The sequence below is a fragment of the Martes martes genome, assembly GCF_963455335.1.
Source record: "Martes martes genome assembly, chromosome: 8".
Lineage (NCBI taxonomy): Eukaryota > Metazoa > Chordata > Mammalia > Carnivora > Mustelidae > Martes > Martes martes.
The window spans coordinates 115,138,213-115,210,301 of NC_137895.1; positions in this window are offsets into that span (position 1 = coordinate 115,138,213).

The window sequence follows — 72,089 nt, forward strand, 5'->3', positions numbered from 1 at the left end:
TCGAGATTCAATGTGTTCCCAAGAAATTTCACAAAGGCCTTTGGGAAGAGATACACAAGCTAATCGTAACAGTCATATGGAATTTTCAGGGACCACAAGACAGCCGAAACAATCTTGAAAAAGAAAATCAAAGGCGAAAGATCATACTTCCAATGTTCCAATCTTAATACAAAGCAACAGTAACTAAAATATTGTGATCCTGTCATAAAGGTATGCATAGCCCTTGAAAAGAATACTACATATGTGTTAATTAATTGAATTTAAATTTTAAAAATTTTCAACAAATAAAATAAATTCTTTTTTTTTAAAGTATGCATACAGGGGCACCTGGGTGGCTCAGTGAGATAAAGCCTCTGCCTTCGGTCGGGTCATGATCCCAGGGTCCTGGGATGGAGCCCTGCATCGGGAATCTCTGCTCAGCAGGGAGCCTGCTTCTTCCTCTCTCTCTGCCTGCCTCTTCGCCTACTTGAGATCTCTGTCTGTCAAATAAATAAATAAAATCTTTATAAAAAAAAAAAAGTATGCATACAGATCAGTGGGATTTAATGGAGAGCCCAGAAATAAACCCCTTCATCTGTGGTCCTCTGAATTTTGACAAGGGTGGACAACATTGCACTGGGGGGACAGAATGGTCTTTTCAACAAAGGGTGCCAGACAATTGGCTATCCATGCACAGAGGAATGGAACTGGACCCTTACCTCACACCACATATAAACATTAACTCAAAATAAGTTAACGGCTTAAATGTAAGAGGTAAAATTATAAACTCTAGCAGAAACAAGTGGGGATAAATCTTCAACACCTCGGATTTAGCAATGCTTTTACATCTGATATCAAAGCATATAAAGGGAAAGAAAAAAACAGATAAAATAATATCCTCAAAATTAAAAATCTGTCCTGGGCACCTGGGTGGCTCAGTTGATTAACCGTCTGACTCTTCAATTTTGGCTCAGATCATGATCTCAGGGTTATGAGATCAAGCCCAGCATCAGGCTCCACACCGAGTGTGGGGCCTGCTTAAGAGTCTCTTTCCTTCTCCCTCTGACCCTGTCTACTTGCACACTCTCTCTCACTCACTTAAAAAAGAAATGGAAAAAGACAATTTTAAATCTTTGTACATCAGAAGATACTATCCAGGAAGTGAAAAGACAGCCCCCAAATGGAAGGAAATATTTGTATATTATTTATCTAATAAGAGTCTGTTGCCCAAGATATGTAAAGAGCTTTCAGAACTCTTCAACCAAAACACAACCCCATTTTTAAAATGAAGGACTTGGATAGAGCTTTCTGCAGAAAAATCATACAGATGGTGACTAGCACATGAATTGATGTTAAACATCATTAGTCTTTATGGAAATGAAGATTTAAACCACTTAGATGTCTTTTACACAAGCAGAATCACTATGATCAAGAAAACTAAAAATAACAGAAAGATGCTGAGAAACTGAAACGCTTAAACCTCGCTTGTGAAAAACGGTGTAGTCTATGTGTAAAATAGTTTGGCATTTACTCAAATAAATCAAAGCAGAATTACCGTATGGTTCAACAAGTATACTCCTAGGTATACACCCCCCAAATTGAAAACACTGGTTCAAACAAAAAAAAGTGTACAGGAACACTCATAGCAGCCATGTTCACTATGGGCAAAAACCAGAAACTATGCAATTGTCCATGGGGAACAGGATCAACAAAACGAGGAAGATCCATAAGTGGCAATCTTGTTCTGCCCTGTGAAGGACGGAGTAAAATGGTTCGTTTGTGGGGGAAAAAAAATATGGTGGCTCCTCAACATGTCAGACACAGAATTCCACTGCAGCCTATATGCCCCCCAAAATTGAAAGTACAAGTACCCATATTCAGAGCAGCATTTCTCACCACAGCCAAAAGGGGGAAGCCACCCAAGCGTCCACTGACAGATGAATGGATAAACAAAATGTGGTTTATACACGATGGAACACGACTCAGCCTTAAAAACAAAGGGTGTTCTGACACAGGCTACAAGATGGATTGAACCTGGAAGTCATTACGCTGAGTGACATCAGCCCGTCACAGAAGGACAGATACCGTATGATTCCACTTACAGGAAGTATCCAGACACTCAATGTTGAATGTGACTGTAGGGGCTGAGGGGAAAGGGGAATGGGGAGTTGGTGTTGCATGCCTACGGTCTCCCTCGGGGAGAATGAGACAGTTCTGGAGAATGATGCACAACCGTGGGAACTCAGCCAAGACCAGGTAACTGTGTATCTGAAATGTTTTAAGGGATTAACGTTATTCTGTTTAGTCACCATGAAAAAGTGAATGAAAGACTGATGCATGTCACAACGTGGATAGACACTGAAAACAGCCCCAGTGACATAAGCCACGGAGAAGTACCACTCAGATTCGAGCTGTCTGTGCTCCTTGAATCCAGCAAGGTTACCCAAATAAAGTCCTAGGAGAAGGTCCAGAAGAAGAAAACTGGATCTGAACAGAGAAGACATTTCAGACCATCGGGCAGGTGGTGACAGCTGAAGTGGGCCTGTGGTCTGGGTTCAAATGTGGAAAGTGTCATGACTTCCTCACTAGGGGTTACGTGGTGTTTCCGTGGGACAGTGTCCCTGTTTGGGGTAAACTGCACCGAAGAAGCCCCTGTAAAGTGGCAAACGTAGTAAAGAAATGGCAGCTGGGGAGATAAAGCGCATTTGTGCAGCTGTGACAAGATGACTGTACTTTGAACTCACCGCAGAGTAAATGACTCTCCCAAACATCCATGTTAGCACAAAGTCACAGAAGCAGAGAGGACATCAGACTTCGGGATGAAGGCCAAGCCCTCCCAGATCCAGTTCACCCACCGTGGAGAGGCCACTCACCCTTGGAGGAGGCCACATGTTAGCAAGAGACTCGTGGGAGGATTAAATCGGGGGCCGCCATGTCTCGGGTGCACTAGAAGCAGTGGGATTTGGAATTCCAGTTTTCCACAAGGCTCCACCACAACCGGATTAGAACTGTGAAACAGCATGAAGGGAAGTCTCAGTAAAGCGGACTGGGGACACCAGGAGGGGAGGTTGGAAGGGGGCGCCTGCCGCCTCGTGCCCGCGACAGACCCCACATCAGAATCCCCCACAGGAGAGACTCATCCATTCCAGGCCCCAAAAGTGAAGCTGGAGGGTTCATCTCCTACAAGAAATCACCATCCCTGCAGCTCAGCTGGGGAGAATCCTCCATCACCCGGAACCCCTGCCTTTCTTCAGGGGACTTTCCTTCCAAGAACCCCTCCCAACTTCTTCCTCCTTCTCCATGACATAACTTTCCTCTCCTTTGTTTCTTGCACTTGCCTGTGATGGGACCGGAGCTTGCTCAGCCCAGACTGCCGTTCTCTGCTCTTCCCAAATAAACCCATCTGGCTGGCAAATAACTGGCAGTTTGAGTTGAAGGCGAACAGAACTCATATTTATGACACTTGCAAGGAACAAAATCAATATACACTAATCACATGCATTTCTACGTGCTCCGAAGGAACCATCAGAAAGAGACTACGGAGAACAATCTCATTTACGACTGCATCCAAAAGGCCAAGATACCCAGGAGTTCCCTGAACCAAGGAGGTGACAGACCTGTCCTCTGACAGCTGTGAGACACTGATGACAGGGAGGGAGACACAAGGAGCCGGGGAGACACTCTGTGCTCAGGGAGGAACTGACACTGGGAAAATTCCTCCTCTCCCCAAAGCTGTCTACGGAGTCCACGCTGTAGCCTCTGAACTTCCAGACTCTGGACCAACCCTGAAGCGGGTGTGGACATGGGAAGGACCCCACATGGCCAAGGAGGGCGGGGGGTGACAAGCACCAGTTTTTTTCTTTTTCTGGAACTGCTCCTTACACTTTCCCTGACTGTAGAGTGTCTGAGGAACTCCAGAACCGAATTCGCATGTGTACAAACACAGACGTGGGACCCGGGGCGCGCATCCAAGCGTAGAAGGGGGAGAACCCACAGCCCCGCACATAGCACCGCGGGAGGCCATGTCACCGCACACAAAACCAAGAAGCTCCAGTGTCTACACAGCGTGCCCTTCTTCCGTGGGGGCCTGAGACCACGCACACCCTTGCCAGTCTCTGCTCAGGTGGCTTCTCCTCACCATCTCCTCCAGAGGCCGGTTCTGAGGAGGCTGCATTGCTGTAAGCGTGGACGTGGCCCCACATCCTCCACAGCGGGTCCTGTAAGGGTGGGAGTGGCCCCTGTCTGGACGGGAGTGGCCCCTGTAAGGTTGGGAGTGGCCCCAAGGCCTCCAGAAGTCCCCACAGCGGGCCCTGATGAGGCTGGGTTCCTGTCCCTGGTGCAGTTGCGCAGGTCAGGCTCAGGGCAGGAGCTGGGGTCTGGCGCCATCTTCAGGCGACGGAGGGCAGTGCAGGACTAGGGGAGCTCACTCTTCAGTGGCAGCACCTGCTCCCTCCCAGGGTCCAGCTGAAGCCATTTCATTCTGGAAATTCAAGCTGCATGGAGTCCAATATACCCCCAACTTCTCCAAAAATTGCTAAGGAACAGTGACTTGGAAACAATATGGAATGACAACAGTCCCTCAAACAGTGACACCGAAGATGACACTGGCCCTGAAGCAAACCCACACTCAGACCGCAACTTGCTCTCAAGCCTGGCCCTGACCCCAACCCAAGACCCTAACCCTAGCCCCCAACCCAAACAATGTTCACAAGAATCAAAAGGTAGAAACTGCAAATATCTATCAATGACGAATGCATAAACAAAGTGTGGTGAAGGGTTTGAATTTGGGTTCAGGTTTCAGTCAGAGTTCTAGATCAGGGAGAGGGTTCAGGATTGGGGTGAGGATTTAGAGTGCGGACAAGGTAACAGAGTTTAGAGCTTTAGGTTTATGATTTAGGGCCTAAGATTCGGGGCTTATGGTAAAAAGTTCAAGGTCAAATTTGGGGTTTGGGTTCATGCTGGGATTTCAGTTCAGGGTTCATGACTCAGAGTTCTAGTTTAGGGTTTGGGTTTGTGGCTCAGGGCTTGGATCCAGGACTCAGGTTCAGAGTCCAGGCTTTGGGCTCAATTTCAGTTTTGGGATTCAGGGTTCCAGTTTGGGTTTTAGAGTCAGGTTAGGTTTCAGCATCAATGGTAGGAGTTAACATTAGGTTTAGTGATGACACATTTTCTTCAGTTTCCACTGTAAACACAAAATTTCTGTCTGATGTTTCTAAATCTGAGCTTTGCGCAGTGGCAGTATCGTAGCCAATGAGGTTTATCCAAGGCGCGATTATTGCTAATTGATGTTTCTAAACCTGAAATATATTTCATCTGGTGTCAGGAGCTGGTTTGGAACTTAGGATCCCAGTAATTCCCAACTGACAGAATTCTGGTACTAGAGTTTCCCAGTCACCCAAAAACGGCTTTCATCTTGGCCCAAACATCCCCTTGGCAGAGAAGGGTGAGCTGGTGCCAACGCTGGGATGACTTCATAATGGTAGAGGTGTGAAACCAAATATCATGGAAACGTTCATGGAAAATGAAACAGGAGACAAATAATTGGTTGACTCCTGATTCTTCCACAATAAAAAGACCAAGTTTCCAACAGAATCTGAAAATGTTCCCTAGGAAGGCCTATGGTACTCAAAACTAGTACCAAAAGAAGGTCCTCTCCCCTAAAGAGGTTTAAACTAAGAATCCCAGCAGGATACTTCCTACTTTGTGTCAAAAATGAAATTTCATTATTTGGCTGTTCCACTGTACAATTTGTAGAAGTACTGACACATTTTCTTTTCTCAAATCCCCATTAACGCATGGGTAAAATGCAGGCAATGTTGTAATGCATTGTTCACTGGAACACCAAGTACAAGGAGGACTATTAGAAGTAATAAAAATATATCGAATATGAAATCCAGAAAAAGCACCTTTCTGGGCACTTAATGAGGATCCCTAACCATAAGATCTAACATCACATCCTATGGAATTCACCCTTAAAAATCATCAATAACAATAGCCTGCTCACCACTGTAACCACCTCACCATTGACCTCTAGGCTTGTAATACACACTCCAACCGCTAGAGACACAATTCTCAGCAGCAGAAAGGGACTACCCTACACGCGGTGGACCAACTCTTACAGTGATGCCAAAAAATCCCACTCCTTGGAAATCCCAGCCATTAGAACACAGTCCCAGAAAGCACACCCAGAACTCAATAAAGGACAGACATCTCATGAAGCGGATACTGCAGATCACCACCACTCCCATGAAGTAACTCTACATGAACTCCAGACTTGTCTTCTTCCCAGTATTACACGGGACACCACATTCTTCCAATACTCCATCCTTAGAACTAAACCATGAAACGTCCTCGTTAGTCCTGCACGCAGGCTCACAGTGAGCCCTCGAAAGCCAGACACCTTCTTGAGAGCACACAGCCTCTCACGCCTATCCTAGCAGATGGAGGGTGCTGCTCTCCCCGACTTCTGTACCAACTAGAGATACTGGGAACAAGTCCTGCCATAGTCCACACAAAAGGCATATTCTTCATCTGCAAAATGATGGACAGTGAAACACCATGGATTCCCTGCACCTTCTTGAACCTAGGTAAACGAGATAAAGCTTGGCCAGAGCTATTATCCCCAATCACCTACACACACACATCCTTCCCTTTTGCACTCCAGACCAGTTTCCAACCACCTTGCTCATTCTCAGCCATCACCTCTGCAGTGCAGTACAGTAGTACCGAGGTCCTGGGACTGAGGTGCTAGATGCTATGCCAGCATCTTGGACCCATGTACTATCAGAAATTAATAATCATTTTATTAACAGATGCATCCTAGAAGATCTTACCACCCTAGCCATTAGAAAAGTCATTACAACAGAGGTCCTAACAACATGTGCCAGTCTCCACTGGTCCACTCCCTGGCTCCAGGGATTGGCTCATCCATGGGCATGTGACCTGGTCCCAGCCAATGAGGCGGGAGGACCTCAGGTGGACCACCCAGACCAGGGGTTTTCCATCACAACTGCAGAAATGGCCTAGGCCAAGCCTGTGCCAAGGCAATGAGGACCCAGGAAGCCAGGGGCTCCATAACATTGCTGAGGGCTGAACTGGACTTGTCCTGAGGCCCACACATGCTAGAACCTCTGCTAACTCAGGAGAACCCTCAATGTGCTCATGGTCTTGGCCTGAACAAGATGACCATCTGTGTGGTATCTAACCCACAGGATATACCCACCAGGCAATAGGGGCATACTTAGCGAAACAATACCTACATGGAATTCAACCGCAGACAAACATCTTATGGCAAGCTCAAGGCCTACAGTGAAATGTGGGAGAATTCCTGAGGCCTTAATTGTTAGCCAATCCCACTATCATCTTTTTTTCCCTTCAAGTGGAGGGGCCGGGGTCTGGCAGGATAGATCCCAGTGTACTCCCATCTGCCATGGGAAAAGAAGAGCCCTCTCCCCCCATCATCCACCATGTTGCAAATCTGGGGTGTGGGAAACTACTCCCATGGGCCAAATGGGACCACCCCCTGTATTGTCAATCAAATGCGGCTGGAACATTAGGTGTGGATGGTCTGTGGCTGCTTTCAAGCCTCAACACAAGAGTGGAGTCGCTGTCAGAGAGACCACATGGATTGCAACACCTACCAGAAAATCTTTACAGAAGACTTTACAGAAAAGTCTGTGCCGATCCCAAAGATCCTAGGGTCATGTCACTTCTTTGAGTGGAACACAGCACCTTCTGGGTAAAATTGAATTTCTTCACCCCCAGAGGAAAGGACTTCCATCCTTTTAGCCAGAACTCCATCTCCATCCTCCTGCATTTATACCTTGAGTGACACGTCTACAATTCTGCAGCCAGTGGGAATTCAGTGTAGTTTACATGATGGTGATGCTCAGAAATGGAGGTGTAAGTGTGAACTTGTGAGTGTGAGCGTATGTTTCCTCTTTGTTAGCCACAGTGTTCAAGGAGAACACAGTACAGTACTGTGCTTTCTGTCCCACAGGAACGGCCACATAATGTGGTTCCATAATGATCTCAGAAGGAGGCCACCTTCATAGAACAAACTTCATCTGCTAGGACTCCCAAATCCCTCATCCTGGACGCTATGTTCCACGGAAGCTGGGGACACACAGAGGGACAGAAACTCCCCCTGACCATCAGGGTTTTGAGGGATATCTGCTGTTCCAGGAAAAAAGATCCCGAAAGCATTCCTCCACCTGTCATCCAGACAGGCATCTGTGAGAGAGATCTACTCCACGCAGAAAGCACAGACCGAGAGAAAATAAATGACAGTCTTGTGTGACAGGTGCCATGACAGGGGACACTCAGGAAGCCTGGGACTGTGCAGCTTGGCCGGACCCAGGGGCCGGGGGACCTGGAATGATCCAGGAGGATGATCACAGCTGTGTCACTACAGGGGATGCTCAGGAGGACTGGGGGTGTGTAGAGTTGGCCAGACCAAGGGGCGGGGGGGACTGGGAGTGCACCAGGAGGATGTCACAGATGTGCCCTTGTGTGGCTATATGTGTCAGTGTGACCGGGCATTGGCCAAACCGGAAATGAAAAGGCAGGCAAGGTGTAGTGTCCCTAAGCAAGCCATGCCTGACAGGAGGGAGTCACAATTGTACCTGGTCCATCTGTTTGCTGCCCCTGAGCACAGCAGAGGATGTGCTGAGCTGGGTGTGGGCATCAGGGGGAGATGAGCAGCTGGCCAAGGATGCTACCTGCCAAGTACCTGTAGGACCAGCTCCTGGGCCTCAGATAAGATGAAACAATAATTATGTTTCGTTACCTATTTCCTGGGACAGGTAATGTGCTCAGTGCTTTGGTGACTATATCCTCTCCCATTTTATAAAACACTTTAGGCAGTTAAGATTGACATTTGAAAAGCTGTCCATAGTTGATGTATGCAACGTGACCTTGAGCCTAACTCTAATATCTAGTTAAGATATTAATTTACTTTATTAAGTTACTTGATTTAGAAGATCGCTCATAAATTAGAGGTCGGTTTTTTATGAGGTAAGGAATTCAGGGACCAACCTTCTTCTGTCTTAATGCCTTTACAGTCTGATAAACTGGAAAACATTTGGCCACGTGCTATCTGGAGAGTGGCCACACGGGGGCAACAGTGAGTAAAAAGTGGCACAAACCCCAGTACAAAGCCAATTCTTCCTTCATTCTGTCAGACCTTGTCCGTTCAATGTTTACACATCATTTTATAGATTATGAAAAGTGGGACTTTGCTGAATTCTTTAAAAACCAAACTCATTCTTTCAATCTGTTAAAAATAAAAAAATGTTTTCTAAAGTCTCGGAGATGGCGAGCAGATGAAGCCCCAGGGGCCTGGGAAAAGGCCAGACCTATCAAAACTATTCGTGTCTACTTAGGAAACAAGGATGACTTCGATTCCACTTCGTTTTGGGAAGAACTCGTGTCAAGTAACAGTACTGAATCCACACAAAATAGTGCAGCTCAGAGGAACACAAAAGAAGCAACAGCTTCCAGAAGCAGAGAAAGAGCCACACCCAGGAACCAAGAAGATATACCACCGAGCCTCTGCTCAGGCCAATATGCAGTCTGCAGATCCTCTGGAGCTAGATTGCCCCCAGTGCCCCTGGGAGTCGTGGGTCAGGCAGAGCACCCACCCTGATGCACTGTTGGAACCCGTGACTAGTCTCCTGGTCCCTTCCTCCACAAGACAGCCCCTACCCGCTGATGACCCCAACCTGCTTCTTGGAACTCCCACCCCCTTTCCCACCCCATCGTTCACTTTTCCGACCCCATCGTTCACTTTGCCGTCACTACCATAGTACAGACTACGTTTAACTACATACTATTCTGACATTAAATGGTTTTTGCCATGTTTGCTCTGACAGTATACTTCACATCATCTACCCTGATGTAGAATTACTTGTCGCATTGCGTGACTTAACTGTGGACTCCGAGTGCCCTCACAGTGTCATGGGGCTAGTGTCCCAGGCAAAGTCCTCGCTATGCCAGCTCAGCTGTTACAGTGAAGGCCTGATCCAGGCACTGTGATTTCTGTGCAAGTAAGACAGCAGAGCCACAACCTTGGTTTGGGTTCAGAATTGCTCATGACCCCTCAGCCACATCAGATGGCCTGGGGGCAAACCCTGAACCCACGTGCTAGTCCAATGCTGCCCTGGGGAATTTCCATGGAACAGCCATTATGTCCAATGGGGGAACTCAATAGGAGCGGGGAGGATGGGAGTGAGAACTCCTGAGATAGAATCCATCTTGGAGACTGCCTAAAACTTCCAAGGAGTTCATTCCATAGTCTTGAATGAATCAGTTAATCTAAAAATATTTCCTCATTTTAGAAATGATGAGCCTGAAACTCCAAGGAAGTGACTCTCCTAGGTCATATTGCAAATCAGCAAAAGAGCCAGCCTGAGATGTGAGGTGGCCTCCAGCATGATCCCCACAGTGGCTTTAGCTAGAGCCACAACCACCCATTTCTCTTTCCTGGACTCCCAGAATCTCATGGAACTCTTGATGGAGCATATTCTGCAAACAAACGTCATGTCCGTGCCACAGAACCCTCTGACACTGGTTATAACAGGACTCTGTGATGTTAATGGAGTCCGAAGCCATAGGCCATCTCAGAATTTGTCTGCAAAGATATGGTGGATGGGAAACCCACATGATGACACAGGGTAGAGGAAGATGGGAAAAGCTAGTATAATAGGGGGTGCTCACATCACATCTGGCCCCAGATGACATGGTGGTGCCCAGCAGCACAAGTCCCCCAAATGCACCCCAGTGTCTTCACAGAACTCACCCCTAAGGTTTAAAGCTGAGCTTCAGGCATGGGTCACGAGTGCTCCAGCTAGCTCAGAGAAGTATGACACAGGACATAAGGAAACCACAGCCTTGACAGATGTGTATTCATGGAGCAATAGATTTCTCCAAATATATTCTGAAACAGTAAAATTTCACTGATAAAACATGCATATTTTTGATGAAAAAGAAAGTCATACTTTTTTAATTAATAAATATATTCTGGGGGCGCCTGAGTGGCTCAGTGGGTTAAAGCCTCTGCCTTCCACTCAGGTCATAATCCCAGGGTCCTGGAATCGAGCCCTGCATCGGGCTCTCTGCTCAGCGGGGAGCCTGCTTCCTCCTCCTCTCTCTCTGCCTGCCTCTCTGCCTACTTGTGATCTCTGTCAAATAAAAAAAAAAAAATCTAAAATAAATAAAAAAGAAATGAATATACTCTGGAGTATCTACTCAGTGCAAATGTACAGGTTTAGTCCTACCTGGGAACTTGCAGAGAGCGTGGGATATAATGAATAGATTAACGATAGGAAGGAATGCAGGCTAAGGGCTAAGAGAGCCATGCTATTCAGAGAGAACCATTGAGGAAGCCTATTAAGAAGATGCTTTTCAGCCAAGACCGGAAAGACAGGGGCCAGTAAATCCATCTGTGAAAAAAGTGACAAGCAACTCCATTTTCAATTAACTATATTCAATTATCTTGCCACATAAATGCCAATAAATATTGCCTTAAGAGTTGCTTTCCAACATTTAGTTCTTCTCCATAACTATCTGGGTTACATGCTAACCTTTACTCATTGTAAAGTACTCTAAAATGTCTTATTTAAACATGGACATCTTGTCTTTTAATAGGGTTAATTAACCCTAGCAAACTCCTAAACCTACCCCTAGCCCTAACCCCTGATCCAAACATGGGACCATAAACCCTGACCCTAAACGTGACCCCAACCTTGACCCTAGGTTGGCCTTGGAGGGGTGCGTCCCCAGAGACCTCTGCCAAAGCGCCAGGGACTGGGGACACCTGAGCAATTCAGAAGACTCTGCGTGCCACCCAGAAGGAAACCATGTTGTTTGGAACTCCGAAAGTGATTCAGAGCATGAGAAATCAGCATGCCCACCTGAGGCTACCTCCACACCAGCCTGGAGCCTGACACTCCCCCTGACCGAAGCCCTCAACACAGCACTTGGGAGTCTTGCCATACAGTTGGCAGACTGAATTTGCCACGATCCTAGGCCACAACCCTAACCCTAGGCTGGCTTTTTTAAAGGACCACGTCCAGAGGACTGCCTCGAATTCCCCAGGGAATGGCAACACCTGAGCAAAGAAGGTGTTCCTACAACAAAGTTACAAATCATACCTTTTGGAACCCTAGAAAGGATTTAGAGCAGGAGAAATCTCAATGAAATCTTGAACCATTTCTCAGAGTATTTTACAGAGAAGAACCAATTGTTTATTTGTACGTTCATACTATACTGAATGCAAAGCCTGAGCCTGATACTCTCCTTAACTCTAGCCCTTAATTCAAATGCCCTTAAAGGTCTCCACAGCTAAGCACATCACATCTTCCATGCTTCCGGGACTAATCCTATCCAGCTTAAGGCATAGGTGTAAACATGAACACACCTTTCTACCAAAAGGACATACAAGCCCCCAAGAGACACACAAAAAAGTGCTCCACATCAACAGCCATCATGGAAATACAAATCAAAACCACAATGAGATACCACCTTCAAACAGCTGGCGTGCCTAAACTGTCCAGGCAGGCAATAACAAATGTTGGCGAGAATGCGGCAAATGGGGAACACTCTTACACTGCCGGTGACAATGCAAGCTCATACAGCCACTCTGCCAAAGGTTATCGAGTTTCTTCAAGAACTTAAAAATAGAGCTGCCCTATGACCCAGCAATTGCACTACTAGGTATTTACCCCAAAGATACAGATTGAGTGAAAAGTAGTGGCACCTGCCCCCCAATGTTCAAAGCAGTGATATCCACTCTACTGAAACTAAGGAAAGAGCCCAGATTCCACAGAGAGATGAATGGATAAAGAAGATGTGGCTCATATCTACAACGGAATATTATTCAGCCATCCGAGAGGATGAAGACTTACCATCACATCCACCTGGATGGAACTGGAGGCTATTATGCTGAGCGAAATTGGTTTATCAGAGAAAGACAATCAGCGCAGGGGTTCACTCATATGTAAAACAGAAGAAACACCACAGAGGATCAGAGGGGAAGGAAGGGAAAACTGAATGGGAAGTCACCAGAGAGGGAGAAAAACCATAAGACACTCCTCACTAGAGAAACAAACTGAGGGTTGCTGGAGGGGAGGTGGATGGGGGATGGGGTAACTGGGTAATGGGCATTAAGGAAGGCACATGGTGCAATGAGCACTGGGTGTTATACACACCTGATCTATTATTGAACACTACATCTGAAACTAATGATGTGCTATATGTTGGCTATATATTGCTATATGCTGAATTTTAGTTAAACGGAAAGGACTTAAGGAAACACTCCTAAAAATTTGAATGGAACCACCAAAGATACTGAACAGCCAATGCAATATCAAGAAAGAAAAACAAAGCCATGGGACGCCTGGGTGGCTCAGTTGGTTAAGCAGCTGCCTTTGGCTCAGGTCATGATCCCAGCGTTCTGGGATAGAGTCCCACATCGGGCTCCTTGCTCGGCAGGGAGCCTGCTTCTCCCTCTGCCTGCCACTCTGTCTGCTTGTGCTCACTCTCGCTCCTCTCTCTCTCTCTCTCTCTCTCTCTCTGACAAATAAATAAATAAATCTTAAAAAAAAAGAAAAGAAAAGAAAAGAAAAACAAAGCCAGAGGAGTCACAATTCCAGATTTCAAGGTATACTACCAAGCTGTAGTTATCCTAACAGTCTGGTACTGGCACAAAAATACACACAGCGACCAAGGGAACAGGATAGAAGCTCACATACAAACCCACAATATTGTGGCCAATTAATCTTCCACAAAGCAGGCAATATCAAAAAGAAAAAGGACAGTCTCTACAACAAACGGTGTTGGGAAAACTGGACAGCTATGCACAAAGGAATGAAATTACTCTGCTTCCTTACACCATACAGACAAATGAACTCAAAAGTTTCAAGATCTCAGTGGAAGACCTGAAACCATAAAAATCTCATAAGAGGGCACAGACAGTAACTTCTTGACATGGACCAAAGCAACATTTTTCTAGACTGTCTCCTGAGGCAAAGGAAATAAAAGCAAAAATAAACTGCTGGGACCATATCAAGGTAAAAAGTTTCTGCTCAGCAGAAGAACTATGAAGAAGTAATAATAATACGACGACAAGTTACTGAAAGGGAGAAGATATTTGCAAATATTCTATGCAATAAAGGAATAGTGTCCAAAACATATACAATGGATACAACTCAACACCCAAAAAACAAACAATCCAGTTAAAAAATAGTCAGAAGACATGAACAGACATTTCTCCAAAGAAGAAATACCGATGGCCAACGGTTCCATGCAAAGATATTCACCATCACCAAACCTCAATGAATAACAAAATCAAAGAGACACGTGGACAATAATACAATAACGGTAGGGACTTTAACACGCATTGCACTGCAATGGACAGATGATCTAAGCAAAGGATCAACAAGGAGATACAGGTTTTGAATGACATACGGGACCAGATGGACTGCACAGATATATGTAAAACATTCCATCCCAAAGCAACAGAATACACATTCTTCTACAGTGCACATGGAATGTTCTCCAGAACAGATCACATACTGGGTCACAAATCAGACCTCAAACAGTACCAAAAGCTGGGGATCATTCCCTGCATATTTTCAGACTACAGTGCTTTGAAAATGGAACTCAATCTCAAGAGGAAAGTTGGAAGGAACTCAAATACATGGAGGCTAAAGAGCATCCTACTAAAGAATGAATGGGTCAACCAGTCAATTCAAGAAGAATTTTTAAAAATCATGGGAACAAATGAGAATGGAAACACAACTGTTCGATATCTTTGGGATGCAGGAAAGGCAGACCTAAGAGGGCAGTGTATAGCATTACAGTCTTTCTCAAGAAGCAACAAAGGACAAATACACAACAACCTACACCCAAAGGAACTGTAGAAAGAGCAGCAGAGAAAGCTAAACCTAGAAGGAGAAGAGAAATAATAAAGATTAGAGCAGGAATCAATGAAGTAGAAACCAAGAGAATTGTAGAAGAGATCAACAAAACTAGAAGCTGGTTCTTTGAAAGAATTAATAAGATTGATACACCCCTGGCCAGAATTCTCCAAAAGAAAAGAGGCAGGACCCAAATCAATAAAATCTCAAATGAATAAAGAGAAATCACACCCAACACCAAAGAAATACAAACAAATATAAGAACATAGGATGGCAAGTCTATGTCAACAAATCAGGCAGTCTTGAAAAAGTGGATGCATTCCCAGAAACACAGAAATGACTAAAACTGAACCGGGAGGAAAAGGAAACCTGAAGAGACCCATAATCAGCAAGGAAATTGAAGCAGTCATCAAAAATCCCCCAGGAAACAAGAGCCCAGTGCCAGATGGCTTCCCAGGGGAATTGTACCAAACATTTGAAGACGATTTAATAGCTCTTCTTTTGAAATGTTTCCAAGAAATAGAACTGGAAGGAAAGCTTCCAAACCCTTTGGATGAGGCCAGCATTACCCTGATCCCAAAACCAGACAAAGACCCCACCGAAAAGGAGAATTACTGACCACCATCCCTGATAAATATGGATGCAAAAATTCTCACCAGCATACTAGCCAACAGGATCCACCACTACATGAAAAGGATGATTCACCATGACCAAACTGAATTTTTCTTGGGCTGGAAGGGTGGTTCGACAACCAGAAATCAATCAATGTAATACACTATCTTAATAGAAGAAAGATCAAGAACCATAGGATCCTCCCAATAGATGCAGAAAAAGCAATGGACAACTTACAACATCCTTTCTTGTTCAAAACTCTTCATCATGGAGGGATAGAGGGTACATACCTCCACAACATAAAGGCCATCTATGAGAACCCCACAGAGAATATCATTCCCAACGGAGAAAAACTGAGAGCTTTTCCCTTCAGGTCAGGAACACTACAGGGATGCCCATTCTCATCACTATTGTTCAACACAGTACTAGAATTTCTGGCCTCAGCAGTCAGACAACAACAAAGAAATAAATGGCATCCAAACTGGCAAAGAAGAAGACAAACTATCACCCTCTGCAATAAGAGGACACTTTCTGTGGAAAACCCAAAAGACTCCACCCCAAAATTGCTGCAACTCATCCAGGAATTCCATAAAGTGACAGGATATAAAATCAATGCACTGAAATCGCTGGCATTTGCCCACAGCAACACTGTAACAGAAGAAAGAGAAATCAAGGAGTCCATCCCATGTATAATTGCACCCCAAACCATAAGATACTTAGGAACCCATCAAACCAGAGAGGAAAAGGATCTGCACTCAAAAAAACTATAGAATAGTCATGAAAGAAATGGAGAAAGACAAAAAAAAAAAAAAAATGGGAAAACATTCCATGCTCATGGATTGGAAGAACAAATATTGTGAAAATGTCTATGCTCCCTAGAACAATCCACAGATTCAATGCAATCCCTATCAAAGTACCATCCACATTTTCCACAGAACTTGAATAAATAATCCCCCAAATTCTCTGGAAGCAGAAAAGACATAGAATAGCCAAACAGATGTTGAAAAGAAAACCAAAGCTGGTGGTATACAATTCTAGACTTCAAGATCTATTACACAGCTTCAGTCCTCAAGACAGTATGGTACTGGCACAGAAACAGACACACAGATCAATGGAACAGAATAGAGAAACCAGAATTGGACCCTCAACTCTAGGGTCAATTAATATTCCTCAAAGCAGTTAAGACTATCTAGAAAGAACATCCAATTAAAAAAAAAGTGTCTTTAATAAATGGTGCTGGGAACACGGGACAGCCACATGCAAAAGAATGAAACTGCACCATTTCCTTATACTATACACAAAAAACAGACTCCGAATGGATGAAAGGCCTCAAGGTAAGACAGGAATTCATCCAAATCCTTGAGGAGAACACAGGCAGCAACCTCTGTGACCTCAGCCAGAGCAACTTCTTGCTAGACAAGTCTCCAAAGGCGAGGGAAACCAAAGCAAAAACAAACTGTTGGAATTTCAAGATAGAAAGCTTTTGCACAACAAAGGAAACCCTCAAAAAACCAAAAAGCAACAAACAGAACCACAGAAGTTATTTTCAAATGGCATATCAGATAAAGGGCTAGTATCCAAAATCTAGAAAGAAAGTACCAAACTCAACACCCACAGAACAAATAATCCAATCAAGACACGGGCCAAAGACATGAACAGACCTTTCTCCAAAGAGGACATCCAAATGGCCAGCAGACACATGAAACAGTGCTCAACATCCCTCCGTATTACAGAAATACAAATTATCCATAATGACATACCAGCTCACACCAGTCAGAATGGCTAAAGTGAAGAAGTCAGGAAATGACAGGTGTTCGTGAGGATGTGGAGAAAGGGGAACCCTTTTATACTGTGGGTGGGAATGGAAGCTGGTGAAGCCACTCTGGAAAACAGTGTGGAGGTTCCTCAAGAAGCTGAAAACAGAGCAACCTTACAACCCAGCAATTGCCCTCCTGGGTATTTACCCCAAAGATACAAATGTAGTGGTCTGAAGGGGCACCTACACCCCAATGTCTATAGCAGCAATGCCCACAATAGCCAAAGGATGCAAAGAGCCCAAACATCCATCAACAGATGAACGGATATATACGGACAGATAGACCACTGAATATTACGCAGCCATCAAAAAATGAAATCATGCCATTTGCAATGACATGGATGGAACTAGAGGGTATTATGCTGAGTGAAATAAGTCAATCGGAGAAGGACAATTATCATATGCTCTCACTGGTATGTGGAATTTAAGAAACAAGGTAGAGGATCATAGGGGAAGAGAGGAAAAAAGTTAGCAAGGTGAAACCAGAGAGGGAGACAAAGCATCAGAGACACTTAATCTCAGGAACAAACTGTGGGTTTCTGAACGGGAGGTTGGTGGGAGAAAGGGGTGGCTGGGGGATGGGCTTTGGGGAGGGAAAGTGCTGTGGTGAGCACTGTGTCTTGTGTAAAACGGAAGGATCTCAAACCTGTACCCCTGAACAAATGATGCATTATATGATCATAATAAAGAAGTGAAAGAAGAAATCTCCACACTGTTCTCCAAAGTGGCTGCAGCAACTTGCATTCCCACCCACAGTGCAAGAGGGTTCCCCTTTCTCCACATCCTCTCCCACACACGTTGTTTCCTGTCTTGCTAATTTGGGCCATTCTAACTGGTGTAAGGTGGTATCTCAGTGTGGTTTTAATTTGGATCTCCCTGATGGCTAGTGATGATGAACATTTTTTCATGTGTCTGATAGCCATTTGTATGTCTCCATTGGAGAAGTGTCCGTTCATGTCTTCGGCCCATTGTTTGACATGAGTATCTGTTTTGTGTGTGTTGAGTTTGAGAAGTTCTTTATAGATCCTGGATATCAGCCTTTTGTCTGTACTGTCATTTGCAAATATCTTCTCCCATTCTGTGGGTTGCCTCTTTGTTTTGTTGACTGTTTCCTTTGCTGTGCAGAAGCTTTGGATCTTGACAAAGTCCCAAAAGTTCATTTTCACTTTTGTTTCCTTTGCCTTTGCCTTTCTTATCTTGAAAGAAGAAACATAAGTCAAAACTGCAATCAGCTGTCACCTCACAACTGTTGGAACAAGAATCATCCCAGAGAAAGACACCAGGTGTGGTCAAGGCTGTGTACACAAGGGGACCCTGTGCCCTGCTGGTGGGAATGGAAATTGGTGTAGCCACTGTAACAAACAGTGATTGTTATCTGCCAATATAACCCGTGGTTTCCCAGTGACAGAACCTTGGAAGAGGCAATTTGGGAGCGCACATGCCATAAGGTGGAAAAGGCTTATAGACAAGGTGAAAAAATTCTTGTGGAGTTCTGGGTCCCATGGGCATTGGTGAAGACGGTAATTTTAATTCTTGGAGGGGAAGGTAAGGAAGAAGATCTTCAGGCTGAAACAGCCGCCTCTCAGCATACATAGGAGCTAGATGATGAAACAACCCGACAAATTCAAACTGAAAGTAAAAATGATTTCTCAGTAAAAAGGACAAACACCATGTTTCTCCTTTGGCCACCGCACCTCCGATTCCCTCCGAGGATGAGGACAAGAAATAGCAGCAGACCTCTTCGGGGACAAGGGAAATGACACTGGGTTGGATGATAATTTACGCATGTTACAACGAGGACCAAAAAAACTAAAAAACAAAATTCTATTTCTATCCCGTCTCATCCCCATGAGCTGCACTTAGATTTCCCTGTAACTTTTCATGCCAATGGGCCAAATACGTATGATGGGATGCCGATGGAGACTGTAAGAGAATGTAAAAAGGCATGTTCCATGTACGGGCCTACTTCCCCTTATTGCTATGAATATTCATCCAGTTGGAACAATAACGCCCGCTGGATTCCCTATGATTTTCAACTCAGGTGATATTAATCACTTCTGAATTTCTACAATGGAAAATGTGGCTTTCTGAGGAGGTGCATGGAAAGGTCAGGAGTTTAGGACAGAGAGGGAATGTAGGCAGCTGTTACTCACGATATGCTCATGGGAACAGGAGCTTGGGCGATGTCTGATCATCAAACTCTTAACATCCCTCCTGAAGCCCTTCCCCACATATGTGATGTGGCCTCACACGCCTGGCTCAAACGGAATTTGGGTACCGAGTATACTGCCAGTTATAAAAAAATACAACAAGGGCCTAAAGAGCCATAGGCTGATTTCGTTGGCAGGTTAAAAGAATCATTGGAAAAGCAGGTAAGAGGAGAACAGATTCAGGAAATGCTCTTAGGACAACTAGCATATGAGAATGCTAATGAAGATTGCCAAGCCCTGATGCGACCTCTCAGAGAATCTGGCAATGTCATGGATTATTTAAAAGCTTGTCGTAAGGAAGGAGCCTTTGAACATCAGGCCCGAGTAACAGCGTTAGAAACCATGGCTGTTCAAAAACAATTGCAGGCAAAATGTTTTAATTGTGGACAAACAGGACACACACAAAAAACCAATGCCGTCTCCCTCCCTGTCTGGTAGCTCCCTCTCCAGCCAATTGCACGAATAAATCCAAGATTCAACCTCCTAATGTTTGTCTCCGCTGTGAACGAAGCAAACACTGGGCCAAGGAATGTTAAGTCGAAAACCAATAAAGATGGAAATCCTTTGGGGAACTCTCATCGGGGAAACTCCCTAAGGGGCCAAGGCCAGGCCCCAATAAATGTGGGACTTGCTTTATACATCCACCTCAATGTCCTTATAAATTGTCAACAAACCTATATGGACCTATACCCCCAAATACGGTTGCTCTCCTGCTTGGATGGACTAGTTTAACTATGAAAGGAGTCCTAGTACATACTGGAGTTACAGACTCCGATTATTACGGTGAGATTCAAATTATGGTTTCTGTCACTGTTCCATGGACATTTTCAGCAGGCGAATGAGTTGCCCAACTTCTCTTACTTCCCTATATTATGTCTACTCAATCTTCAAACTTCAGGGAAGGAGAATTCTACAGTACTCATAAAAAGATTCATTTTCCTAAGAAACTGTTTGAAGGAAGTCGACCCCAAATGAAGCTTTCTATTAGGGGATGAATATTTGAAGGGCTTTTAGATTCTGGAGCCGATATCTCTATCATTTCTTGTCAACGTTGGCCATGCCAATGGCCTACAATGCCTGCTGATTATGCCCTTGAAGGTCTTGGCTATGGAACTACTCAACAATTGAGACAAAGCAGCTGACCTCTGCCCTGTACGGGCCCAGAGGGATTACACGGCCATATTCAACCTTACATCGTCCCCGTACCTTTTAATCTCTGGGGATGAGATTTAGTACAACAACGGGATGCTGAAATTCACATACCTACATCCTCCCTTGTAAACAACATGATGAAAAACATGGGGTACATTCCTGGGAAAGGCTTAGGTAAAAACTTACAAGGGGTGCCTGAACTTATAGATCTTAACCCTAATGATACTCGCCCTGGGCTGGGTTTTATATAGGGGCCATCGGGGTTGGTGATGCCCCTTCACCGATTCCAATCACCTGGAAAAGTAACGAGCCTATTTGGACCCCCCGGTGGCCCCTTACACTAGAAAAACTGAAGGCTCCGAAAGGTTTAATTCAAGAACAATTGGAAAAGGGACATATTGAACCTTCTTTTTCTCCTTGGACTTCTCCAATTTTTGTGGTAAAGAAAAGGTAAGGCAAATGGCGATTATTACTAGATCTCCATAATATTAATGCTGGCATGGTAACTATGGGCGCATTACAACCAGGACCTCCTGCTCCCTCTTGTATGCCTACTAAATGTCCTTTAGTAGTTTGGGGTTTATAAGACTGCTTTTACACTATTCCCAGCCACGCCTCACACAAAGAGCGTTTTGCATTTTCAATACCAACAGTAAATCAACAGGAACCTTTACAAAGATTTCCATGGCAAGTTCTCCCTCAAAGCATGACTAACTCTCCGACGATGTGCCAGGGTTTTGTAGGAAAGATTCTTGAGCCCACTCGACAATTATATCCCACACGTTACATTATCCATTACAGGGATGATATCTTACTAGCAGCCCCAACCCCAGAGGTCTCACATCGATTGTTTTCAAATACACAACAATACCTACAAGAGACCCATCTTACAGTAGCTCCCGAAAAGGTACAATTTACACCACCCTTCTCCTACTTAGCTTGTATTATAGAACCTACCACCGTTCGTCCCCAAAGTTTTCCATTCATCGAGATACTTTCAAGATTCTAAATGATTTTCAAAAATTACTAGGAGATATTAATTGGTTACACCCAATGTCTGGTATTCCTACACATCAACTTACAAATCTATTTGCCACTCTTGAGGGAGACCCTGACCTTGACCATCCTCAAAGCTTAACACCGCAGGCTCAACAGGGACTTCAGGTCCTTGAAGAACTGCCTTCATCAAGGGTTCTTGCGTCGATATGATCCTACATTACCTTCACTGTTGTTTCTATTCTCTACTCCCCATTCACCTACAGGGGTGATAGCTCAACCAGACTCTCCTTGAGAACAGATCTCCTTGAAACACCGAGCTCCTAAGGTTTTAACTACATGCATTCACCTCCTTACAGATATTATCCTTGGCCAAACCAGATGACTTCAAATATTGGGATACAACCCTCATGTTATCATTCTTCCTATTTCTATAAAACATTTTTCTTCCCCATTTCCCTTGAGTGATCATCTCCTTAATGCTTTAGCAGGATATTCTGGAACCACTGGAAACCATTACCCTGCGGGTAGATTATGGGATTTCCTAAAAAAGACATCATTTGTGATTTCTAATATCTGTAAAACTAGTCTAATTACAGGCACTCCCGTGTATTATACTGATGGCTCCTCGACGGGAAAAGGAGGTCCACATGATCTGGCTTAACCCTCTCAACTCAAATCGAGTATGCATCACCGCACCAAACAGAAATATCCATTCTTACTGCTCTGTTAACTCATATATCTTCTGCACTTAACATCGTTTCTGATTCTGCTTATGTAGTGGGTCTCTTTCCTGCCATTGAAACAGCTCAGATACCTACAACACAAAAAACCATGTTACACCTTCTCAGAAAACTACAGTCCCTTGTACAATCACGTCCACACTGTTGCCCACACCCTTCAGGAGCCAATCCTTGTAGCTCACAAGCCAACAAACTAGGGCAAATGCATGTAACTCATTTCAATCTCTTCCCTCGTCACCCTTACTCACATATTGTTATTGATACATTTTCTAAATCTCGTTGGGCAGTTCCTCAACCCTCGGAGACCTTCACTGCCATCCGTTCTGCGCTATTGCAGTGTTTTGGTGTTGTGAGGGTCCCTCCTACCGTAAAAACTGATAGTGCACCAGCTTACATGAGCCACACATTCACTGCCTTTTGGTCTGATTGGCAGATTCGCCACATTGCAGGTATGTCCCACAAGGACAAGGTGTACTTGAACGAGCAACTGCAATTACTAAGAAACAGAAAAGGGGGAACCCCCAAGGATGTTTAGCACTTTCTTTATTTACTCTTAATTTTTTAATTTACCCCAAGGCGACATTCAGACAGCAGCAGAAAAACACTTCTCACAATCACGGCTATCCCTTGGAGCATCTATTCCTCTTTGGTTCAAGTCTTTTAATGAATGGCTCCTGGGCCTCCTATGAAGGAATGGCAGAGGGTCTGCTCTTACTTCCTCAGATTCCGGTGATGGACCCTCCGAAACAATACAGCTTCCTCTTCGGCTCATCAGGCCCCGGAAACCAATGACCTGGCCCAGAACCACTGCACCCCCGATCTCCGAGAAAGATCGTGAGACCCAAGAGACACAGGAGGTCTCTCAAATGACTCACTTGTGGGGCGCCTGGGTGGCTCAGTGGGTTAAAGCCTCTGCCTTCGGCTCAGGTCATGATTCCAGGGTCCTGGGATCGAGCGCCGCATCGGGTCCTCTGCTCCGCAGGGAGCCTGCTTCCCACCCCCCTCTGCCTGCCTTTCTCCCTACTTGTGATTTCTGACTGTCAAATAAATAAATAACAATCTTAAAAAAAAAAAACTCGTTTGTGACTGGAATGTGACATCTTTCTGTGTTACCCCTGCAAAATACAACAGTACTCATTATGAATGGAATAAGGTCAAATATCATTTACAAGACTTACGAGGGAATATATGTCTTGACATCCAAGAACTCAAGCAGGAAACTTTTGAGACTTTTCGAAACAAATTGCCAGGCGTTCCTCATGAAGGCCTCGCTACAGGGCTGCTGAGGCACTGCAGTGCCCTGACCTTGAGGTTGGTTTTAGCGTATTACGCATTCTGTTTCTGGAGCAGGAGTTAGCTGCTAATATGGTTATTATATTTCTTATAGGGTACTGTCTCCTCAAATGACGAGTGAAGGAACAACAGCTTTCTAGCTTGGAATTGTCTCCTAAAATGTTGCAATTAAAAAACAAAAAAGGGGGGAATTGTTGGAACACAACCCAGATCCTTCCCAATGTGACTGGGGTAGTGTGGATCCTGTGAGAAAACTCCAGGAGATAGAGAGCAAGAGTCTTCCTGGGCGGACACCCAGAATAAACATGGGAGGATCCCCGGAGCGCTTTCATGTCCTCCTTTAGATGGAACTGATGTGTGGAGAACCCTTAACTTGCTTTTGTCATTTAAAGCTAAGAGATCATCATTGTCGTTCACTTGTGGCACTTGATTGCCTGCGAGTAGCCCACATCCCACATGTAGCTCACATCTCACACGCAGTTCACGTCCTGCACCTAAATCTATATCCTGTTTGTAACCAGATCTTGTGTAAAGTATAAAAGAAGCGACTGTAAGAAATAAAGTGGACTCTGGATCATCAGTCGGCAGTCCCCCCATCACTCGGTTCTGATCACCAGGATCCCCACCTCGTGAAGGTGACAACCGGTGATTGCTCTAATGAGTATTTCTCTGGAAAACACAACAACACTCCCTCAGAAAGAGAGATGCCTCCCATGATCACTGCAGCCTTATTCACAATAACCAGACATGGTAACATCGACCTTGGGAGCATTATTCCAAGTAACTCAGACACAGAAAGACCAACACCAGAGGCTCTCGTGGACATTCCACATGGAATCAAAGTAGTACTGAATGCATGCATACTGAGGACACACTGGTGGTTGCCACATTCATGGAAAGAAGGGAAAGGGTAAAGGTCATCAAAGGCGCCATGTTTGAATGATAAAATCTGCAAGTCCTGGAATGTTCTGTGCGGCATGGAGACTAAAGCTACCCTTGCAGGATGGGGTCCAGTTTCCCCTCCTATTTGAAAGTACAGCCTTCCTAGGAAACCTTGCACAGCAGAAATGATGTAAATGGAAAAGGGAATTACCATTCATTTCTACAGAAAAATGAGTGAGCCTGCTCAGACTCCAAAAGTTGCTTCTCTTTGGCTCTTAGATCTCAGGACACAACTTCCTAACGGATGCCCAAAATAAATGGAGATAAAGCCCAGCAGATGCTCACAGACCCAATTCAAAGCGCTGGTGGTGGGACAGGGAGAGCAGTGCCCAGGAAGCAGCTGGTTGGGGTGCATGCCGCATCTGTAGTGCTTCCCTACAAAACAGATGCTGAACGCGATGCCCACTTTTTTACTTTTTCCATAAGAGGGAAATCTTCATCAGGCTTCTATCTGCTACTGGAGCTGGGGAATAATGTAGATCTTTCCAAAAAGCCCAGTGTCTTATCATGAACTTTGAGAAAAGTGGGGGAGATTGTACTTGAAAGTTGCTGAGGGGGTAGACGGTCAAAGTTCTCCCGGACACAAACATCAGCAGATCCACTGTGAAAGGCACATTCCTCCACGAGTGGAACGCAGACTACCTCCATCCCAAAAAAAGTCCTCCTTCGCCTCATTTGGGACAACCAATGAGCTGGGAGATACGTCAGTTCCTCCTTTCTCCCACTCCCAGTATCAAACCCGTTTGCAAATCCTGTAAGCTCCATCTTCAATAGATACCCAGAATAGCACTAACCCCTCCTCCAAGGCCACCTGGCTGGTCCACACTGGAGCCCATCTCTTGCCTGAGTGCCTGGAAAAGTTTCATCATTGACCTCCCTTGCCCATCCTCAATCCTGTGTCATCTGTTCTCAAGGCTCTAGCCAGGGTGGCCCAGTGAAATAGGGTCCCGTGGGGTCTAGGCCTTGCAATGGTTTTCTGTCACTCTACTGTCACTTCCCTTTGGTCATGTCCTAAGCTGTCTCCTGTGGCCAGAGGGCCTTCTTGCTGCTTCTGGAAATAGCTGGTATGTTCCTGAACCAGGACCTTTGCATATGCTTTCCCTTCCATTTAAATGACTCCTGATTGGATATCACTCACCTTCCTTAGAACTTGACTCAACCATCACATTTCTAGTGACATACCACCAGGGCCCTAGGTCAATAGCAAGCACCACCGCCACCTCCCCTTCAGCACCCCAGCCCTGTCTCCTGCTTTCTATTTCCAGAGCAGTTATCGCAGTCACCAGGCCATCTACCGGGGGAGAAATGGAGGCCTAGTCCGATGGTTTCACCGCTGACTCCCTCTGATTTCCTCGTCCAGAGCCCTGGGAGAAAAGGTGACCAGAGCTCTTGCACAGCCAGGATGCCCAGGACAATGCGCCCCCTACTGCACCCTGGAGACCATCAGGAAAATGAGCCATAAGAGGATCCACTTGCACATGAAACTTGCACATGAGCAACACACTTGCACATGAACAACACACTTCCTCCCCCTGCCTGATGTGCTCATCTGAGAAAGCTGAGCAGAGAAGCATTCCAGGGTCCAAATCTCCCTCTGGTGAAGGTCCTGGAAACAGACATCTCTCTTCCCTGCATCAGCCACCTGTGATTGACATGCAGCATCCTCCTGTGCTGGGGCAGAAGGGTGTACCTGTCCCTCTTTCCTGGGACGTCATCACAAACCAGGCTTTGCTGCACAGTTTTCAGGAAGGAAACAGCAGCAGCAGCAGCAGCAGCAGGTCCCCTATATTCAGTCTCAGTCTAACACACCAGGCCCATGTGGAACTAGAGCTTCAAGGACACTGGTGTGCTGTGTGGCCTTGGAACCTAATGGCAGGAGCTGAGCTTTCAGTTCCAAATGAAAACTGGCCTCCCGCACACAGCACGGGAAAGGGGAGGACTTCTCAGGGCTGTGGCTCTGGAAGAAGTGCCGCTGCTGGCTGAATTCACAGACACCAGGCAGAGGACACCTGCGGTGCCTCGTCTGAGGAAGCAAGGGGCACACTGGGTGAGAGTCCATAATGCTGCCTGTAGGCTGCGTCCCACCAAGCCACCTGCTGAGACGAGGGCCTGAGAAGCCAACAGGAAGCAAGTTTCCTATCACATCTGCAGCAGGAGGGATGGCCAGGGAGCAGAGTCCTGTCCCTGGAGCAGGCTGGTCCGCCCATCAAGAGTGATGGCCCACTGCCATGGCCTCACAGTCTCCCAGCTATCTGTTCTGACCAACCTGCCATGCTCACACCTGCTGACACGGTGACTCCTACGACCCAGAGACTGCTTTCCTCCCCCAGCTCAGTGCTGCTCACAGAGAAGCCAACTCCAATCTCAGAAACGTGTTCCTTATTAGCTCCGGAATTCCCTGGGTTTGTCTACATGGGCCCACCCAGGTGTGCCTTCCAGATCATTCCTCAGGTGCCCTAGGGTTTCAAGCCACCTTCAAGCTGCCCTTCAAAAGGCAAGAACGGGCCCGATGAGGCAGACCAGTCCATCTACTCTGTATGCAGGAAACTTGGACCACATCCCCCCGAACACCAGCACTCCCAAGTCCAAGCTTCAAACCCTCACTCACTGGGCACGGAGCACCACGTCAGCATGAACCCTGCTCTTTCAAATCTCGTCTCCCTTTCTTCAAGTCAGAAACCAAGCTCCAGTCACCACTCCTTTTTCCCTTCAGAGAAGTTATGAGAAGTGGGCACAGCGCACTTCTATCCAAACAGAATGCCTTGTTCTTTCTCACATGGGCAACCCTGCATTGCCCGTACTAATGAGAGATCCCACAAGTTCAGCCCTCATATATACATTTGACCTTATGTTTTTCCATTTGATATTTGTATCTCAAAGTCAGTGTCTGGGTTGCTTTCTTAACATCACGAGAAGAATAAGGACATAAGGACATGGTCCCATAAAACCAGACAACATGGCTCTGGTTCAGATAAGGATGAAGACACAACCTCTTCCCATGAGGCAAAGCCCACACCCTCAGGGATCCTGACACGCCTCACGGGGGATGAGTTCCATTGCTCGGTGGAGTGGTCCGAGTGCAGAGGACACAGGCACCCTCTGGGTTCATCCACTGGGAGCACAGTGAGCCACTCCCCAGCTCCTGAACAACCCACACTCCTCTGTTTCTCCCCCTCGCAATGGGCACTGCACCCTGTTATATAGCTCTGAGGCTGCGCTTCACTTTAAAAAACAATTTTTTAAAAACACTTTATTTATTTTTTGCTTGACAGAGAGAGAGACCGCGCGAGCGGGAACACAAGCAGGGGGAGTGAGAGAACAAGAAGCAGGTTTCCCGCCCAGCAGGGGGCCCAATGTGGGGATCCATCCCAGGACCCTGGGATCATGACCTGAGCCGAAGGCAGATGCTGAACGACGGAGCCACCCAGGCGCCCCTCAAAAATAATTTCCAATATCAGAAAGTGGTTCACGGAAGAGAAAAACATGGACCCCCACAAAGGATTCTTGGTCTATTTCAGAACATTCCTTTCCCGTTGTTTAATTAAAACAGGAAAAGGAAAACACACAGGCCGTCCCTTCCACTAGCAGGTCTGATTCAGTCAATGACTGAAAGAAGAGCAGCAAATAACAGAGGAACAGATGTTCTCACTTCCACCATCTATGTTTTGAAACGTCACCCACATGCAAAGAATGAAGCCCAAACATCGTCTCGGCCTGGCAACGCAGAGAGGTCTGAACTGAGTGCTCGTACCCCACTGAACGCACATTCTCGGGTCCTTTGGGTAAATACCTAGGACTGCGATTGCTGGATCCTAGGGTGGTTCGATTCTGAGCTTTTGGAGGAACCACCACACTCTGTTCCAGAGTGGCTGCAGCAGCCCGCATGTCTGCCAGCAGGGCAGGAGGTTCCGCTTTAAGCCCGTTACCTGCCAGCAATTTCCTAAGGAGGAAACGGAAAACCTGTGGGATAGCCTGACTCACCCAGCGTCAGGCAAGCAGTTCCCGAAATTCATGTTAGGGTTCCTGACGCTAAGCCCCTTGAAGCCACCAGCAGGCCTCTATCCAGGAGAATTTCCAAAGACTCTCCTGACTTCACCACAAATGACACTACAGAGAAAATACGGCATGTCCAAATATCTAGATGATCCATTTAGTGAAACTAGAAAGTCAAGTTTAACTTTTGAATTGTAAACGGCTCCTTGGAATCATTTAGAATTTTCCCTCTGCCCTCGTTGTAACTCTTTGGATGAAAAGTCTAATCAATTAGGAAACATCACCTTTGACAAATGACATCATCCAAGTCTCTACCTAACCGCAGACAGCCACCTAACTCTAGATGCCGGGCACTCCTCCACAACCTCGGCCCAATGGGATAAACACCATTAAATGAAGGAACACATTACATGTTAAAATCCCACACAGAGGAAATCTCATCTTCCCTTTCTAATCAGTGATTTGACAAAGGAGTTGTTCCAAATACCTTCATAAGCCAGAAATGAGAAAATGGGATCCCCAGCCACGTTCTCCCTGCGGGGAAACTCAGGAACTCTGGCACCCGCTCTAGATTGCTGACAGCTGCTTCAGTTTGACGTTGTGGCTCCACTAGAGACAAGGGGAAAGCCCAGGAGGTTTGGGGTTAAAGAGAAGTTTTACCTCCCGCCCTACATGGAGGTGATGTTTCCCCCTATGTACCTGCTGCTTTCTCTGAACGCTGACGTCCTGTGACAAGTCACATGACTGACTCAGATGCTGATTTCAAAACTTCGGGTCTCGTGGAGCCAGAGTGGGGAAGTGTTGTCAGGTGGAGATAAGAAGGCACCTCCGACCCAAGGCCTGCACACCTGCTCCAGTCCCTGGGAGGAGGGGAGACACATGGTTGTTTCTTAAGTAGTAATTAGCTTCATCCTAAAGTTGACCAACGCCATCGTCCTTTCTGGACAAGTGAAGTTACTCTTCAAAAAAAACACCCAACTCTTCGGTCCTCACCCAACTGAGTGGGGTCCAGTTTCCTCCAGCCTGCAGGCCCCCACCAGGACGACGCTCCTGCAGGATCCTGACAGCCCAACTGCCATCCCCTGGAACAGGGGGCAAGTTGCTGAAGCTGGGGGAGGGATCCAGGGCTTGTTAGCGCCACACCTGTGCCTGGGGGGCAGGACCTGGAGGACCCTCCTGCAGGACCCTGACAGCCCATTTCCACCAAACCTACAGACTGGGCGCCAAATGCTGAAGCTGGGGAACTGGTCTGGGGCTCGTTAGCGCCACACCTGTGGGTGGGGGGTGCAGGGGACAACTTGCTGAACTGGGGGCTACTCAAGGTCCATTACTGGCACTGTGCCAACAGACGGAGGCACCCCACTGAAGTTGGGGGCTGTGTGCTGTCTTTACACGCCCTCTTCCTGGGGAACACGGGGAACCCTGAAATGACCACAACCCATCCCACAAAAGCTTGGCTGAGTGGACGCCCTGGCGTTCACTGGTCTGGGGGTAGGGCCACTTGACAGATATCGGGCAGAAGAAACTTTTAAGGGAGAAAGAAAAGCCACCTGAGTCCCCACGATGAACTCACTTCACCCGCCCTTTGAGGACCCTACCCCTGGGACCACCCCCCACCCTGGGTGCAGAGTGTGAACTTACCGACTCAGGACCTCCCCGCCCAAGCTCTCTCCCCATGCCCCTTCACCTTCCCCACCTCTGCATTCTGGGGCAGCTCTGGCTCTGCTCACAGAGGATGTAGCTCAACTGCCACACACTGATTGGTCAGGGAGGATGAGCCCACTGGATGCTGCACCTGCCTGTATCGGGCGACCAGCCCTACACCCAGACCTCCCTGCTTTTTCAGGTACTTCTGGAGAGGACTCCTCACTCTAATTCCAGGCTTAGTGAGGCAGACATGGGTGGGTCGTGGGCAGAGCCTCCCCTCTTATAGTCATCTGGCTCCTTCTGGGGACCCCCTCCTGCAGACCCCCTCAGAGGCCTGCCCCTTCCCGTCCTGCACCAGCCCTGCCTGCAGAGCTCTTCCTGGCTCCTGACAAGGTCAGCTGCTCTCAGACCTTCCCAGGCTTGGGCTTTAGGAAATGCAACGGTTTCCCACATTTTCATGGCAATTTTAAGACCCAGAAAGTCATGTTCTAAGCGGGAGGAGCCTCACCTTCTTATGGTGAGGTTCACCTTTTCACCCATGCAGTGGATAGTGCTTCTCAGACCTTTGGAGCATCTTTCTAGGATGAGCCCATTTCTGCTGGAATACATATACACATGCTTGTTCTGCAGGGATGCTCCAGGATGAACAAGAAACACCACCCTTCTGTGCTGTTGGGAGTTGTGAACCAGGAACACTGATTTTTCACTTAAAAAGAAAATATGTTGTTATTGGCGATACTAAATGAATGGACCCTTTTAAACATTTGAGAGAGAAAGGAAGAGAGTTTTACTCAAACCCAAGTCAAGACACCTGCCTGGGAGACACATTCTTCACAAGGAAGGGAGTGCTCTGGGGAAGGAACATTTGAGGCAGGTTTCTATATTTGTTCTGTTTTGTTTTACATACAGAGTTACACATCATCCTGAGGAAGAACATTCCAGAAAGTTACAGACTTTTCCTTATGTTTCCAGTATGTGCAAGTCAGGATGACTTTAATTTTATGGGAGCAGGAGAGGTTCTTCTGTTTCTCTTATCTTTATGTTTCCAATGGCATTTTGGGGGGATTTTTCCTTCTCGAAGCAGATATACAACATGTGCTTGGGGCAGAAATTGGGCCCGTGAGCTGAGGTTTTGCCTAGTCATTTTGAACTTGGTAAAATGTTAAAGGATAGCTTCCCTGGGAGCCAGGATCTGGGCCCATGGATGGTAAAAGATCAAAATTTCCATTATCATTCTAAGTACTACTAAATAGAGGAACTTGAGACAAAAGCACCTTTACAATACTACCAGGAAATCAAAATGATGCCTACAGAAGGTTCCCTGTTCCATGGTCCTTCCACAGGTAACAGAGGTGTTCACAGAAGCTCGGCTCCTCCCTTTTTCCTGCCCAAATCTCTGAAGCACACAGATAACTTAAAGTCAAAATTTCAGGACCTCCCGACATCTTAGAGATGTCTGGCACCATTCCCTTAGACTACAGAATGAAACAGAGTAGCTCATCGTCACAACACTAACTGAAACACGAAGTCCCCCTAAAGCTTGGCTACACTGCCTTAGTTTTTCCCATGCAGATTTTGACTAGTGTAAGTCACAGTCATACCACATAAACACTACGATGGCTGGGAACTAAGTAATCGTGAGTAAGGGAATAGTTTAGCGGTGTTCGTAAGCATTGGCTCACTTTGTAGAAGAGGCTGAGCAGAGTGTTTTTAAATACTATTTCAGACCTGTCTTACAGCACACTCTGAACATACCAGAGTCTGAACCAATTTTAAAAAGATAGTCCTTTCCGTAACTTTAATGTCAGAAATATATTCGAATGTCTCTATGCCTAGGGATCTTGGAGTATCTTACTTAGAAATCCTCCACTCTTAATGATCATGATGGGCAGAGGTGATAAGGCTAGCTGAATTCATCCCAGTGGACCAACCACACAAGAAAATCCCGAGACTTGAGATGTTTCCAGATTGAGAAGACCAAAGATACGAAGGAAATAGTACTGTTTGGAAGGACAAGGGATTTGGAGTCACTGTGGGGATCCCACTTGGGGTTCTGACACAAAAATCCTCTGTGACTTGAATCATCTCTGAGCCCCTGTCTAACCATCTAGAAACTGTGCCCAATAGTATCTACATCATAGTTTGGAAGTTGATGAGAGAGAATTCCACAAAGAGCCGGCGTGATGGCTCTCGAGAGCAGGGGATCAGGAAGCCATGATTACTATTGGGGTCAATTTCTTTCCCGGAAGAAAGAACACATGTCGAACCCATATGTCTAAGAGATGACTCACGAGATGATTTTCAAACCTTCAGGAAGGTCAAGAAGCTGTTATTGTGTCGTATTTCACTCAGAAAGCATGCGGTTGGACTGGTGAGGACAAGACAATAGCACCATCATCACTAGGGGGGTGGAGCTTCCCATTTCCATATGGCCATTCTGTCCCCCTTAGGTCAAGGCCATCAGAAAGGGCAGCTGGGGCCAGGGGCACCATCATCACTAGGAGCAGGGATCTTCCCATTTCCATATGGCCATGTTGTCCCTTTTCGCTCAGAGCTACCACAGAGGGCAGCTGTGGGGGAACTGTAGGTCAAGGCTGCCAGGTGTGGCTCAGGCAGGCAGAACCCTGACTTAAGGCTCAACTCCTGTCTAGCTCATTATACTGCTCTTCACAGATAGCGAGGCATCCTCTGGGAGCTCTGATGCAGGAAAGGTTAAGAATCTCCCTTGTGATTCCCTGTCTGAGCCTTAGGATCTGTAGAAAATTTACTTTTAATTTTTGAACATTGAGGGAATTCCTGTTTTTCTTTCCTTATGACTATGCCTCAATTCCCCCGCGGTCTAAAAATACAATCTAGTTAGTTTCAGGTTTTGAAACGTGTAGACTGGATTCATGGCCCAACATTTCATCTACTTGGGTCAATATCCTAGGACCACTGGAAAAGAATGTATTCTCTACTTAACATATAATGTTCCAGATACGTAATTCAGTCACATTTGCTACCAATGTTTCATCTGCTTTTTCTATCAGATATGGAGAAAGGTATACTAAAATCTTCAAACAATGCTACACAAGTTAACATTGCACTGGAGCATCTATCCAGTGTTATAAGGCAAGAGAAACAAAAAGAATAAGAATTGAGGGGGTAATTGTGACTATTCACAGATAATAGGAGGGTGTACCTAGAAAATATAAAATAGTCTACAAATATACTATGAGAATTCAAAATGGAAAACGTGCAAATCTTAGAACCAGGAAAGCAATCCAGAAAGCAGCCGGAGGGAAGAGGTTTCTTATGTATGGAAGGAGGAACATCAGAATAACGTCAGACTTGTTCTCAGAGACCTGACAAGCCAGAAAGGGCTGGGAAGACATACTCAGGATACTCAGTGAGAAGAACACGCAGCCAAGGATGCCTTATCCAGCAAGGCTGTCATTCAAAGAAGAAATAAGACCTATTCTTCTGAAGCCCTTTCAAAAAATAGAAACAGAGGGAAAATTTCCAAACTCGTTCTATGAGGCCAGCATTACCTTGATCCCAAAACCAGGCAAAGACCCCATCAAAAGGGAGAATTACAGAGCAATATCCCTGATGAACATGACTGCCAAAATACTCAACAAGATCCTAGCCAATAGGATCCAACAGCACATACAAAGGATTATCCATTGCGGCCAGGTGGAATTTATTCCTTACATGCCAGGGTGGTTCAACTTTCGCAAATCAATTGACGCGATAGAGCACATTAGTGAAAGACAAGACAAGAACCATAGGATCCTCTCAATTGATGCAGGAACAAAGCATTTGATAAAATACAGCCCCCTTTCCTGATTTTAAAAGGCTTCAGAGTGTAGGGATAGAGGGGACATTCCTCAGTTTCATAAAAACCATCTATGAAAAGCCCACAGTGAATACCATTCTCAATGGGGAAAAGCTGAGAGCATTTTTCTTAAGGTCGGGAACACAAGAGGGATGCCCACTCTCACCAATATTGTTCAAGATAGTACTAGAAGTCCCAGCATCAGTAAGCAGACTACAAAAAGAAAGAAAAGGCATTCAAATTGGCAAAGAAGTCAAACTCTGCCTCTTCACAGATCCCATGATACTTTATGGGGAAAACACAAAATACTCCACCCCCAAATTACTAGAACTCATAAGCAGTTCAGTATTGTGGCAGGATACGTCATCAATGCACAGAAATCAGTTGCTTTTCTATACACTAACAATATAACTGTAGAGAGAGAAATTAGGGAATCAATTCCATTTACAATAGCACCCAAAACTGTAAGATACCTTGGAATAACCCTAACCAAAGAGGTTAAGGACCTATACTCTAGAAACTACAGAACATTTATGAAAGAAAAGGAGAAAGACACAAAAAGATGGAAAACCATTCCATGCTCATGGATCGGAAGAATAAACAAGGCTAAAATGTCTGTGCTGCCCAGAGCAATCTACAGTTTCAATGCCATCCCTATTAAAATGCCATTGGCATTTTTTTTTTTCATAGAATTGGAACAAACAACCCTAAAAGTTGTATGGAACCAGAAAAGGCCCCATACATCCAGGGAAAGGTTGATAAAGAAATCCAAAGCTGGGGACACCACAATGCCTGACCTCAAGCTATATTACAAAACTGTGACAGCACGGTATTCCCACAAAAACAGACACATAGATCAATGGAAAAGAATAGAGACCGCAGAAATGGACCCTCAACTCTATGGTCAACTCATCTTTGACAAAGCAGGAATGAATACCCAATGGAAAAAGACAGTCTCTCCAATTAATGGTGCTGGGAAAATTGGACAGCCACATGCAGAAGATGGAAACTCAACCATTCTCTTACAAACTCAAAATGGATGAAAGACCTCAATGTGAGACAGGAATCTATCAAAATCTGAGACGAGAACATAGGCAGTCACCTCTTGGACACCAGCCACAGCAACTTCTTCCTAGACACATCACCAAAGGCAAGGGAAACAAAAGCGAAAATGCACTATTGGGACTTCAGTGAGATAAAAAGCTTCTGCACATCAAAGGAAACAGTCAACAACATAAAGAGGCAACCCACAGAATGGGAGAAGATGTTTGCAAATGACATGTCATAGAAAGGGCTGATATCCTGCTGTTGGATCCTGTTTGCTAGGATCTTGTTGAGAATCTTAGCATCCATATTCATCAGTGATATCGGTCTGAAATTCTCCTTTTTGGTAGGGTCTTTGCCTGGTTTGGGGATCAGGGTAATGCTGGCTTCATAGAAAGAGTCTGGAAGTTTTCCTTCTGCTTCAATTTTTTGAAACAGCTTCAGGAGAATAGGTATTATTTCTTCTTTGAAAGTTTGATAGAATTCCCCAGGGAATCCGTCAGGTCCTGGGCTCTTGTTTTTTGGGAGGTTTTTGATCACTGCTTCAATCTCGTTACTAGATATCGGTCTATTCAGGTTGTCAATTTCTTCCTGGTTCAATTTTGGGAGTTTATAGTTTTCCAGGAATGCATCCATTGGAAAAAAGACAGTCTCTTCAATATATGGTGCTGGGAAAACTGGACAGCTATATGTAGAAGAATGAAACTTGACCATTCTCTTACACCGTACACAAAGATAAACTTGAAATGGATAAAAGACCTCAACGTGAGACAGGAATCCATCAGAATCCTCGAGGAGAACATAGGGAGTAACCTCTTTGATATCAGCCACAGCAACTTCTTTCAAGATATGTCTCCAAAGGCGAAGGAAACAAAGGCAAAGATGAACTTCTGGGACTCCATCAAGATAAAAAGCTTCTGCACAGCAAAAGAAACAGTCATCAAAACAAAGAGGCAACCCACGGAATGGGAGAAGATATTTGCAAATGACAGTACAGATAAAAGGTTGATATCCAGGATCTATAAAGAACTCCTCAAACTCAACACACACAAAACAGATAATCATATTAAAAAATGGGCAGAAGATATGAACAGACACTTCTCCAATGAAGACATACAAATGGCTACCAGACACATGAAAAAATGTTCATCATCACTAGCCATCAGGGAGATTCAAATCAAAACCACATTGAGATACCACCTTACACCAGTTAGAATGGCCAAAATTAGCAAGACAGGAAACAACGTGTGTTGGAGAGGATGTGGAGAAAGGGGAACCCTCTTACACTGTTGGTGGGAATGCAAACTGGTGCAGCCACTTTGGAGAACAGTGTGGAGATTCCTCAGGAAATTAAAAATAGATCTTCCCTATGACCCTGCAATTGCACTGCTGGGTATTTACCCCAAAGATACAGATGTAGTGAAAAGAAGGGCCATCTGTACCCCAATGTTTATAGCAGCAATGGCCACGGTCGCCAAACTGTGGAAAGAACCAAGATGCCCTTCAACGGATGAATGGATAAGGAAGATGTGGTCCATATACACTATGGAGTATTATGCCTCCATCAGAAAGGACGAATACCCAACTTTTGTAGCAACATGGACAGGACTGGAAGAGATTATGCTGAGTGAAATAAGTCAAACAGAGAAAGTCAAGTATCATATGGTTTCACTTATTGGTGGAGCATAACAAATAATAGAGAGGACAAGGGTAGATGGAGAGGAGAAGGGAGTTGAGGGAAATTGGAAGGGGAGGTGAACCATGAGAGACTATGGACTCTGAAAAACAACCTGAGGGTTTTGAAGGGGCGGGGTGGGAGGGTGGGGGAACCAGGTGGTGGGTATTAGGGAGGGCACAGATTGCATGGAGCACTGGGTGTGGTGAAAAAACAATGAATACTGTTACGCTGAAAATAAATAAAAAATAAAAAATAAAAAAAAAAGAAAGGGCTGATATCCAAGATCTATAAAGAATATCTCAAACTCAACACCCGAAAAACAAATAACCCCATCAAGAAATGGGCAGAGACATGGACAGACATTTCTCCAAAGACAAGCAAACAGCTAACAGACGCATGGCAAAATGTTCAACATCACTTGCCATCAGGGAAATACAAGTCAAAACCACAATGAGATATCACCTTCCTTTAGTAAGAATGGCCAAAATGAACACGTCAGGAAACGACAGATGTTGGCAAGGATGAAAGCAAGCTGGTGCAGCCACTCTGACCAACAGTATGGAGGTCCCTCAAGATGTGAAAAATAGAACTACCCTACCACCCAGCAACTTCACTACTGGGTATTTACCCCAAAGATACAGACATAGTGAAAAGAAGGGGCACCTGCTCCCCAATGTTCAGAGCAGCAATGTCCACAACAGCCAAACTGTGGGAGGAGCCGAGATGACCTTCAACACATGAATGGATAAAGAAGATGTGGTTCATCTCTACAATGGACTACTCCTCAGCCATCAGAAAGGATGAATACCTACCATTTGCATTGACATGGAAGGAACTGGAGGGGAGTATGCTGAATGAAATAAGTCAGGTGGAGATGGACAACTACCATATGGTTTTGCTCCTATGTGGAATGTAAGGAATAGTGTGGAGGACCACAGGGCAAGGGAGGGGAAAATGAATGGGAAGAAATCAGAGAAGGAGACAAACCATGAGAGAGTCTGGACTCTGGGAACCAAAGGGAGGGTTACAGACGGGAGTAGGATGGGGTAACAGAGTGATGGGTATTAAGGAGGGCACGTGTTGTGATGAGCACTGGGCGTCACATGCAACTAATGAATCATTGAACACTACATCAAAAACTAATGCTGTACTGTATGATGGCTAACGGAACATAATAAATAAATAAATATGCTTTCTACATGAAAAGCATATAATAATGGGTACAGAACGTCAGATTTGCAAGATGAAATATTCTCAAGACACGCTTCACAGCAGTGTAAATATACTTAACACTACCGGACTTGATACTGAAAATGTATAAAACGGCAAAATCAATGTTGGGGTTCCTTATGATTTTTTTAAGTACACCCTGTATGATGCCATTTTTATAAAGATTTCATTAGTTTATTTTAGAGAGAGCGACAGTGTGGCATGAGACTGGTGGGAGAGGCAGGACGGGGAAGAGAGAATCGTGAGCTCACACTGCACTGAACACAGACCTTACATGGGTCTCGATCCCACACCATGAGATCACATCCTGAGCCAAAATCAAGATTCAGCGGCTTGACCGACGGAGCCACCCCCCATCTCCATGGGCATTAGTATGGGTGCATTCTCTTCTCTCTCCACGACCACTGTGGACAGTGGCGAACACTCCTGAAAATACATCTGTGAAAACTCATGCCAGAGTTTCCTGGGGTAAGTCTGAGTACGAGCATTGCTAGGTGATGGGTGCACCTGCGGACTGGGATGGGTGCTGCTCACCCAGATAGGGCTGCCCATCACCGTCCTTTCCAGGGGACCCCCATGTCCTCAGGCACCTGAGGGCCAACCGGCAGAGGACAGATGGGACTTCTTTCTCTGGCCATGAATATGAATCCTAATCCTGGGAAAGGAGAGCTCTCCTGGGACTTCTGGCCCAGCCAGGCAGCCGTGGCCACCATGTATGTGACAGAGCCAGAGCAGCTGGGCCTTGGAGAGAACGAATGCCTTAAACCAGCCTTGGGTAGGGCATGTGGGAACAGCAGCCCCTGCTTCTGGGGGAGCAGTGATGTGTGTAGGAGGGAGGCTGGGGTGGAGCCTTCTAAGACACACCACAGTCCCTCTCATGGGCCTGAAACTAGCAGGAACAGAGCTCTGAGGACAGACACTCCAGGAGGATTCCCATCCAGGGAAAAGGGGCCTGCTGGAGGGCATTGAAGCCACTAGTCCCGCCGGCCACAGGCTATTTACCCAGGATCACCTCTGGTGCTTCCTTAGCACGTTGTCCGTGTTCACGTATGGACAGCAATTGGCCCACGCTGTGCTGGTGCACTTCCAGAGATGGATTAGACCCTTCCAGGGCCTGCTCTTGTGTCAGAGGACCCCCTGTCCAGAGACACAGAGGATGTCCCTCTTCCTCCAGAGGTAGGGAATGCAGCCACCATCCTGGGGCAGGACCTGGTCCAGGCGCACGTTCTTTCTGAAGCCCCCGAGTTCAGTGGGCATTGCTGTGCCTGAGAAAGGCACCCTCAGCCCCAGAGTCGGGAGCCATGAGGGGCTGTCCCCCACTCTGGCCCAGGATCATGACCTGAAACGATCCTGTCTTTGGAAGGATGGGTCTCCTTCAACAGCCAGGGAGAGGAGGGACCCCTCTCCCCTCTCCAGGTCCAGGACGCCCAGGACCCTGCTAGAGCTCTTCATTCCAGGAGGACTCAGGGAGAGTGTGTCTGGTCTGCCCAGCGGTGAAAGAACCAAACCCCAATGCTTAGATTCCAACAGAAATAGAAATTCCATGTACTGTTTGGGGGCAACTACCTCCCCGCTTACGTGGCCTTGGGGGACCCCAGGGAAAGTCTTCCTTGTTCTCGTGCCCTCAGTGGGAGGACCTGGCCCCATGTCCTGGGGTCCCCACCCTGTCCACTGCTGAGGAAGAGCCACACACAGGGACCTGGTGTCAGGAGTGTAGTCTCCCAGGGGCCTGGCGGCTGCATGGCTTTTGGGGAAGGGGTGCTCGCAGGTGACATGGCTCACCATCCCCCACTGCACTCTGCAGTCCAGGCTCTGTGCCCAGCTGAGGTCCATCACCAGCACCCCACATGCTCTTGCCATGGCAGCGATCATTCAGCATCACCGCATTGCACAGAGGAGAACAAGGCCCAGAGAGGGGAGGCAAATGTTTCCAGTCACAGGGCTGCTCAGCAGATGGGCTGGAGGGCCAGCACTCCGGAGCCCCCATCAGCCCAGCCAGGGACTCCCTGAGCCCACAGTGAGCCCTCCCCTGCCTGTCCAGCCACACGCTGGCCCCTGAGCTTGATGACGGACTGTTCTTCTCGGCCCTGACGGTGTTGCTGGCTGACTAGGAGAGGGAGTGCAGCTGGTGGGACAGGCTGTAGCTATAGGATAGAGACACACGTATAAGCTAGCAGGAGCCACACTCTGGTCTCCCTCCCCAGAGCCTACCTGGGAGCTGGCATCTGGGTGCCCTAAGGGCCAGCACACAACAGAGTCTGCGGGACCAGGGAGCCGTAGCCCCAAGGGACAGTCCACCCTGTCCTGTCCCAGCTCCCGTTCCGCTTCAGCTTTCCTCACTGTGGGGCTCCAGCACCCAAAACCAGGCCCCACAGGGCTGGCTTGGCTCTAGCTTGTAATGAGTTTGCAGCCTCCCGGAGCACCTGGATTTCCTGGGGCTGGAGGGAGGACTGGCTGCAGACAAGGCCTGCACTTAGCTGGACCCTGGGAGTGAGTCTGCATTCCCGGCACCTGGATGGGGGATAGTCAGTGACCTTTGCATACCCAGATGTCTTGTACCCTGACCTTGTACACGGAGCCTTGCTGCCCAGGATAAGCATGGTTCCGGGGCTCAGTGGACTTTGGGGCCATAGAGCACTTGGTGGTGGTGAGGAGATGCGGGGGACTGGTCAGGTACGGACATGGGTCTTGTGCACGCCCGCCACAGGACTGGCTCTTGGTACAGATGCTGTGTACAGGGCCCCTGTGCACACCTGGCCCTCTCAGGAGGGAGATCTATGTGCCTGGGGCACCTGTCCTCCACCTACCCCTGGAGGAGTGGACAAGTTCAAGCATTTCCATGTCCAGCCCTCAGGGACAGTTGGGAACCTGCGGACAAGAGAGGCAGGGACTGGCCCAGGACAATTGAGGGGTACAGAGTACAAGGAGCAGGGAGGCTCTCCAGTCATCAGCCAGCCCCAAACCCCCCATTAGATTCACATTGGGGGTGAGAGCCCTTCAGATCCTTGAGGATAGCTACCCACCCTGTCCCATCTGGGGACATGAACGTGGGCAACCCCAGACAGGTGGAGGCATGTACACCTGCATGTAAACACACACACACACACACACACACACACACACACACACACACACCACTCAGACTGCCTAGCTGGGGATCAGATGAGGAGGACATCCTGGGAGTGAGGTGGGTGACAAGGAGGCAAGGAAAAAGAGATCGGAGATAGCTGAGCCATGGGACAGGGGCATCAGGACCCCTGGCAAGAACCCAGATCCATAGCATGGGGAGGGGTGATAGGCCAGACTGATGGTCAGAGGGTTCCCCAAGGGGCCCAGGGGGTTTGCCAGGGCACGGGGAGAAGAAAGGGTCTGGGTTCTGGTGTCCAGCACCATCCTGGGCCACTGGAAGTAGGAAGAGATAACCACCCCCATGCCAAAGTCCAGACGGGGCTACAGCACAAAGGGCCTCAGTTTACTCTTCTGTCAATTGGGCTGCACAGATGGCATGTCCCTAGGGTCCCACCGACTTGTGGAAAAGTCTGTTGGCCTTGGATCTCCATCCCCGACCCACTGTGCTCCCAGTCCTGGGAAAATGCTTTGTACTCCCTCGAGGTCCTTCTGAGCACAGGACAGCCTGCGGGCTTGGCCGCCTGATGACCTGGATTGGCAGAATGTGGCAGAGCACTGAACCGCTGGTCTGGGGACCAAGGTCAGGAACCACCCCCCCGCCCCCCATATACTGTTGCACTCTCAGGGTCCCCATTTGGAAGAAGTTCCAGTCAGTGCTCTACTCAGGGTGAGGAGGCCTTAGGAAGGAACGAAGCACATGACAGGAGAGGGAAACGGGGAGAAGGGAGGCTTCTGAGGTTTCTTACATCACCCCCAGAGCCCCCAGGTCCTGCTCCTGGGAGAGATACAGAGACACACAGAGAAGACAGAGACAAGAGAATGAACATAAGAGAGGGAACCAGGAGAAGTCATAGACTTTCTTCATTAGGTTGGAAACAATACCCCATCATTTTGCCCTATTCTAGTCCTTAGAGCGCCGTCACACAGGCCATCTCCCCTGGAGGGCAGAGAATTCCACAGGGATGTGTGACCAGGATGCGGGAATGCCAAGAACCACCGTGGGGACTGCCCAGCACATAGGTGCAGGTGAGGCCCTGGGACCTGAGCCTAAACCTAATGGGAGTCCCTCCCTGGAAGTCTGTGTCACGAGAGGACAAGGTCAGAGTCAGTTCACTGCAACCTTCCCACAGGGGCTGGGTGTCTCCCAGGGGCAGGAGGAGGGTGGCTTTGCCTGGACCCCAGAGCAGATCCAGGCCCCTCTGAGCTGTGTTCTATGCTCCGCCCAGCCCCCCACTCATCCTTGCATTCCCACGTGTGCGTACCAGCCTCCTGTGAGAGTAGGTACAGAACATATTTGGAGGTCCTACCCCTGAGGGTGTCCCTAGAAGTAGAAGCTGGAAGCCCCCACTGTGCAGGTGGGGACCCTGGGGAGGCCCTGAGAGGCACCGGGTCTGTCCAGGCTCATAGCCCTGGGCACAAGCAGGAACCCAGTCTGAACCCAGCTCTGTGTCCTCACAGTGGGGACACTGGCTGCTCCCAGCCTTACAGGGACTGTGGGTGGGCTGTGTGGGTGTCACTGTACGGATGGGGCATGGAGTAGAGGGTGATCACTGAGCACGTTGGGGAGGGGGACCCTCGGGGGGGGGGGGTCTTGTGTGAGGAGGAAGTGGTTGGTAGGCGGGCCCCAGGCAATGGTGACCTCACTTCCCTGATAACAGAGCCCAACAGAATTTGGAATCCAGGTAACCAGGCACCCACATTCCAGAGACAGCCCCCTGCCCAGCTCATTTTGTTGCAGATCTTTGGTCAAACAACATGTTCTTGTGTTGTTTTCCTACGTCCAGAGGCTGCAAGCTGAAGAAAGCATGCCCTGCAAACCCGTTCCCTCACCAAGAATGTTGCCTCAGGGCTCCCCGACGTCTCTGGCCATTTGGCCAAAAGAAGAGAAAGGTGACACCATGAGGGCCAGAGCCAGCCCCCAGCCCCACATGCTCTGATTCAACCTGTGCAGCCCTAGGTCCCCTCCCCATGCATGGGTGTGTGTGTGTGTGTGTGTGTGTGTGTGTGTGTGTGTGTGTGTGTAAAGAAGGCTCATGTGAGGTGCGCCCACCCCATTTAAGAACAGGCTGACAAGGGGTCAGATGCCCTGTGGGCAGTTCATGTTCACACCCCAGGTCAAGGCTGGCTGGGTGGGATGTGGGTGTGGGAGGCTGCTAGCTTCCCCCCAGGGTTTATCCCGTGTCCTGCAGGTATGGGTCCCTGTCCCAGGTGGGGCGCCGTGCTCACACTGGTCTGTGTCTGATCTGGGAGCAGGAGGGGGAGTGGGCAGGGAGACAGTGAGGATGGCTGGGCAGGGCTCTAATGGTCTGGGCTGGCTACCGGTCCTGTCTTTGCAGAACACTTCTAATGATGAAATAGGAAGGAGGCTGGCGGACGCACACTCCATCTCCCTGACAAAGAGAGTGACCCTACTGGGCTCTGCAGGAGCAGGGACTGGGGACTCCGTGGGAAGGCCTCTGACACTGCCCAGGTGTCTACACCACCCTGTAGTCCAGGAGCCGGAGCCCATGGAGACCGAGCCTGAGGGTGAGAAGGCCAGGGCTGGGTGCATGAGGGTGTCTGCAGATGGGTTGGTGCCGGGGCCCAAGGGCAGGAGACCCCAGAGGCTGGTGTGGGGCCAGGAGCCAGGACTGGGCTCAGAGCACGCAGCGGGTGGACTGCAGTCAGGGAGATGTCCCGGTGAGGGTTCTCCCTGGCTGCGGCTTCTCTGGGAGGCCCTGGGCTGAGGTCTGTCTCTGCAAAGGCACATGGAGAGGCAGGCGCATGGGTGAGCTTTTCTCCTGTCATAGCTGCTCCATCCGAGGAGCCAGAGCTGGTCCCAATTGCATTCACAGTGCCAGAGGCAGGGATGGTGCCTGCAGGGACTTCAGCAGACCACCAAGAGCCAGCAGGGGACGCTTTCCAGGAAGAGCTGGTGTCTGCCCCTGCCCTGGGGCCTGCTGTTGCTACAGATCCTGCCCCTGCCCCCGCCTGTGCCTCTACTCCTGCATTTGTCCCTGCTCCTGTCCCAACCCCTGCCCCTACTTCTGCTCCCGCAGGGCTCCCAGAGCCCCATCAGGAGCCCACAGCCCTGCTCCGAGAACAGTTACCCGATGTTCTATCCCCCAACCCCGACGACCTACAGGAATGTTTTGTCCCCAACGTGTACATTCTTCCTCTCTGCTACATACTGAGTGTTATTTTATCTTTCTATGTTCTGTATACTATTTATCATTTGTTTTAAATAAAGTTGCTTGTTTTCACTTGAACGTGTCGTGAGTTTAAGGACATTCCCAACGCTCTCCCACCACACCACAGAACATCGCTGCAGGATATCTCCTTCCCCAAAGGAGACCCTGAACCCAAAGCCCTCCCTGCCCATTTCTCCTCCAACCCAGAAGCTCACAACCTCTGAGCTGCTTTCTCTCTCTGTTCCTTTCCCTGTTCTGGATGGTTCTGTTATGTGGAATCACACAAAAGTTGCCTTTGTGTCTGCCCACCGATTTTGAAAGGGAACTCATTTTTTTTCTGTATCTAACATAGAATTTCCTCTATTCGATACTGACATGCCTGATGGATTACAGATGAGATGTAATCACAGAGGCCCCTTTAGGAATTATGGGCACAATCTCAGGGTGAGACCCCTGTTTCTACTGGGACACCACAGCCTGATCCCAGACAGGACACGGCTGGCTCCTCTATGGCCCACCCAGAAGCCAGGGAAACGCAGAAAGCTGGAAGACACACAACACATCGTTCACAACCCAAGACCAGAAAATCATTTCACCGGACTCTTGTTGAAACCAGGCTCCAAGTCACGGGGTTCCACAGGGACAGAGACCAAATGCATGCAAGTCCAGGGGGGAGAACAGGCACGTGGGGAGTATGTGTCAGATTCGGGAGCTCCCGGGGAAGGACACTGGCAAAGGAAACCCTATGGAGGCAGCGCCAGTCACCCTCAGAACGGCAGGTGTCCGGTCTGGGGACCGGCAGCCCTGGGGAGAATGTGAAGAACCGGAGGTCCAATGCAGGTCCCCTGGAGAGAAGGGTGACGAGCACCCCTGTCTGGGGAACAGTGAGCAGCACCCATCCCAGGCAGAGGCAGCAGGTGCACCCCTCACCTAGCCGGGCTCGGCCTGGGACTCACCCCCAGAAACTCTGGCGCGGTTCTTCACAGATGTATCATCGGGAGTGTCCAGTGGTGGGGAAGAGAGCAGGGAAGGGAACAGCGCTAATGCCTAAGGAGATGGATGGGATCCTCGGTCCCGGTCCTTATGGTAGAATGTCCTGTAGCTACTGTCCCAGTGTCGTCGGGGGCACAGAATCTAGAAAGCCCCTCCTGAGACCCCCTCCTGCAACCCACTCCTGGGAACATTCAAAATTGTTGAGGATGTAGAATGGATCCAGGGTGACAGAGAGCAGAGGAGAAGGAAGCTCAGCACTGAGAGGACACATGGACGTGCCCCGTGCCACCATCCAGGGCCCGGGCTGTGATGCCCTCGGACCTCACCCTAAATAATGGCTCCTGCTGTATGCACCTGGCTTCGTGGTTCCCCTCCCTCCCTCCCTACCTCATTTATTCACTCTCCCATTCATCATCCCCCCTCTCCTCCCCTCCACCCCTCCCTTCCCTTCCCCATTGCATCACCCACCCTGCCCCCTTCCCTCCTTCCTCTTCCTCCCTCTCACCCTCCCTCCCTCACTCGGATACTCCTCCCTCTTTCTCCTGTCTCCCTCTCAACCCTCCTCCTTCCCACCCTACCATCCTCCTTCTCTCCACTTTCTCCCTCACTCCCTCCCTGCCTCCCTTCTGTCTCTGCCTCCCTCCTTCCCCTGCCTTCCTCCTTTCTCTCCCTCCCTTTTGTCCCTCTCTCCCTCTTCCCCTCCCTCCCCACCCTCCCTCTCTCATGCCCTCCTGCATTCAGCAGAGGATCTGGGGTCCCGGCTCTGTACTGAGCACTGGGGCTTCATCAGTGAGCATCCCCCCAAACCCACGTGATCCTGTCCACTGTGGGAGGTGACAGGGGGCAGTCCTCAGGGCTAGCAGTGGTGATGAGCACCAGGAATCTGCTCCTGAAAACAGAGGCCGGTTGCACAAAGAAAACAATGGAGAGACCCACGCTTAGCACTTCCTCTAGGAAAATCTCCTCCCCAAAAGTGATGAAAAGTAAATATTTCCTAGACTTCATGCAACACACTCCCTGATTCCGACAAGCAACAAAGAGTCAATCATCCAGCGTTGACTGCGGGGGTGTGACACAACTTTTCTGACCAAATGACAGTGTTTCAGCCAACATCTCCAGGGCCTCCGAGTTTTCCCAGGGTCTCTGTGAGCCTCTGATTCCTCCACCGACCTCCTTGGGTGCTGTATTTCCTGTGTCCTGTCATCCTCCTTGTCTGCTGTATTTCCTGTGACCCTTCGGTGGTCTCTCCTCCCCCCACCAGGGACACCCTCACCAGGATTTCCTGTGCCCCTTGGCTTTGTGCCCACATCGCACACTGGGCTCCATGAGTCCCCTGCTTTGTGCAGGCCTATGTGCTCCCTCTGGGGTCACCTGGCATCTCCTTGCAGTGGCCTGCATACTCCTGCACTGGGTCCTCTCTAACACGTCTGTGAGGCCATCCTGTGCCCATGTCACAGCCATGGAAGCACGAGTCCAAAAGGTCCAGACTACCTGTGCCCAGTCCCTGTGTGTGGAGCCTGGGCCAGGGGTGGTCTCTGAGCAGGGGAGCAGTTGGGCCCAGGGAGCCTGAGGGGGGATGTGCCACCGGGAGCCCACAGGAGGAGAGTGAGCACCCGGGGGGGCCTGGCACTCAGGCCTGCTGGGAGACCACATCCCACACACATGGGATCTGTCCCCAGGTCTGGATATCATTGGGATATCCACCCTCCCAGGCTGCAGGCTGGCAGTGACTGTTAGGGGAGGAGGCACAGATGATGCAGGAGGGAGCCCTCAGGCAGAGAGGAGGGGCAGGCGCTCCCCCAGCAGCAGGTGCCCTGGGGCAGGCTGAGGGGGCATCAGCACACAGCAGTGTCTGCAGCTGGGGTCTCCACACAGGCCCCCTCCTCAGGCTCAGCACAAGCTTTCTGGATGGCCTGTGTCCCCAAACACAGAATCTGGCCCACAACCACCCCTCAAGCCCCGACTCCAAATCCTCCAAATCCTCAGCTCAAGCGCAAGAAGTGGCCAATAGTTTAGGTGGGGTTAGGCGCACGGAGACATGTGATTTTTGGCCCACGCTGTAATACTGCTGACATTTGAAAGATCTCAGGGCTTTGATTCAAAACTGGTAGGATGCCAGCGACCACAAACAGCTTTCCTGATTCCTACAAGCTTGAGCCTTACAGCCCTCCCATCCTACCAGCTCTGCTCAGAAACCCTCCAGGCCACAGAACCACAGTCTTGGCTCCTCGGATGGCCTAGACGATGTACCTTCAAGAAGCGATCCAGGTGAGGCAGCACGACATGCTGCGGACTCCAGCAAATCCCCGTCCCAGAAAGTGAGGGTACCACTGGACGAGCTGTCTGAAAACAACCAGGTCAGGGTGCCAGGAAGGCACCAGAAGCTCAGAAGTAACTGAGTAGCATCTGGAGGTCAGGTAGGGACAGTGGGAATCTCGGGTGGTTTTGCCTGGGGGCAGCTCCTGTCCCACTAAACCCTCAGGGTGATGGCTCCACTGGGGGACAGGGGAGGGACCATGCCTGGAGGTCCCGTGGCTCCACTGTCAGAGGTCGCCAACTTGACCCGTACACAGGTGGGCAACACCGGCCACACCCCGAAGAATTTCTGGAAATGGTAGCCATCTCGGTGGCAGCCGACCTGGGAGGTCAGCTTGCCAGCTGCCTGAGATGGGATCGAGCCAGAGCCCAGCACACTAGCCAGACGTGGGAGAAGGCGAACCCGTTCTTCATTTCAATAGTTTCTGAGTTACCAGTTTGTTCCTATGGTTAGTATACTTAGCAAGGTCTTGAAAATGTTCTCCTCGTGTTCTCTGCTGGTGAGGTTCTAGAAAAATCTCTGGTTTATAGGTAAAATCATCCAGAATCCACCATGACCAGTATAGCCATGGTGGGAAGAGTATGGAGCTTCCCCAAGATACTAAACTTAGAACTCCTGTATGATCCCACTACCGGGTAGACATTGCAGGAATGAAGTCAGTTTCTCGAAGTGAGATCGGCACTCTCTCACACTATCTCCCCAAGGAGGGGTCGCCACCCCTAGCAACAGGGCACCCATATGAGAAGTCGTAGGCAACCCCCCCCCCACCCGAGAGGCAGGGCTCCCTGGACAAGGGGCTGCCCCAGGGCTGAATATCTCCGTAGCAGCACATCCAATGTCCTGGATACTAGGAGGAGAAGGAGCACAGCACCAGGCCGGTGAGGGTCAGGACACACTACCCCAAATACGGCACCTTGGCAACATAGAAACAGAAAGGATTTTGCAGAGAGCAGAAGCAGGAAGGTTCCTCGGATCCCCAGCCACCAGTCCTTCCTCCCTGAAGCAGGTCAGAAAACTCCCATGTGGCACTGGCTCTGCCCAGACCGCAGGGAGGACATGCTTCTCACCAGAGTCAAGGAAGAATTCAGGGCCCCAAAGGCTGTAGGAACAAACCTGCTTAATTGAACCTTTATCTTCCCAGTTACCTCTTCATCATTGACCGGCCCTAGTCCAAACCCCTGTGTCTCTCAGTTCTTCCCACATCGATTGCTTCTTGGTCTAAAAGGTAGAAGAGCCGTCTGCTCCAGTTGCCTCTGCTGGTCTCCATGTTCAGATAGGTTCCGACCCAAAAAAAATCAAGACGCTTTGCCGGCTTTTCTCCTGTTCATGTCTCTTTGTCAATTTCCAGACCCCACCAGGTACCTTACGAGAAGCTGAAGGAAACTGTCCTCTCTTGCAGCCCTGTGTGGGGGGAGGTGACGGGGGAGTCAGGAAAACCCATCCCATCTTCCGGACCTTGGTTAAAACTGCCCACTGCTGGGAAGCAGCACAGGGCTGTGCATGGCTGGGGGAGCCGGGGAGAGGCAGGTGGAACATTTGGAAGCTACCTGAACCCCAGCTTGAGGACTTGGCCCTACTGACGAGTTCAGGGTGTGATGATGAATATTATCATGGAAGCATCCTGAAATCAGACCTTCCTTACAGGAGGCCTCCTAATGGCTGCTCGTTGTAGTTGCTGCTGTTGGCTTAGTGACTTTTCTGAACAATTTTTGTCAAGTCTGTGTTCTTTGCTGTGTGGGGTCACTGGATCCCTATGCTCTTAACTTAGTGGTCAGACAGTGGCTGGGCAGAGAGGTCACCCATGTCTCTGAGCTATGGGCTACAGATCGGAGGTCCCCACAATCTCCTACTCAGGTTCTAATCGTCTGCTCGAGTGGCTCATGGAACTCAGGGAAACATGTTACTTACTACCTCACCAGTTCATTAAAAGGACAGCACTCACGGCCAGGCAGCTGGAAGCGATGAGCCGGCCAAGGTGTGTTGCAGGGGCTTCTCTGAGTGAAAGAGGCCTTCACCCACCTCCACTCTGACCTTCCTCTGTACTTCCTAACCGATGACCTCCCTCCTTCAGGCTCATCTCTTAACTCAAGTCAAAGACCCGGCGGGCACCAAAATGACCCCTCCAGCAATAACCACTCCCAGATGCCAGCAAGACCCGCGAGATGGACCCCAAGGCAATGACTGACCGGAACTTTAATGCTCTGTGCATGACCCACCAACCTTTGTAACGTATACTCTAATTCTACAAAGTTACAGGACAAAATATCAATGCACAAAAATCTCTCATTTGTATACACAAGCAATGAATCATCCAAAAAGGAATTTAAGAAAACAATTCCATTGTAGGGAACTCCAACATTGACAAAATACTTAAGCATAGAGGTAATCAAGGTGCAAGTCTGGAAAGTACAAAACATTGCTGAGAGAAAGTAACGGAAACCTACATCAATCTGAGGACCCCCCGCGGGGATGAAAGGACATGCTATCGGTAAGATGGCAACAGTACGTACACAACGCAATGTCGAGATTCAATGTGTTCCCAAGAAATTTCACAAAGGCCTTTGGGAAGAGATACACAAGCTAATCGTAACAGTCATATGGAATTTTCAGGGACCACAAGACAGCCGAAACAATCTTGAAAAAGAAAATCAAAGGCGAAAGATCATACTTCCAATGTTCCAATCTTAATACAAAGCAACAGTAACTAAAATATTGTGATCCTGTCATAAAGGTATGCATAGCCCTTGAAAAGAATACTACATATGTGTTAATTAATTGAATTTAAATTTTAAAAATTTTCAACAAATAAAATAAATTCTTTTTTTTTAAAGTATGCATACAGGGGCACCTGGGTGGCTCAGTGAGATAAAGCCTCTGCCTTCGGTCGGGTCATGATCCCAGGGTCCTGGGATGGAGCCCTGCATCGGGAATCTCTGCTCAGCAGGGAGCCTGCTTCTTCCTCTCTCTCTGCCTGCCTCTTCGCCTACTTGAGATCTCTGTCTGTCAAATAAATAAATAAAATCTTTATAAAAAAAAAAAAGTATGCATACAGATCAGTGGGATTTAATGGAGAGCCCAGAAATAAACCCCTTCATCTGTGGTCCTCTGAATTTTGACAAGGGTGGACAACATTGCACTGGGGGGACAGAATGGTCTTTTCAACAAAGGGTGCCAGACAATTGGCTATCCATGCACAGAGGAATGGAACTGGACCCTTACCTCACACCACATATAAACATTAACTCAAAATAAGTTAACGGCTTAAATGTAAGAGGTAAAATTATAAACTCTAGCAGAAACAAGTGGGGATAAATCTTCAACACCTCGGATTTAGCAATGCTTTTACATCTGATATCAAAGCATATAAAGGGAAAGAAAAAAACAGATAAAATAATATCCTCAAAATTAAAAATCTGTCCTGGGCACCTGGGTGGCTCAGTTGATTAACCGTCTGACTCTTCAATTTTGGCTCAGATCATGATCTCAGGGTTATGAGATCAAGCCCAGCATCAGGCTCCACACCGAGTGTGGGGCCTGCTTAAGAGTCTCTTTCCTTCTCCCTCTGACCCTGTCTACTTGCACACTCTCTCTCACTCACTTAAAAAAGAAATGGAAAAAGACAATTTTAAATCTTTGTACATCAGAAGATACTATCCAGGAAGTGAAAAGACAGCCCCCAAATGGAAGGAAATATTTGTATATTATTTATCTAATAAGAGTCTGTTGCCCAAGATATGTAAAGAGCTTTCAGAACTCTTCAACCAAAACACAACCCCATTTTTAAAATGAAGGACTTGGATAGAGCTTTCTGCAGAAAAATCATACAGATGGTGACTAGCACATGAATTGATGTTAAACATCATTAGTCTTTATGGAAATGAAGATTTAAACCACTTAGATGTCTTTTACACAAGCAGAATCACTATGATCAAGAAAACTAAAAATAACAGAAAGATGCTGAGAAACTGAAACGCTTAAACCTCGCTTGTGAAAAACGGTGTAGTCTATGTGTAAAATAGTTTGGCATTTACTCAAATAAATCAAAGCAGAATTACCGTATGGTTCAACAAGTATACTCCTAGGTATACACCCCCCAAATTGAAAACACTGGTTCAAACAAAAAAAAGTGTACAGGAACACTCATAGCAGCCATGTTCACTATGGGCAAAAACCAGAAACTATGCAATTGTCCATGGGGAACAGGATCAACAAAACGAGGAAGATCCATAAGTGGCAATCTTGTTCTGCCCTGTGAAGGACGGAGTAAAATGGTTCGTTTGTGGGGGAAAAAAAATATGGTGGCTCCTCAACATGTCAGACACAGAATTCCACTGCAGCCTATATGCCCCCCAAAATTGAAAGTACAAGTACCCATATTCAGAGCAGCATTTCTCACCACAGCCAAAAGGGGGAAGCCACCCAAGCGTCCACTGACAGATGAATGGATAAACAAAATGTGGTTTATACACGATGGAACACGACTCAGCCTTAAAAACAAAGGGTGTTCTGACACAGGCTACAAGATGGATTGAACCTGGAAGTCATTACGCTGAGTGACATCAGCCCGTCACAGAAGGACAGATACCGTATGATTCCACTTACAGGAAGTATCCAGACACTCAATGTTGAATGTGACTGTAGGGGCTGAGGGGAAAGGGGAATGGGGAGTTGGTGTTGCATGCCTACGGTCTCCCTCGGGGAGAATGAGACAGTTCTGGAGAATGATGCACAACCGTGGGAACTCAGCCAAGACCAGGTAACTGTGTATCTGAAATGTTTTAAGGGATTAACGTTATTCTGTTTAGTCACCATGAAAAAGTGAATGAAAGACTGATGCATGTCACAACGTGGATAGACACTGAAAACAGCCCCAGTGACATAAGCCACGGAGAAGTACCACTCAGATTCGAGCTGTCTGTGCTCCTTGAATCCAGCAAGGTTACCCAAATAAAGTCCTAGGAGAAGGTCCAGAAGAAGAAAACTGGATCTGAACAGAGAAGACATTTCAGACCATCGGGCAGGTGGTGACAGCTGAAGTGGGCCTGTGGTCTGGGTTCAAATGTGGAAAGTGTCATGACTTCCTCACTAGGGGTTACGTGGTGTTTCCGTGGGACAGTGTCCCTGTTTGGGGTAAACTGCACCGAAGAAGCCCCTGTAAAGTGGCAAACGTAGTAAAGAAATGGCAGCTGGGGAGATAAAGCGCATTTGTGCAGCTGTGACAAGATGACTGTACTTTGAACTCACCGCAGAGTAAATGACTCTCCCAAACATCCATGTTAGCACAAAGTCACAGAAGCAGAGAGGACATCAGACTTCGGGATGAAGGCCAAGCCCTCCCAGATCCAGTTCACCCACCGTGGAGAGGCCACTCACCCTTGGAGGAGGCCACATGTTAGCAAGAGACTCGTGGGAGGATTAAATCGGGGGCCGCCATGTCTCGGGTGCACTAGAAGCAGTGGGATTTGGAATTCCAGTTTTCCACAAGGCTCCACCACAACCGGATTAGAACTGTGAAACAGCATGAAGGGAAGTCTCAGTAAAGCGGACTGGGGACGCCAGAAGGGGAGGTTGGAAGGGGGCGCCTGCCGCCTCGTGCCCGTGACAGACCCCACATCAGAATCCCCCACAGGAGAGACTCATCCATTCCAGGCCCCAAAAGTGAAGCTGGAGGGTTCATCTCCTACAAGAAATCACCATCCCTGCAGCTCAGCTGGGGAGAATCCTCCATCACCCGGAACCCCTGCCTTTCTTCAGGGGACTTTCCTTCCAAGAACCCCTCCCAACTTCTTCCTCCTTCTCCATGACATAACTTTCCTCTCCTTTGTTTCTTGCACTTGCCCGTGATGGGACCGGAGCTTGCTCAGCCCAGACTGCCGTTCTCTGCTCTTCCCAAATAAACCCATCTGGCTGGCAAATAACTGGCAGTTTGAGTTGAAGGCGAACAGAACTCATATTTATGACACTTGCAAGGAACAAAATCAATATACACTAATCACATGCATTTCTACGTGCTCCGAAGGAACCATCAGAAAGAGACTACGGAGAACAATCTCATTTGTGACTGCATCCAAAAGGCCAAGATACCCAGGAGTTCCCTGAACCAAGGAGGTGACAGACCTGTCCTCTGACAGCTGTGAGACACTGATGACAGGGAGGGAGACACAAGGAGCCGGGGAGACACTCTGTGCTCAGGGAGGAACTGACACTGGGAAAATTCCTCCTCTCCCCAAAGCTGTCTACGGAGTCCACGCTGTAGCTTCTGAACTTCCAGACTCTGGACCAACCCTGAAGCGGGTGTGGACATGGGAAGGACCCCACATGGCCAAGGCGGGCGGGGGGTGACAAGCACCAGTTTTTTTCTTTTTCTGGAACTGCTCCTTACACTTTCCCTGACTGTAGAGTGTCTGAGGAACTCCAGAACCGAATTCGCATGTGTACAAACACAGACGTGGGACCCGGGGCGCGCATCCGAGCGTAGAAGGGGGAGAACCCACAGCCCCGCACATAGCACCGCGGGAGGCCATGTCACCGCACACAAAACCAAGAAGCTCCAGTGTCTACACAGCGTGCCCTTCTTCCGTGGGGGCCTGAGACCACGCACACCCTTGCCAGTCTCTGCTCAGGTGGCTTCTCCTCACCATCTCCTCCAGAGGCCGGTTCTGAGGAGGCTGCACTGCTGTAAGCGTGGACGTGGCCCCACATCCTCCACAGCGGGTCCTGTAAGGGTGGGAGTGGCCCCTGTCTGGGCGGGAGTGGCCCCTGTAAGGTTGGGAGTGGCCCCAAGGCCTCCAGAAGTCCCCACAGCGGGCCCTGATGAGGCTGGGTTCCTGTCCCTGGTGCAGTTGCGCAGGTCAGGCTCAGGGCAGGAGCTGGGGTCTGGCGCCATCTTCAGGCGACGGAGGGCAGTGCAGGACTAGGGGAGCTCACTCTTCGGTGGCAGCACCTGCTCCCTCCCAGGGTCCAGCTGAAGCCATTTCATTCTGGAAATTCAAGCTGCATGGAGTCCAATATACCCCCAACTTCTCCAAAAATTGCTAAGGAACAGTGACTTGGAAACAATATGGAATGACAACAGTCCCTCAAACAGTGACACCGAAGATGACACTGGCCCTGAAGCAAACCCACACTCAGACCGCAACTTGCTCTCAAGCCTGGCCCTGACCCCAACCCAAGACCCTAACCCTAGCCCCCAACCCAAACAATGTTCACAAGAATCAAAAGGTAGAAACTGCAAATATCTATCAATGACGAATGCATAAACAAAGTGTGGTGAAGGGTTTGAATTTGGGTTCAGGTTTCAGTCAGAGTTCTAGATCAGGGAGAGGGTTCAGGATTGGGGTGAGGATTTAGAGTGCGGACAAGGTAACAGAGTTTAGAGCTTTAGGTTTATGATTTAGGGCCTAAGATTCGGGGCTTATGGTAAAAAGTTCAAGGTCAAATTTGGGGTTTGGGTTCATGCTGGGATTTCAGTTCAGGGTTCATGACTCAGAGTTCTAGTTTAGGGTTTGGGTTTGTGGCTCAGGGCTTGGATCCAGGACTCAGGTTCAGAGTCCAGGCTTTGGGCTCAATTTCAGTTTTGGGATTCAGGGTTCCAGTTTGGGTTTTAGAGTCAGGTTAGGTTTCAGCATCAATGGTAGGAGTTAACATTAGGTTTAGTGATGACACATTTTCTTCAGTTTCCACTGTAAACACAAAATTTCTGTCTGATGTTTCTAAATCTGAGCTTTGCGCAGTGGCAGTATCGTAGCCAATGAGGTTTATCCAAGGCGCGATTATTGCTAATTGATGTTTCTAAACCTGAAATATATTTCATCTGGTGTCAGGAGCTGGTTTGGAACTTAGGATCCCAGTAATTCCCAACTGACAGAATTCTGGTACTAGAGTTTCCCAGTCACCCAAAAACGGCTTTCATCTTGGCCCAAACATCCCCTTGGCAGAGAAGGGTGAGCTGGTGCCAACGCTGGGATGACTTCATAATGGTAGAGGTGTGAAACCAAATATCATGGAAACGTTCATGGAAAATGAAACAGGAGACAAATAATTGGTTGACTCCTGATTCTTCCACAATAAAAAGACCAAGTTTCCAACAGAATCTGAAAATGTTCCCTAGGAAGGCCTATGGTACTCAAAACTAGTACCAAAAGAAGGTCCTCTCCCCTAAAGAGGTTTAAACTAAGAATCCCAGCAGGATACTTCCTACTTTGTGTCAAAAATGAAATTTCATTATTTGGCTGTTCCACTGTACAATTTGTAGAAGTACTGACACATTTTCTTTTCTCAAATCCCCATTAACGCATGGGTAAAATGCAGGCAATGTTGTAATGCATTGTTCACTGGAACACCAAGTACAAGGAGGACTATTAGAAGTAATAAAAATATATCGAATATGAAATCCAGAAAAAGCACCTTTCTGGGCACTTAATGAGGATCCCTAACCATAAGATCTAACATCACATCCTATGGAATTCACCCTTAAAAATCATCAATAACAATAGCCTGCTCACCACTGTAACCACCTCACCATTGACCTCTAGGCTTGTAATACACACTCCAACCGCTAGAGACACAATTCTCAGCAGCAGAAAGGGACTACCCTACACGCGGTGGACCAACTCTTACAGTGATGCCAAAAAATCCCACTCCTTGGAAATCCCAGCCATTAGAACACAGTCCCAGAAAGCACACCCAGAACTCAATAAAGGACAGACATCTCATGAAGCGGATACTGCAGATCACCACCACTCCCATGAAGTAACTCTACATGAACTCCAGACTTGTCTTCTTCCCAGTATTACACGGGACACCACATTCTTCCAATACTCCATCCTTAGAACTAAACCATGAAACGTCCTCGTTAGTCCTGCACGCAGGCTCACAGTGAGCCCTCGAAAGCCAGACACCTTCTTGAGAGCACACAGCCTCTCACGCCTATCCTAGCAGATGGAGGGTGCTGCTCTCCCCGACTTCTGTACCAACTAGAGATACTGGGAACAAGTCCTGCCATAGTCCACACAAAAGGCATATTCTTCATCTGCAAAATGATGGACAGTGAAACACCATGGATTCCCTGCACCTTCTTGAACCTAGGTAAACGAGATAAAGCTTGGCCAGAGCTATTATCCCCAATCACCTACACACACACATCCTTCCCTTTTGCACTCCAGACCAGTTTCCAACCACCTTGCTCATTCTCAGCCATCACCTCTGCAGTGCAGTACAGTAGTACCGAGGTCCTGGGACTGAGGTGCTAGATGCTATGCCAGCATCTTGGACCCATGTACTATCAGAAATTAATAATCATTTTATTAACAGATGCATCCTAGAAGATCTTACCACCCTAGCCATTAGAAAAGTCATTACAACAGAGGTCCTAACAACATGTGCCAGTCTCCACTGGTCCACTCCCTGGCTCCAGGGATTGGCTCATCCATGGGCATGTGACCTGGTCCCAGCCAATGAGGCGGGAGGACCTCAGGTGGACCACCCAGACCAGGGGTTTTCCATCACAACTGCAGAAATGGCCTAGGCCAAGCCTGTGCCAAGGCAATGAGGACCCAGGAAGCCAGGGGCTCCATAACATTGCTGAGGGCTGAACTGGACTTGTCCTGAGGCCCACACATGCTAGAACCTCTGCTAACTCAGGAGAACCCTCAATGTGCTCATGGTCTTGGCCTGAACAAGATGACCATCTGTGTGGTATCTAACCCACAGGATATACCCACCAGGCAATAGGGGCATACTTAGCGAAACAATACCTACATGGAATTCAACCGCAGACAAACATCTTATGGCAAGCTCAAGGCCTACAGTGAAATGTGGGAGAATTCCTGAGGCCTTAATTGTTAGCCAATCCCACTATCATCTTTTTTTCCCTTCAAGTGGAGGGGCCGGGGTCTGGCAGGATAGATCCCAGTGTACTCCCATCTGCCATGGGAAAAGAAGAGCCCTCTCCCCCCATCATCCACCATGTTGCAAATCTGGGGTGTGGGAAACTACTCCCATGGGCCAAATGGGACCACCCCCTGTATTGTCAATCAAATGCGGCTGGAACATTAGGTGTGGATGGTCTGTGGCTGCTTTCAAGCCTCAACACAAGAGTGGAGTCGCTGTCAGAGAGACCACATGGATTGCAACACCTACCAGAAAATCTTTACAGAAGACTTTACAGAAAAGTCTGTGCCGATCCCAAAGATCCTAGGGTCATGTCACTTCTTTGAGTGGAACACAGCACCTTCTGGGTAAAATTGAATTTCTTCACCCCCAGAGGAAAGGACTTCCATCCTTTTAGCCAGAACTCCATCTCCATCCTCCTGCATTTATACCTTGAGTGACACGTCTACAATTCTGCAGCCAGTGGGAATTCAGTGTAGTTTACATGATGGTGATGCTCAGAAATGGAGGTGTAAGTGTGAACTTGTGAGTGTGAGCGTATGTTTCCTCTTTGTTAGCCACAGTGTTCAAGGAGAACACAGTACAGTACTGTGCTTTCTGTCCCACAGGAACGGCCACATAATGTGGTTCCATAATGATCTCAGAAGGAGGCCACCTTCATAGAACAAACTTCATCTGCTAGGACTCCCAAATCCCTCATCCTGGACGCTATGTTCCACGGAAGCTGGGGACACACAGAGGGACAGAAACTCCCCCTGACCATCAGGGTTTTGAGGGATATCTGCTGTTCCAGGAAAAAAGATCCCGAAAGCATTCCTCCACCTGTCATCCAGACAGGCATCTGTGAGAGAGATCTACTCCACGCAGAAAGCACAGACCGAGAGAAAATAAATGACAGTCTTGTGTGACAGGTGCCATGACAGGGGACACTCAGGAAGCCTGGGACTGTGCAGCTTGGCCGGACCCAGGGGCCGGGGGACCTGGAATGATCCAGGAGGATGATCACAGCTGTGTCACTACAGGGGATGCTCAGGAGGACTGGGGGTGTGTAGAGTTGGCCAGACCAAGGGGCGGGGGGGACTGGGAGTGCACCAGGAGGATGTCACAGATGTGCCCTTGTGTGGCTATATGTGTCAGTGTGACCGGGCATTGGCCAAACCGGAAATGAAAAGGCAGGCAAGGTGTAGTGTCCCTAAGCAAGCCATGCCTGACAGGAGGGAGTCACAATTGTACCTGGTCCATCTGTTTGCTGCCCCTGAGCACAGCAGAGGATGTGCTGAGCTGGGTGTGGGCATCAGGGGGAGATGAGCAGCTGGCCAAGGATGCTACCTGCCAAGTACCTGTAGGACCAGCTCCTGGGCCTCAGATAAGATGAAACAATAATTATGTTTCGTTACCTATTTCCTGGGACAGGTAATGTGCTCAGTGCTTTGGTGACTATATCCTCTCCCATTTTATAAAACACTTTAGGCAGTTAAGATTGACATTTGAAAAGCTGTCCATAGTTGATGTATGCAACGTGACCTTGAGCCTAACTCTAATATCTAGTTAAGATATTAATTTACTTTATTAAGTTACTTGATTTAGAAGATCGCTCATAAATTAGAGGTCGGTTTTTTATGAGGTAAGGAATTCAGGGACCAACCTTCTTCTGTCTTAATGCCTTTACAGTCTGATAAACTGGAAAACATTTGGCCACGTGCTATCTGGAGAGTGGCCACACGGGGGCAACAGTGAGTAAAAAGTGGCACAAACCCCAGTACAAAGCCAATTCTTCCTTCATTCTGTCAGACCTTGTCCGTTCAATGTTTACACATCATTTTATAGATTATGAAAAGTGGGACTTTGCTGAATTCTTTAAAAACCAAACTCATTCTTTCAATCTGTTAAAAATAAAAAAATGTTTTCTAAAGTCTCGGAGATGGCGAGCAGATGAAGCCCCAGGGGCCTGGGAAAAGGCCAGACCTATCAAAACTATTCGTGTCTACTTAGGAAACAAGGATGACTTCGATTCCACTTCGTTTTGGGAAGAACTCGTGTCAAGTAACAGTACTGAATCCACACAAAATAGTGCAGCTCAGAGGAACACAAAAGAAGCAACAGCTTCCAGAAGCAGAGAAAGAGCCACACCCAGGAACCAAGAAGATATACCACCGAGCCTCTGCTCAGGCCAATATGCAGTCTGCAGATCCTCTGGAGCTAGATTGCCCCCAGTGCCCCTGGGAGTCGTGGGTCAGGCAGAGCACCCACCCTGATGCACTGTTGGAACCCGTGACTAGTCTCCTGGTCCCTTCCTCCACAAGACAGCCCCTACCCGCTGATGACCCCAACCTGCTTCTTGGAACTCCCACCCCCTTTCCCACCCCATCGTTCACTTTTCCGACCCCATCGTTCACTTTGCCGTCACTACCATAGTACAGACTACGTTTAACTACATACTATTCTGACATTAAATGGTTTTTGCCATGTTTGCTCTGACAGTATACTTCACATCATCTACCCTGATGTAGAATTACTTGTCGCATTGCGTGACTTAACTGTGGACTCCGAGTGCCCTCACAGTGTCATGGGGCTAGTGTCCCAGGCAAAGTCCTCGCTATGCCAGCTCAGCTGTTACAGTGAAGGCCTGATCCAGGCACTGTGATTTCTGTGCAAGTAAGACAGCAGAGCCACAACCTTGGTTTGGGTTCAGAATTGCTCATGACCCCTCAGCCACATCAGATGGCCTGGGGGCAAACCCTGAACCCACGTGCTAGTCCAATGCTGCCCTGGGGAATTTCCATGGAACAGCCATTATGTCCAATGGGGGAACTCAATAGGAGCGGGGAGGATGGGAGTGAGAACTCCTGAGATAGAATCCATCTTGGAGACTGCCTAAAACTTCCAAGGAGTTCATTCCATAGTCTTGAATGAATCAGTTAATCTAAAAATATTTCCTCATTTTAGAAATGATGAGCCTGAAACTCCAAGGAAGTGACTCTCCTAGGTCATATTGCAAATCAGCAAAAGAGCCAGCCTGAGATGTGAGGTGGCCTCCAGCATGATCCCCACAGTGGCTTTAGCTAGAGCCACAACCACCCATTTCTCTTTCCTGGACTCCCAGAATCTCATGGAACTCTTGATGGAGCATATTCTGCAAACAAACGTCATGTCCGTGCCACAGAACCCTCTGACACTGGTTATAACAGGACTCTGTGATGTTAATGGAGTCCGAAGCCATAGGCCATCTCAGAATTTGTCTGCAAAGATATGGTGGATGGGAAACCCACATGATGACACAGGGTAGAGGAAGATGGGAAAAGCTAGTATAATAGGGGGTGCTCACATCACATCTGGCCCCAGATGACATGGTGGTGCCCAGCAGCACAAGTCCCCCAAATGCACCCCAGTGTCTTCACAGAACTCACCCCTAAGGTTTAAAGCTGAGCTTCAGGCATGGGTCACGAGTGCTCCAGCTAGCTCAGAGAAGTATGACACAGGACATAAGGAAACCACAGCCTTGACAGATGTGTATTCATGGAGCAATAGATTTCTCCAAATATATTCTGAAACAGTAAAATTTCACTGATAAAACATGCATATTTTTGATGAAAAAGAAAGTCATACTTTTTTAATTAATAAATATATTCTGGGGGCGCCTGAGTGGCTCAGTGGGTTAAAGCCTCTGCCTTCCACTCAGGTCATAATCCCAGGGTCCTGGAATCGAGCCCTGCATCGGGCTCTCTGCTCAGCGGGGAGCCTGCTTCCTCCTCCTCTCTCTCTGCCTGCCTCTCTGCCTACTTGTGATCTCTGTCAAATAAAAAAAAAAAAATCTAAAATAAATAAAAAAGAAATGAATATACTCTGGAGTATCTACTCAGTGCAAATGTACAGGTTTAGTCCTACCTGGGAACTTGCAGAGAGCGTGGGATATAATGAATAGATTAACGATAGGAAGGAATGCAGGCTAAGGGCTAAGAGAGCCATGCTATTCAGAGAGAACCATTGAGGAAGCCTATTAAGAAGATGCTTTTCAGCCAAGACCGGAAAGACAGGGGCCAGTAAATCCATCTGTGAAAAAAGTGACAAGCAACTCCATTTTCAATTAACTATATTCAATTATCTTGCCACATAAATGCCAATAAATATTGCCTTAAGAGTTGCTTTCCAACATTTAGTTCTTCTCCATAACTATCTGGGTTACATGCTAACCTTTACTCATTGTAAAGTACTCTAAAATGTCTTATTTAAACATGGACATCTTGTCTTTTAATAGGGTTAATTAACCCTAGCAAACTCCTAAACCTACCCCTAGCCCTAACCCCTGATCCAAACATGGGACCATAAACCCTGACCCTAAACGTGACCCCAACCTTGACCCTAGGTTGGCCTTGGAGGGGTGCGTCCCCAGAGACCTCTGCCAAAGCGCCAGGGACTGGGGACACCTGAGCAATTCAGAAGACTCTGCGTGCCACCCAGAAGGAAACCATGTTGTTTGGAACTCCGAAAGTGATTCAGAGCATGAGAAATCAGCATGCCCACCTGAGGCTACCTCCACACCAGCCTGGAGCCTGACACTCCCCCTGACCGAAGCCCTCAACACAGCACTTGGGAGTCTTGCCATACAGTTGGCAGACTGAATTTGCCACGATCCTAGGCCACAACCCTAACCCTAGGCTGGCTTTTTTAAAGGACCACGTCCAGAGGACTGCCTCGAATTCCCCAGGGAATGGCAACACCTGAGCAAAGAAGGTGTTCCTACAACAAAGTTACAAATCATACCTTTTGGAACCCTAGAAAGGATTTAGAGCAGGAGAAATCTCAATGAAATCTTGAACCATTTCTCAGAGTATTTTACAGAGAAGAACCAATTGTTTATTTGTACGTTCATACTATACTGAATGCAAAGCCTGAGCCTGATACTCTCCTTAACTCTAGCCCTTAATTCAAATGCCCTTAAAGGTCTCCACAGCTAAGCACATCACATCTTCCATGCTTCCGGGACTAATCCTATCCAGCTTAAGGCATAGGTGTAAACATGAACACACCTTTCTACCAAAAGGACATACAAGCCCCCAAGAGACACACAAAAAAGTGCTCCACATCAACAGCCATCATGGAAATACAAATCAAAACCACAATGAGATACCACCTTCAAACAGCTGGCGTGCCTAAACTGTCCAGGCAGGCAATAACAAATGTTGGCGAGAATGCGGCAAATGGGGAACACTCTTACACTGCCGGTGACAATGCAAGCTCATACAGCCACTCTGCCAAAGGTTATCGAGTTTCTTCAAGAACTTAAAAATAGAGCTGCCCTATGACCCAGCAATTGCACTACTAGGTATTTACCCCAAAGATACAGATTGAGTGAAAAGTAGTGGCACCTGCCCCCCAATGTTCAAAGCAGTGATATCCACTCTACTGAAACTAAGGAAAGAGCCCAGATTCCACAGAGAGATGAATGGATAAAGAAGATGTGGCTCATATCTACAACGGAATATTATTCAGCCATCCGAGAGGATGAAGACTTACCATCACATCCACCTGGATGGAACTGGAGGCTATTATGCTGAGCGAAATTGGTTTATCAGAGAAAGACAATCAGCGCAGGGGTTCACTCATATGTAAAACAGAAGAAACACCACAGAGGATCAGAGGGGAAGGAAGGGAAAACTGAATGGGAAGTCACCAGAGAGGGAGAAAAACCATAAGACACTCCTCACTAGAGAAACAAACTGAGGGTTGCTGGAGGGGAGGTGGATGGGGGATGGGGTAACTGGGTAATGGGCATTAAGGAAGGCACATGGTGCAATGAGCACTGGGTGTTATACACACCTGATCTATTATTGAACACTACATCTGAAACTAATGATGTGCTATATGTTGGCTATATATTGCTATATGCTGAATTTTAGTTAAACGGAAAGGACTTAAGGAAACACTCCTAAAAATTTGAATGGAACCACCAAAGATACTGAACAGCCAATGCAATATCAAGAAAGAAAAACAAAGCCATGGGACGCCTGGGTGGCTCAGTTGGTTAAGCAGCTGCCTTTGGCTCAGGTCATGATCCCAGCGTTCTGGGATAGAGTCCCACATCGGGCTCCTTGCTCGGCAGGGAGCCTGCTTCTCCCTCTGCCTGCCACTCTGTCTGCTTGTGCTCACTCTCGCTCCTCTCTCTCTCTCTCTCTCTCTCTCTCTGACAAATAAATAAATAAATCTTAAAAAAAAAGAAAAGAAAAGAAAAGAAAAACAAAGCCAGAGGAGTCACAATTCCAGATTTCAAGGTATACTACCAAGCTGTAGTTATCCTAACAGTCTGGTACTGGCACAAAAATACACACAGCGACCAAGGGAACAGGATAGAAGCTCACATACAAACCCACAATATTGTGGCCAATTAATCTTCCACAAAGCAGGCAATATCAAAAAGAAAAAGGACAGTCTCTACAACAAACGGTGTTGGGAAAACTGGACAGCTATGCACAAAGGAATGAAATTACTCTGCTTCCTTACACCATACAGACAAATGAACTCAAAAGTTTCAAGATCTCAGTGGAAGACCTGAAACCATAAAAATCTCATAAGAGGGCACAGACAGTAACTTCTTGACATGGACCAAAGCAACATTTTTCTAGACTGTCTCCTGAGGCAAAGGAAATAAAAGCAAAAATAAACTGCTGGGACCATATCAAGGTAAAAAGTTTCTGCTCAGCAGAAGAACTATGAAGAAGTAATAATAATACGACGACAAGTTACTGAAAGGGAGAAGATATTTGCAAATATTCTATGCAATAAAGGAATAGTGTCCAAAACATATACAATGGATACAACTCAACACCCAAAAAACAAACAATCCAGTTAAAAAATAGTCAGAAGACATGAACAGACATTTCTCCAAAGAAGAAATACCGATGGCCAACGGTTCCATGCAAAGATATTCACCATCACCAAACCTCAATGAATAACAAAATCAAAGAGACACGTGGACAATAATACAATAACGGTAGGGACTTTAACACGCATTGCACTGCAATGGACAGATGATCTAAGCAAAGGATCAACAAGGAGATACAGGTTTTGAATGACATACGGGACCAGATGGACTGCACAGATATATGTAAAACATTCCATCCCAAAGCAACAGAATACACATTCTTCTACAGTGCACATGGAATGTTCTCCAGAACAGATCACATACTGGGTCACAAATCAGACCTCAAACAGTACCAAAAGCTGGGGATCATTCCCTGCATATTTTCAGACTACAGTGCTTTGAAAATGGAACTCAATCTCAAGAGGAAAGTTGGAAGGAACTCAAATACATGGAGGCTAAAGAGCATCCTACTAAAGAATGAATGGGTCAACCAGTCAATTCAAGAAGAATTTTTAAAAATCATGGGAACAAATGAGAATGGAAACACAACTGTTCGATATCTTTGGGATGCAGGAAAGGCAGACCTAAGAGGGCAGTGTATAGCATTACAGTCTTTCTCAAGAAGCAACAAAGGACAAATACACAACAACCTACACCCAAAGGAACTGTAGAAAGAGCAGCAGAGAAAGCTAAACCTAGAAGGAGAAGAGAAATAATAAAGATTAGAGCAGGAATCAATGAAGTAGAAACCAAGAGAATTGTAGAAGAGATCAACAAAACTAGAAGCTGGTTCTTTGAAAGAATTAATAAGATTGATACACCCCTGGCCAGAATTCTCCAAAAGAAAAGAGGCAGGACCCAAATCAATAAAATCTCAAATGAATAAAGAGAAATCACACCCAACACCAAAGAAATACAAACAAATATAAGAACATAGGATGGCAAGTCTATGTCAACAAATCAGGCAGTCTTGAAAAAGTGGATGCATTCCCAGAAACACAGAAATGACTAAAACTGAACCGGGAGGAAAAGGAAACCTGAAGAGACCCATAATCAGCAAGGAAATTGAAGCAGTCATCAAAAATCCCCCAGGAAACAAGAGCCCAGTGCCAGATGGCTTCCCAGGGGAATTGTACCAAACATTTGAAGACGATTTAATAGCTCTTCTTTTGAAATGTTTCCAAGAAATAGAACTGGAAGGAAAGCTTCCAAACCCTTTGGATGAGGCCAGCATTACCCTGATCCCAAAACCAGACAAAGACCCCACCGAAAAGGAGAATTACTGACCACCATCCCTGATAAATATGGATGCAAAAATTCTCACCAGCATACTAGCCAACAGGATCCACCACTACATGAAAAGGATGATTCACCATGACCAAACTGAATTTTTCTTGGGCTGGAAGGGTGGTTCGACAACCAGAAATCAATCAATGTAATACACTATCTTAATAGAAGAAAGATCAAGAACCATAGGATCCTCCCAATAGATGCAGAAAAAGCAATGGACAACTTACAACATCCTTTCTTGTTCAAAACTCTTCATCATGGAGGGATAGAGGGTACATACCTCCACAACATAAAGGCCATCTATGAGAACCCCACAGAGAATATCATTCCCAACGGAGAAAAACTGAGAGCTTTTCCCTTCAGGTCAGGAACACTACAGGGATGCCCATTCTCATCACTATTGTTCAACACAGTACTAGAATTTCTGGCCTCAGCAGTCAGACAACAACAAAGAAATAAATGGCATCCAAACTGGCAAAGAAGAAGACAAACTATCACCCTCTGCAATAAGAGGACACTTTCTGTGGAAAACCCAAAAGACTCCACCCCAAAATTGCTGCAACTCATCCAGGAATTCCATAAAGTGACAGGATATAAAATCAATGCACTGAAATCGCTGGCATTTGCCCACAGCAACACTGTAACAGAAGAAAGAGAAATCAAGGAGTCCATCCCATGTATAATTGCACCCCAAACCATAAGATACTTAGGAACCCATCAAACCAGAGAGGAAAAGGATCTGCACTCAAAAAAACTATAGAATAGTCATGAAAGAAATGGAGAAAGACAAAAAAAAAAAAAAAATGGGAAAACATTCCATGCTCATGGATTGGAAGAACAAATATTGTGAAAATGTCTATGCTCCCTAGAACAATCCACAGATTCAATGCAATCCCTATCAAAGTACCATCCACATTTTCCACAGAACTTGAATAAATAATCCCCCAAATTCTCTGGAAGCAGAAAAGACATAGAATAGCCAAACAGATGTTGAAAAGAAAACCAAAGCTGGTGGTATACAATTCTAGACTTCAAGATCTATTACACAGCTTCAGTCCTCAAGACAGTATGGTACTGGCACAGAAACAGACACACAGATCAATGGAACAGAATAGAGAAACCAGAATTGGACCCTCAACTCTAGGGTCAATTAATATTCCTCAAAGCAGTTAAGACTATCTAGAAAGAACATCCAATTAAAAAAAAAGTGTCTTTAATAAATGGTGCTGGGAACACGGGACAGCCACATGCAAAAGAATGAAACTGCACCATTTCCTTATACTATACACAAAAAACAGACTCCGAATGGATGAAAGGCCTCAAGGTAAGACAGGAATTCATCCAAATCCTTGAGGAGAACACAGGCAGCAACCTCTGTGACCTCAGCCAGAGCAACTTCTTGCTAGACAAGTCTCCAAAGGCGAGGGAAACCAAAGCAAAAACAAACTGTTGGAATTTCAAGATAGAAAGCTTTTGCACAACAAAGGAAACCCTCAAAAAACCAAAAAGCAACAAACAGAACCACAGAAGTTATTTTCAAATGGCATATCAGATAAAGGGCTAGTATCCAAAATCTAGAAAGAAAGTACCAAACTCAACACCCACAGAACAAATAATCCAATCAAGACACGGGCCAAAGACATGAACAGACCTTTCTCCAAAGAGGACATCCAAATGGCCAGCAGACACATAAAACAGTGCTCAACATCCCTCCGTATTACAGAAATACAAATTATCCATAATGACATACCAGCTCACACCAGTCAGAATGGCTAAAGTGAAGAAGTCAGGAAATGACAGGTGTTCGTGAGGATGTGGAGAAAGGGGAACCCTTTTATACTGTGGGTGGGAATGGAAGCTGGTGAAGCCACTCTGGAAAACAGTGTGGAGGTTCCTCAAGAAGCTGAAAACAGAGCAACCTTACAACCCAGCAATTGCCCTCCTGGGTATTTACCCCAAAGATACAAATGTAGTGGTCTGAAGGGGCACCTACACCCCAATGTCTATAGCAGCAATGCCCACAATAGCCAAAGGATGCAAAGAGCCCAAACATCCATCAACAGATGAACGGATATATACGGACAGATAGACCACTGAATATTACGCAGCCATCAAAAAATGAAATCATGCCATTTGCAATGACATGGATGGAACTAGAGGGTATTATGCTGAGTGAAATAAGTCAATCGGAGAAGGACAATTATCATATGCTCTCACTGGTATGTGGAATTTAAGAAACAAGGTAGAGGATCATAGGGGAAGAGAGGAAAAAAGTTAGCAAGGTGAAACCAGAGAGGGAGACAAAGCATCAGAGACACTTAATCTCAGGAACAAACTGTGGGTTTCTGAACGGGAGGTTGGTGGGAGAAAGGGGTGGCTGGGGGATGGGCTTTGGGGAGGGAAAGTGCTGTGGTGAGCACTGTGTCTTGTGTAAAACGGAAGGATCTCAAACCTGTACCCCTGAACAAATGATGCATTATATGATCATAATAAAGAAGTGAAAGAAGAAATCTCCACACTGTTCTCCAAAGTGGCTGCAGCAACTTGCATTCCCACCCACAGTGCAAGAGGGTTCCCCTTTCTCCACATCCTCTCCCACACACGTTGTTTCCTGTCTTGCTAATTTGGGCCATTCTAACTGGTGTAAGGTGGTATCTCAGTGTGGTTTTAATTTGGATCTCCCTGATGGCTAGTGATGATGAACATTTTTTCATGTGTCTGATAGCCATTTGTATGTCTCCATTGGAGAAGTGTCCGTTCATGTCTTCGGCCCATTGTTTGACACGAGTATCTGTTTTGTGTGTGTTGAGTTTGAGGAGTTCTTTATAGATCCTGGATATCAGCCTTTTGTCTGTACTGTCATTTGCAAATATCTTCTCCCATTCTGTGGGTTGCCTCTTTGTTTTGTTGACTGTTTCCTTTGCTGTGCAGAAGCTTTGGATCTTGACGAAGTCCCAAAAGTTCATTTTCACTTTTGTTTCCTTTGCCTTTGCCTTTCTTATCTTGAAAGAAGAAACATAAGTCAAAACTGCAATCAGCTGTCACCTCACAACTGTTGGAACAAGAATCATCCCAGAGAAAGACACCAGGTGTGGTCAAGGCTGTGTACACAAGGGGACCCTGTGCCCTGCTGGTGGGAATGGAAATTGGTGTAGCCACTGTAACAAACAGTGATTGTTATCTGCCAATATAACCCGTGGTTTCCCAGTGACAGAACCTTGGAAGAGGCAATTTGGGAGCGCACATGCCATAAGGTGGAAAAGGCTTATAGACAAGGTGAAAAAATTCTTGTGGAGTTCTGGGTCCCATGGGCATTGGTGAAGACGGTAATTTTAATTCTTGGAGGGGAAGGTAAGGAAGAAGATCTTCAGGCTGAAACAGCCGCCTCTCAGCATACATAGGAGCTAGATGATGAAACAACCCGACAAATTCAAACTGAAAGTAAAAATGATTTCTCAGTAAAAAGGACAAACACCATGTTTCTCCTTTGGCCACCGCACCTCCGATTCCCTCCGAGGATGAGGACAAGAAATAGCAGCAGACCTCTTCGGGGACAAGGGAAATGACACTGGGTTGGATGATAATTTACGCATGTTACAACGAGGACCAAAAAAACTAAAAAACAAAATTCTATTTCTATCCCGTCTCATCCCCATGAGCTGCACTTAGATTTCCCTGTAACTTTTCATGCCAATGGGCCAAATACGTATGATGGGATGCCGATGGAGACTGTAAGAGAATGTAAAAAGGCATGTTCCATGTACGGGCCTACTTCCCCTTATTGCTATGAATATTCATCCAGTTGGAACAATAACGCCCGCTGGATTCCCTATGATTTTCAACTCAGGTGATATTAATCACTTCTGAATTTCTACAATGGAAAATGTGGCTTTCTGAGGAGGTGCATGGAAAGGTCAGGAGTTTAGGACAGAGAGGGAATGTAGGCAGCTGTTACTCACGATATGCTCATGGGAACAGGAGCTTGGGCGATGTCTGATCATCAAACTCTTAACATCCCTCCTGAAGCCCTTCCCCACATATGTGATGTGGCCTCACACGCCTGGCTCAAACGGAATTTGGGTACCGAGTATACTGCCAGTTATAAAAAAATACAACAAGGGCCTAAAGAGCCATAGGCTGATTTCGTTGGCAGGTTAAAAGAATCATTGGAAAAGCAGGTAAGAGGAGAACAGATTCAGGAAATGCTCTTAGGACAACTAGCATATGAGAATGCTAATGAAGATTGCCAAGCCCTGATGCGACCTCTCAGAGAATCTGGCAATGTCATGGATTATTTAAAAGCTTGTCGTAAGGAAGGAGCCTTTGAACATCAGGCCCGAGTAACAGCGTTAGAAACCATGGCTGTTCAAAAACAATTGCAGGCAAAATGTTTTAATTGTGGACAAACAGGACACACACAAAAAACCAATGCCGTCTCCCTCCCTGTCTGGTAGCTCCCTCTCCAGCCAATTGCACGAATAAATCCAAGATTCAACCTCCTAATGTTTGTCTCCGCTGTGAACGAAGCAAACACTGGGCCAAGGAATGTTAAGTCGAAAACCAATAAAGATGGAAATCCTTTGGGGAACTCTCATCGGGGAAACTCCCTAAGGGGCCAAGGCCAGGCCCCAATAAATGTGGGACTTGCTTTATACATCCACCTCAATGTCCTTATAAATTGTCAACAAACCTATATGGACCTATACCCCCAAATACGGTTGCTCTCCTGCTTGGATGGACTAGTTTAACTATGAAAGGAGTCCTAGTACATACTGGAGTTACAGACTCCGATTATTACGGTGAGATTCAAATTATGGTTTCTGTCACTGTTCCATGGACATTTTCAGCAGGCGAATGAGTTGCCCAACTTCTCTTACTTCCCTATATTATGTCTACTCAATCTTCAAACTTCAGGGAAGGAGAATTCTACAGTACTCATAAAAAGATTCATTTTCCTAAGAAACTGTTTGAAGGAAGTCGACCCCAAATGAAGCTTTCTATTAGGGGATGAATATTTGAAGGGCTTTTAGATTCTGGAGCCGATATCTCTATCATTTCTTGTCAACGTTGGCCATGCCAATGGCCTACAATGCCTGCTGATTATGCCCTTGAAGGTCTTGGCTATGGAACTACTCAACAATTGAGACAAAGCAGCTGACCTCTGCCCTGTACGGGCCCAGAGGGATTACAAGGCCATATTCAACCTTACATCGTCCCCGTACCTTTTAATCTCTGGGGATGAGATTTAGTACAACAACGGGATGCTGAAATTCACATACCTACATCCTCCCTTGTAAACAACATGATGAAAAACATGGGGTACATTCCTGGGAAAGGCTTAGGTAAAAACTTACAAGGGGTGCCTGAACTTATAGATCTTAACCCTAATGATACTCGCCCTGGGCTGGGTTTTATATAGGGGCCATCGGGGTTGGTGATGCCCCTTCACCGATTCCAATCACCTGGAAAAGTAACGAGCCTATTTGGACCCCCCGGTGGCCCCTTACACTAGAAAAACTGAAGGCTCCGAAAGGTTTAATTCAAGAACAATTGGAAAAGGGACATATTGAACCTTCTTTTTCTCCTTGGACTTCTCCAATTTTTGTGGTAAAGAAAAGGTAAGGCAAATGGCGATTATTACTAGATCTCCATAATATTAATGCTGGCATGGTAACTATGGGCGCATTACAACCAGGACCTCCTGCTCCCTCTTGTATGCCTACTAAATGTCCTTTAGTAGTTTGGGGTTTATAAGACTGCTTTTACACTATTCCCAGCCACGCCTCACACAAAGAGCGTTTTGCATTTTCAATACCAACAGTAAATCAACAGGAACCTTTACAAAGATTTCCATGGCAAGTTCTCCCTCAAAGCATGACTAACTCTCCGACGATGTGCCAGGGTTTTGTAGGAAAGATTCTTGAGCCCACTCGACAATTATATCCCACACGTTACATTATCCATTACAGGGATGATATCTTACTAGCAGCCCCAACCCCGGAGGTCTCACATCGATTGTTTTCAAATACACAACAATACCTACAAGAGACCCATCTTACAGTAGCTCCCGAAAAGGTACAATTTACACCACCCTTCTCCTACTTAGCTTGTATTATAGAACCTACCACCGTTCGTCCCCAAAGTTTTCCATTCATCGAGATACTTTCAAGATTCTAAATGATTTTCAAAAATTACTAGGAGATATTAATTGGTTACACCCAATGTCTGGTATTCCTACACATCAACTTACAAATCTATTTGCCACTCTTGAGGGAGACCCTGACCTTGACCATCCTCAAAGCTTAACACCGCAGGCTCAACAGGGACTTCAGGTCCTTGAAGAACTGCCTTCATCAAGGGTTCTTGCGTC